At 37.7% G+C, this 72,089-nt stretch overlaps 1 protein-coding gene across 2 annotated transcripts; it reads left to right on the top strand.

The window, feature by feature from the left end:
• The first annotated feature begins 22,185 nt into the window (after positions 1 to 22,185).
• On the top strand, positions 22,186 to 68,023 carry RAP1B (RAP1B, member of RAS oncogene family). 2 transcript variants are annotated; one of them, XM_068971850.1, is made up of 8 exons: positions 22,186 to 22,333; positions 57,574 to 57,655; positions 58,656 to 58,724; positions 59,933 to 59,989; positions 60,853 to 60,993; positions 62,988 to 63,131; positions 63,761 to 63,877; positions 65,985 to 68,023. In XM_068971850.1, the coding sequence occupies exons 2-7, from the start codon at positions 57,599 to 57,601 to the stop codon at positions 63,845 to 63,847; spliced, it is 555 nt and encodes a 184-aa protein (XP_068827951.1). In that variant the 5' UTR covers positions 22,186 to 22,333; positions 57,574 to 57,598; the 3' UTR covers positions 63,848 to 63,877; positions 65,985 to 68,023. The 2 variants fall into 2 exon arrangements, with proteins under 2 accessions (XP_068827951.1, XP_068827953.1); XM_068971852.1 differs by having other exon boundaries at positions 22,186 to 22,342.
• Positions 68,024 to 72,089: the final 4,066 nt, after the last annotated feature.

Raw genomic sequence — 72,089 nt, 5'->3', positions numbered from 1 at the left:
CCAGAGTCAGCCAAGCTGAGCCAATGCCTTCACACTGACAGCATTCCTTGTGGTGGCAGGAAAAGGTCAAGTAAAGCAAGAACAGTAAAAATGAGAGCTTGAGCAACAGGAGTCACAGCAAGGTGGCCAGGGCAGTAGCATTAGCTGTGGGAAGCTAGAGGTGCCACCAGGCCCACGTCGTGAAGCTCAGAGGGGACCCAGAGTGCAGAGCTAAAGTGAATGCTCACCTCAGCTCTCCCCACTGCCCACTTAGTTACCCAAACACTGTCTGAGTGACCTGAATCAGGAAGATATGAGTGAACACAAGCGCCAATTCCACCCAAATAGCAAGGTGCTGGGGAAGTGTCGTCAGTGACAGAGTCAGCTGCACTGCACCCAGGCACAGACAGAGAACATCCTCATTCGCTTTTGTAAGACATAGACTCACCCACTGCCCAAGAGCCGTCCTGGGCTTGTCTCTGCAAAGATCTTTGTACGAATCATCCTTGAGTGAGCAACTTATATACCCTTCCAGGAATGATGTGTGTCAGGAACTCAACCAGATTTAAATATCAGATTTTTAAATTTTTCCTTAGGAAGAGCAGGAAGAGACAGAAGGGAGGGAAAGGAAGGTCCTAGAAAGAATCTGGTCTTTAGACTCTCCCTTCCTTCTCTGCACGTCAGCACGTCCCTGTTTATCGACACACTTTCTCTTTCATCCCTGCTGTCTGGTTGCCCAAATTTTCCCTCAAGGGCCCCCAGTAAAGGTTTCTTTTCCCCTGAAACTCCCACTACTCAAAACGTACTTCTTGCTCATTCTCCCTCATTTCCCCCATTCTCCTCAGAAGTCCCTTCCCTTGGTTCAAGAATTTGAAAAGCATTTTAATTACACTCATTTATCCCAAGTGTAAATAATAGACATTCTGCTTCAGGGACTCCTCCAGATGAATGTCTGATAGGAAGCAGGGAAGCACTGTGGAGAAAAGAGCTTTGAGCTGAGGGCCTTTCCCTCGAGCACATCTGTGAGTGAGTACTGACGGAGAGTCGAGACAGGGTGGTCTCCACTCCTGGTGACAGTCAGAGAAGAAGGAATTGGAGCACCTAGGGTTTTCTTCAAGAACCACAGGGGTAGTTATGCAGCCAAGTCCCCCCATGTGGCTGAGGTGGGGGACTGCTCCGTGACCCATGTGTTTTTGGAGGTCCTCAGTATATCAGGGTGATGACTATGAATTGTTGGGAGTCCAGACACAGCGATAATAGAAAACAGGTTTTGCTAAAACAAAGGTCGTCCTTCACTCCACGCTGGGTGTTGACTCTGACTCTACCAGGATTGGTTCTGGCAGTTGAACCTTTCAGATTCCAGCAAGAAACTGATGGGGAAAGAGGGGGAGAACACTGGCTGATTCCTCCATCAATACAGAAGTAGATGAGTGCTTATCCCTCCTCCCAAGAGAAGAAGAATTCAAGAGAGCTTCCTGTCCCTTCTCCTTCCAAAACCACCTCTCAGTCCCTCTACCTTTTGTCAGAAAACCACAGCTACCTAAGCCTCAGATTCACAAGTCTTCAAAAAGGCCCTCAGAGCAGTTTCCTGCTCTTCATTTTATTTTTCACTCTGTTGGCTTGGTGTGCAAAATAAATACGACACTCTAAAATGAACTACTTACCATTTATGCTGTGTTATCATGTAGCACAATAATAATTATAGCTATCATTAAATATATGCCTAAATTTATTATAAATGTCCTTTGATTGGAATCCTAAACTGTTCACAGATATTCATATTTGGTAATTTATTGCTCAAGTGGTATGATCATTCACTCAGAACTTTAAAAATATTAGGGCAACCATTAATTAAGAGGCCAGGTTCTAGTCCCAACTCTGATTATAATTAGCTGTGTGATTTGGGGTAATTCCCTTAGTCTCTTTGGGTCTTGATTTCCTCAAACATAAAACAATGTAATTGAACTATAAAGCTCTCTAATTTACCATCCATCTCTAGAATTTCACAAGGTTGTGATTTCACTAATATTGAGTATCCTTTAACACTGTTAAGACTTTTGAGACTCTTACACAATCTTGAAAAATTATTATAAAAGCTGCATGTACCATCATGAGCTTTCCTGGTGGCTTAGATGGTAAAGAATCCACCTGCAATGCAGGAGACTCAGGTTCGATCCCTGGGTCAGGAAGATTCCCTGGAGAAGGGAATGGCTACCCACTCCAGTGTTCTTGCCTGGAGAATCCCATGGACAGAGGAGCCTGGTGGGCTACAGTCCGTGCGGCCCCAAAGGTTTGGACACGACTGAGCAACAAGCATGCTATGATAGCCTGACATCCACTGGACATTATGTTTATCATAGACACTATCCCTGATATTTCACAAAACAGTCTCATTTAATCTTCTCAACAAACCTATCAAGTATGTACTATTGCCCTGATTTTAGAGATAAGAAAACAGAGGCTGATGCTCCTGAAGTCAACTAAGCTGGGATTCAGTTAACTATATGAATTCTATATTGTTCCAAAGTCTGTGTTCTTCAAGCCACATTGTGATGCCTTCAAAATAATTTTGCAAAATGTAAATGAGGCAAGAGATTGGTTTGAATCTGCCTCAAGTTGGAAATATACCTTGGATTTTTCATGTCTGGTGTGTGTGTATGCTTATGTGTGTTTCCTCCTCCTTCTCCTCCTCTCTTTTCTTCTTCTTCTTCAGATAAATTTCTCTATAAACTGAACTTTTCTATCATCTATTTCTTTCTTACAAAATAAAAGTTTAGAACAGCCACAAATATTCCTGTAACAGGAATTAATTAGTTGTTGGAATGCCTGATAAATTCAAATTTATTAATTTATCCTAAAATTAAAAAATCATATAGAAAATATCCTGTAATGATTCACAGTCCATAAGCAGAGGGAGAAAGTGCAGTGAGATGCATAGGCTTTGGAACTAGATAGTTGAAGCACAAATAACAACTCAGCGCAAAGTTCTGAGACTTGGGGTCAGTTACTAGACTTCACTGGTTATGCATTTACTCATCTGTTAAACAGATGCAATAATGCCTATCTCACAGAGTAATAATAAAAAACGAGGCTGTTAATGTAAGTGGAGATAGGTAGCTACAACAGTAAGAATGAATGTCGATTAAGGACAGGTACTATGCTAAATATTGTACTGTATTTTCTAATTAACACTCACAACTACAACTGAACTATGTCCTGTCATTATCTCCATTTCACAGATAGCAAAATCAAGGTATGTAAGATTAAGTAATTTGCCCAAGTCATGCAGGTGAGGGTGGCGGCACTTGGATTTCAACCTACAAAGTCTATCTTCAGGGGCCAGACCAGAGTAAGGTGCCTGACATAGAAGAGAAATTTGATAAAGACATATTTCTTTCACACCTATAAAAATTTTTAAAGATTTAGAGTGAAAAACTGATCAACACATTATTTGATGAAGTGAATTTAATTTCTAACCTTAAAAACCTTGGATTTTGTAGAGAATACTGTATCAGAATGTTGGAAAATATAGAATGACCTACTTCAAGTAAAGAAGCCTTAAATAAGGTCTGTTTTAAATAGCACGCCCTAGAGTATTCACCACAAAAATTGCCAACCATTTATCAAGTGAGCTACCAGTGTGTGTGTGTGAGAGAGAGAGAGAGAGAGGGCACCTCACCCACTCCTTTATCCTCCAGACATTTGGTCAATAGACTTGTGATATCGTTTTTGTTTTTGACACCAAATAATTTAGCCTGAACTTGACCCTTGAGATTGAATGCCATGTGAAGCAAGGTTAGTCACATTTTAAGGGAAAGTATTTAAGCATCTGAGACCCTTATTAGATTTCTAAGTTTTTGTTACTGGATTTTTATCAAATAATAGAAATCCCACAAAGGAAGGAAGGAAACGAAAGGAAAAAAGGAAGAAAGAAAGAGAAAGAGGGAAGGAGAGAGGGAGGAGCTTCAAGCTAAGGCAAAAGAATATAGCCACAGACCTCCAAATCAATAGGAGAGTATTTCAAAAATAAATTTGAAAGATGATGTCCATCAAATACTTCAAAAGCAAAATTAAATGAAACACACACACAAATAAATAAATAAATAAATGAAACACTTTTAGTGGAACAAAAACATACTGTTTGTGTATTTATCATGCACATTAAAATTCAGATTTATATTCTGTAGCTTTGATGACAAAGGAGCCAGTCTAGTGCTGCAAATAAGAAGAGGAAGTAAAGGTTTCATTGGCAATCAAATGCAGCTACTCAGTAGGAACTGGGAAAGGAGTCCGCAGGCTGTGGCTGTGGACAGTTGGACAAGCACTGTGACATGACATCTTATACAGTAGGGCAGACGTGCCCTTTCTCATCAGAAATCACCAGTTCTGGGCTCTGTTTCAGCCTTGCTATTTAAGTTACTATGTGGTTTACAGTAAATTATTTAAACTCTTTGAATGCATTAGAAATGATGATACAACCACAATTAGGCTATGTAGTGTGTTTGAAACTCTTAATTTAGAAAAGTAGTTTGAATGAAATATCAGTGACATGATTTCTTCCATTTCTGTTTGTTTTCAATGTATTTCAGGTGAGATGACACTAAGAATATATATTTTAAATATGGCAATTTGCTTCATGTTTATGGCAAATAGGAAGAGGTGTACCTAGTGAATTCTTACTAATGGGTCTCTTCTCTTGGGGTTACTCTTCATGTTCCAGGTGAGGAAAAAAGTGTGTAAAATTGTAGAAATATGAAGTCCATTAGATGAGAGGTGTATTAATCAAGAATAAAAGTTCTAGCCTACATCCTCAATTTTGTTTTCTTGATTAAAGTTAGATTTTTTTAAATGCTAATTATAGTGAAATTCAATAGCAGGGAGAAGGAAAAAGTAACCAAACTGACCACAATTTATTTTTCTTTTAGTCAGTTTGTTAATTGGGTTACAATCCTACTGTTAAAAAAAAAAGGAGACTAGAGAAGATTATTTTTAGCTTGTTGCTCTAAAATTCCTTAGTACTTCTTTCAGCTTCGTGTCAAAAGAAGAAGAAATGTCTAAACGTGGTAAAAGGTTAAAGTTTCTTTCACACTGGCAGCCTGGTTCTAATGACCAGACAGTTTGATTTAAAGACATCAGACCTGTATCTGCTCGTTCTTTTCGTTACTAGTTCCCAACCTCTGGCTTATGTCAGTGGAAGTTTTACCATTCTCAGCATTAATGTATTGCAGTTGAGTGCTTTATCACTTAAAACATACACCACAGCCTCATATGTATTCATTTCAAACTATTTACCAGCTCACTGTTTTTTTTTTTTATCCGTGAATAACGCATAAGAGAACAAGTGGAATCAGCCTTTTATTTCTCCACCATCAAAAATAAAAAAGAAGAAAATCCTGTGCCAACTCTTATTGAACACCTTTCCAACCTAAATCTTTGCCACTGAACCACTGGGAAGCCCTGCTTATTCCATCTTGGATGACTCCCCAGGGCCAACCTCCATGTCTTGCAGACAGTATATATTCAATGCATTTTGCTATTACTTTTCTTTTATGAAAGGTATCCTTTTTATAGAAAAGAAAATGAAGAAATAAAAAGACTTGCCCAGGGCTACAAACTGATTAAAAAAGAAAGTGCCAATTTGAAAGATAGCCTTAAGGTGTTTATCATTCTATTATTAAATGGGCCAAGAAAGTTATCCCCATCATTGAGTTACTTTATCAGAGGACTTTAAAGGGACATTCCCAGATTTGCCTGGCTGTGTTCACATGACTTCAGGCCATTCATAGTAAAACCACAAACCTCACCACCTCTGAGGTCACTAAAAGCTTTATTTACTGGAATGATGGCCACATGGAGGTTAAACTGTTTACTCAGATTTGCCTCAAAGCAGAGTGCTGTCAGTTGTCACAAGGTGGAAGGGGCTGGGCTCACTGCCCACTATTTAGTAAAAGGCTTCCCAAAAGTCCAGGTAAGGCAGGAAGTTGCAGGTGACTCACTGTTCAGAGCCCTCATCCTGAGTCATTCTCCACCAAACTTCTCAGGATAGTGTTAAGGAGAGACAGGGCCAGAGCCTCATGACCCCAGGGAACTGTGAAATAAGCCGCTCTTTTCTCTGATTTCCCACTCTTCTTCTCTGTGCTGCCTTCCTGGCCACGACTGCCCCTCACGCTGCCACACCTTGCCACTATAATTGTTGTCTTCCTCACTCAAACTCTCTTTCCTGATTCTTCAGAACCAGCAATTAGTTTCATAGCAAAGAAGCTCTTTTGTGCTAAATTGCCCCGGTTGTGTCCGACTCTTTGCAACACCGTGGACTGTAGCCTGCCAGACTCCTCTGTCCATAAGATTCTCCAGGCAAGAATACTGGAATGGGTTGCCATTTCCCTCTCCAAATGAAGCTCTTACTCCTGGTCAAGGCAATCTCTTTCTTGCCAGGAGACACATTTTCATCCTACTATAACCTTTTAAAGTTAAGGCCACTGTTCTCAGTCTCTAGTCCAAGGATGACAAGTAGGTTTCATCTCACATATTAATTCCAGCTGGTTGGTTAGTGGGGACTGGGATGCTGGGCTTGTCAGGGTGCTAAGGACGTACCTAGGCTCAATAGTAGAGAGAACTGTGATAGTGAGTTGGTACTCTGGGCATGGGCATGTCTGCCATGTGTTGGTCATCCCTGACCACAAGGAAGTACTTTCAATAGAGGGAATCTCCAGAGATGCAGGAGAAAAGGAACTACCATAGCAGTTCCATGTGACTGAGTATTTAACTAGATCAGACTCCATGGCTTTCTGCAAATTATTTCATTCAAGAAGCCTCAGACGTTACCATACGCAGAATCAGTTTAGATCAGAAATGCTATCCAGCAAATACAATGTTCTTATGAGGTTTTAACTAACATTATCTGAAGCACTGAAGCATTTTTATATTTTTTTCTTATTGTTTCCTTCCAGAGTAAACATTGGAACTCTACCTCTTGGTCCTAGTTATAAACTGGGTGATTACTTACTGCCTTTTTCTCTGGAGAGCCCCAACTGAACACATTGTTTTTAATTTCCCTTTCTAAAAACAATGTTATATAATGACATTGGGTACTACCTCACACCACTAAACTAAAAATGTTGCCAGAGTTGTAGAGTGATCTTGATTTACTACATATTCATGGAAATATGAAGTATTTGAGAAATAAATAATTCTCATCACTACCTTCAGATCTAATACACTTCCAAGTAAGTACAGAAGGCATATTTTCACTTAAAAATATCCTTACTTTCATTTGACTTCCATGTAATTTTCAGAGGTGCTGGAGGCCACAGCTACCACCTAAAGACCTCTTGTGACCACCCCTAAGACTTTTGCACTTGCCATTAACAAGCAGACTGCTTCAAAGCCTGTCCTTTCAAAGCCCATCAAAGTGACCACTGCCAATGCGTAAAAAACCATTACAAGCAACAGGGGTCTCCTTGCATTCACTGTCAGAGGTACTGCCTAGTCACCAAGTCACCACAAACGCCACTTGTGCAGGCAATGAAGGAACCAAGACCAGCCCAAGAAAACCTGGAAAGTGGAAAAATGTCTTTATGCTGGCCTTTAGCTGTCATCCAAAAAAGACTTTAAGCTCTGCGAGGGTGGAGACCATGTCTTTCTTACTCATTTTTGAAACTTTGGTAGCAGAGTGTATGATACACAGCTGGAACTCAAGAAATCATTATTGAATGTGTAGATGATGGATGGAACGATGAATGAATGGGAGGAGGATGGATGGATGGATGGGAGGATGAGTGAATGTTGCTCCCTTCCAGTCCTTTGTGTTAACGTGTTGGCATCGGCATGAAATAAACAACAAACCCCCAGATGGCTGCAGAAACATTTGATAGTTTTAGTTTGACACAGGAAATAGCTATCGAGCAGATGATTTTTTTTTTTTTTTTTTTAGTATCAGGAGAAGCCTTTTTGATGTCGTACTCAATCTGAAAGTTGTTTTCTTCCTGTCACCCTTACTGCAGTATGATACACTGAAGAGACAGAAAAATTTCAGGGTATTCGCAGGCAACTCTAGAAATCAGCATTTTCCATGGAGAACGATTTCTTGTACCCCAATAATACCTGAATCTGTACAATAGCAAATAAGAATGGGAATAGCTAGAGCTGTGTAAATATAGTTCTTAAAAGACTCCCTCCCTAAAGTTTCAATGCTTAGTGTTCAATGCTTAGACTCCATTGTCTATACATGAGTTACCAGTCCTGATAAGAGAAATCCACTATGATCAGTGAGGGGATGGAATGGGACTGGGCATAAAACATTATGAAGCCCAAACAAGGTTCAGCAAATAATGCTGGACTAAAATAGAGATTTCTTCTTTCTTAATTATTTTTATCTATAGGTTTTACTGGTAACTCAGTCAAAATGACTGAATAGAAGAGGGAAGAAGCTTTATTGAGATATAACTTACATACCATAAAATTCATCCTTTAATAAGTGTATGTTTCAATTATTTTGGTAAATCCATGCATTTGTACAACCACCACAGCAATCTAGCTTAAGAACATTTTCTATCACCTTCAAAATTTCTGTTATTCCCACTTGTAGTTAATCCTCACTCCCATGCCCAGCCTAGGCAATTACTGTTCTGTTTATATGTCTCTGTAGCTTTACCATTTCCAGAAATTTTATATAAATCGGATCATGCAATATATAATCTTTTGTGTCTTTCTTCCTTCACTTTGCATGGTGGTTTTGAGATTCACCTATGTTGTGCACATATCAATAATACGTTTCTTCTTATTGCTAAATAATATTATATAATAATACCACATTCAATTTAACCAGTCAATGGACATTCAGATTGTATCCATATTTTGCCAATAGCCAATGCATGTGAGCATGCTAAGTCACTTTAGTCATGCTAGACTCTTTGCAATGCTATGGAGTGTAGCCCACCAGGCTCCTCTTTCCATAGGCTTCTCCAGGCAAGAATTCCGGAGTGGGTTGCCATTTCCTCCTCCAGGGGATCTTCCTGATCCAAGGATTGAACCTGCATCACTTATGTCTCCTGCACTGGCAGGCGGGTTCTTTACCACTAGTGCCACCTGATCCATTTTTTAGCTATTGTGAACAATGATTGTGTGAGCATTTTTAGACAAGTCTTGGTGTGAACACGTTATTTATTTCTCTTAGGCATGTACCTAGGAAAGGAATGGCTGGTTCAGATGCTAAATTTATGTTTTACTGTTTAAGACATTGCTGAACTATTTGCCCAAGTGGATGTATCGTTTTATATTCTCACCAGTACTGTGAATGTATTCCAGTTTCCCCACACCTCCTATACTTGATAAAGTCACTCTTCATCACCGTCATTCCAAAGAGTTTAATATTGGTATCTTACTGTGATTTTTAATCTGCATTTCCCAAAACAAGGATGTCAAGCATCTTTTCATGTGTTTATTAGCCATTCAGATAGCTTCTGGTGAAATACCTTTCAAATCTTCTGCCCATTTTTCAATTAGTCAGTTTGTCTTATTATTACTATTATTATCGAATTTTAAGTGCTTGTTTCTTCTGGACTCAAGTTCTTCATTAGATATATGATTTACAAATATTTCTAGAAGTATTTGGCTTGTCCATTCTTTTAATGGCACCTTTTTTTTTTTAACCATTTTAGCCTTCTTTCTTTTTTTTTTAAATTTATTTACTTCTTAATTGAAGGATAATTGCTTTACAGAATTGTGTAGGTTTCTGTCGAACATCATGAATCAGTTAATGGCACCTTTTAAAGAGCTTAAGTTTTTAATTTTGATGAAGCCCAATTTATTAATTCTTTTCTTTGTGGATTGTGCTTTTGATGTTTCATCCATATTTTTTCTTTTATTGTTTTTATTTTCTTTGTTTTACTTCTTTTCTTGATATCTGATATTGTTGCATCTGTATTTATGCCTGAGTCCCCAAATAGGTATTTCAGCCAAATAGATATTTCATAATGAAGTGTTTATGATTGTGTTCCTCTTTCTTTCTTAAAGGTACATATTAGAAGAGCCCCACTGGGTATTTTTAAAGTGAGGAGAACCCATTTGATAATTTCAATGAATATTATGATGCCTCAAAAGCTGGATAATAATAGTGATTTATCCAGGGCTTACTGTGTGCCAGGCACTGTTTTAAGCTCTTTGCTGGTATTAGCTCATTTAATCCTAATGTTCTCATGTAGTAAAAACTATTACTATCATCACTCTAGAGAAAAGCAAACAGACACACAGAATACTTAAGCAAGTTGCCCAGGTAGTGATGGTGCTGGTATTCAAGTTCAGGCAATACAGTGCCAGAGCCAGTGCTCTTGACCACCTCACACTGTTCTGTCTAAGCAACTCCCTATACAGAATGACTCCCCAAATAAGATCTGCGTCTGTAGGAATGTGGTAGTTCTCTAATACAGTGTTAGCCCAGCCCCTCTTCTCTGGAAACTGCCCACGGGGAGGGTTCCTGTTTCTGTTGTGTGAACTTGTCACTGTATGGATCCCTGCCCCTTCCTGCCCCCACAGCCAGTGCTGATCAAGTCAACTGTGAACAATCACCTAAGCTGAACACAGTATTCTCACTCTAACTTGAGGCTCAAGATATACTGGAATCAGGAGCCAAGTAAAGTCACTGATTACTATAGGCTGGGACGTCTACCAACTACCACTGTCATCTCAGAACCTTCCTTGGTTCCTCTTTTCCTGAGGTCTGTAGTGGTTTAGCTGCTAAGTCGTGTCCGACTCTTTGCAACCCCATGGACTAGGCTCCTCTGTCCGTGAGACTTTCAGGCAAGGATACTGGAGTGGGTTGCCATGCCCTTCTCCAGGGGATCTTCCCAACCCAGGGATTGAACCTGGGTCTCCTGCATTACAGGCAAGATTCTTTACCATCTGAGCCACAAGGGAATTTCCTGAGACTTGGTTGCCCCTTAATTCTAGGATTCCCTGAGATACCTCCCTATTCTTCTAATCTGCTCCCTTTCTGCTTAAGGTACCTCAGGCTGGTATCTGCTACTTACAACCAACAGACCATCATTATCCCAGGCAGCCGTGACTGAGGCCCACACTGTCCCAGGGTCCACAGTCGGCCCCATCACTATGTGGGTTTCAGGATCCCTACCCAGACCTGCTGGGCTCCTGGAGCACTGGTGACACTTGCTTGTCAAGTGTGTTTTCCCAGAAGTAGTCTTTCTAGGCTTTCCAGGAGACAACAAGCTTATGTCATAAACTGTGCTAATGAGAGACAGCAAGCACTGCTTCTGACTCCCAGGTATATACTCTAACTAGGGCTTTCTGAAGACAAGTGCCCTTTTGTTTTCCAAACTGAGTGGCTTTAATAGTGGCTATTTCAGGTCAAGAAGGAGGTGAAGAAATATTTCAGGGCGAGAGGGGCTTTATTGTGCCCTCTGGTTCACTTCCTCTGTGTGGCAGCTCCCCGCCTTAGCAGAGGGTGGGTTGGCAAGCAGAGCCACCATCACAATCATCCAGGGACAGTGGTCGTCTCCAGAAGATGATTTCAGAACCTGAGCAGCTCCATTAGTCACACTAACTCCAATGACAGTAACAAGCGGCAAGAAGTTCTGGCTTGGAGAATGTGGTTTGAGAGAAAGAACACAGCATTGGCGCCAATCTGCATTTAAATTCCAGTTCACTGCTCACACAGGCAAGTTCCGAGCCTGTTTCCTCATCTTTAAAATGCAGTGATGGCCAAAAAAAAAAAAATGTTTTTTAATAAATAAATAAAACTTTAAAAAGAATTTTAAAAATGCAATGACAGTGGTCACATTGAAGTGTTGAGGATTTGTTTGCAAAAAGCATGGCACGCTTTCTCCTTTGTATTATTCAGGTTTACCCTTTTCCAAAAGCAGCAACTTCACAGCTTTTTCTACTGTTTATTCTATACACACACACGCACATAGATGAAAAATGATTCACAAAGAGATCATAATTCTGAGTGTAAAATTGAGACATTTCACAATTATAGTTCTGTAATTATTCAAGTTAGCAGATGTATCCTCAGTGCCAGCTTTCCAGAGAGCCATGATCCAGGCTGGAGGAAATTTCCTCATGGTTGCAACTTGGAGAGTATCTCTTGGATTATGCAGCAAATGCCACAAAACTGTTGAAAAACTATCTCAAGTTTCAGATTATTCAAAAATCAACATTATTTTCCTTGCTACTTATTTCCTTGCTGAGAGACAGTGGCTGAAAATTTCATTTCCCAAACATAAAGGGATACTTTTAACACAATTCCAAAATCTTTGTTTTTTCCACCAAACTTTGCAAACTCATCGAAATGTCACGCTGTTCGTCAGTATCTCTGGATCAGCTACCTTCGCAGCTGATCTAGATCCTGAATCACCTTCCTGGATCCACATAATTAAGAGATCTAAATCTGGAGTAAATTTCCAAAACCCATAGGAAAATCTACCCATCTAACTTGGGCTTTCCTTGTGGCTCAGCTGGTAAAGAATCCACCTGCAATGTGGGAGACCTTGGTTTGATCCCTGGGTTTGGGAAGATCCCCTGGAGAAGGGAAAGGCTAACCACTCCAGTATTCTGGCCTGGAGAATTCCATGGACTATATAGTCCATGGGGTCACAAAGAGTTTGACATGACTGAGCAATGAAGTAGTAGAATCTTTAAAAGTGAGCTAAATGTAAATAAATGGTCATAAAATTACAGTGTCTAACATTGATTGAGTGCTATATGCAAAGCAACATATTAATATAAATGATATTAGAGAGAAATATTTAATTCTCACAAGCCTTTGCTTGTTTGTTTAGAGAGGAAACAGGTTTAGTTAGGAATTGTTGCTCTCCCCATCATATATTTAAGTATGTACTCTTCTTAATCCAGATTTTAGGTGAAGCAAATCAAACTCAAGATGTAGAAATAGTGTGGATTCTCAAAGCTAAGTGAAGTGAAGGAGTCATAATTTGAACACAGGTTTTCTGATCCAGAGTCCAGTTTCTTAACAGTTTTTTTTTAATCGTAGTAAAATTTGGGTAACCTAAAATCTACCAGTTTAACCACCTTTATGTGTGCAGTTTCATGGCATTAAATACCTTTACACTGCTCTGCACCCTTCACCACCATCTATCTCTAGAACAATTTCATCTTCCCAAATTAAAACTCTGTACCCATTAAACACTAGCCTCTGACAATCACCATTTTACTTTCTGTCCCTATGAATTTGACTACTCTAGGTACCGCATATAAGTGGACTCATGCAAATTTGTCTTTTGGTGGCTGGTTTATTTCCCTTTGCATAATACTGTCTTCAAGGTTCACCTATGATATAACATGTTTCAGAATTTCCTTTAAGGCTGAATAATATTCCATTGTATGTATACACCACATTTTGTTTCTCCATCTATATGTCAGTGGACATTTGAGTTGCTTCCACCTTTTGGCTATTGTGAGCAATGCTTCTACAAACAAAATAATCTATTCTCCCTGACACTTCAGTTCTTTGGGAAATATACCCATTAACCAAGACATTGTAAATACATTCCTTCTCTTGGCTATCGGTCAGTTATTCTTTGCTTTTTGTTTGTTGTTTTTGGATGTCTCTATTCATGAAGCAATTATAAATGTGTGATTTTTCAGGGCGATTCTTGTGTCATCTTAAGCTAGTAGCATGGAGAAAAGCAGGAGGAGGCCAGGCTAGCTCACAGCTGAAGTAAATGCAGGAACATGCAGGCACACTGGTGAAACAGACAGAATTTTTCAAGCCAAATACATTTTAAACGTAATTTCTCTCCCTTGGCTAACATAGCCCTTTGACATGCCTCCTTAGGCATTAAGGACATAACAAGCCACTGAAGAATTTAGAGACAGTTAGGAGGGGCAAGGGATCCTAGTGAAAAGAAGCTGTGGTTCTGAGGTCTACAGAAAAGCAGGAAGGAAATGTATAAGCATATTAACGATGTTAAAGTCTATCTTAAAAAGGCAAAAGGATATAATTTAAAAAGAAAAAAGAAATGGACAGAATCAGCAAGAGCAAGAGGGCACTGAGAGATAAATGCCCTTAGGAGGCTGTTTCTGTCACTGTTCGACTTTTATCAGACTTTTACCAATTTTCATTGGGATTACACTGAGTAGTTACTTTCTCATATACATTCACCTTATATCAAAATAATCTACTCCCCCTGATATACACTCAAGTAGGACTTGGACTCTTTTATTATTTTTTCCAAAGCTGGGTGAAGAATCTACCAGAATTGTCTTTTGATAGTTTTTCCCTATTGAAACCACCTTTCATTGCTTTATTACTATAGCAGTGTGGCTGGATGGAGAGACCATGAGCCTCTGGGAAACAGTCTGGGGCTTCGATTCTGACCCTGTTTCAGACTCAGGCCATAGTCCCATATTTTTTACTTAGCCTCTCTCAATCTGTTTCTTAACCTGAAGACAGGGATAAAAATATCCAACTCAAAGGATTTTTTAAAGGAGCAAATGAGATAAGTTCTAGTATGCAGTACATTCACTTATCTGGATTTTGAGATAAATAAATAGTTTTTGATCCATCTTCCATATTTTTTGACATAATGTAAATATGTGAAAGGAAGATCCTTATTTTCTCAGTCTAGCATTTGTAGATAAATATGTGTGATATCAAAGCTATAGGATTTTTTTCTAAAGCTATAGGATTTTGCCACAGTTATCCACCAAAAGTCATATTATTTATACAGAAGTTGAAAGATGAAAAAAAAAAAGGCACATCACACAAAAAAACCACAAATGGTTATCCATTCAACAAAAGGAAGAGAGCTATTAGAGATTAAAAAGGATTTAAGATAATATTTAACATTTAAGATAATATTCAATTAAATATTGTGTTTGAACTTGCTTGGATGACAAATGGAACAAATCAACAGTAAGGAGCCATCCTGAATACAATCAGAAAATTTTAAATTTGGCCTGGGGATCATATTTTGTTAAGGAATCTTTTAAAAGTTTATTAGGTATGATACTGACATTGTGGTTATATTTTTTAAATGTTCCTATCTGTGGGAAATACATACTAAATTATTTATAGGATTTTCCTTAAACTACTCCAACCAGAAAAAAAAAAAGAGGGGACAGATGAAACAAGAGTGGCAAAAATTAGGATAAATGTTGGAATTGAAAGATGTGTACATGGAGGCTCATTAATTCTTCTATGTGTAACTGAAATTTTCCATTATAAAAAGTTTTCTTAAAAAATTAAGATCACTTTTAGTGAATGGATGGAAGGAAGGGCAAAAGTACATAACTGAACCAGACAATGAAAATGGAGAAAAGTGGTCATATTTTAGTGGTTTAGGAAGTACAGCTGATCCTTGAACAACATGGGTTTGAACTGTGCTGAGCCACTTATATATAGATATTTTTCCAAGAGTAAAAACTACAGCTCTATAGTACCTAAGGTTGGGTGAATCTGCCCATGAGGAACTGAGGATCTAGAGGACCCTCCCAACTCATAAGGAGATCCAACTACAAATTATACTCAGATTTTGGACTGAGTGGAGGGTCAGTGGCTCTAACCCCCATATTATTCAAGGGTCAACTGTAAAATTGACAGGACTTGGTAAAGAATTTGATATGTGGAGTAAGGCAAAGGGAAGTGATAGTTCTCAGTTGTAGGGAGCTGATACCATTGGTTGATAGGAGGATTCCTGGAGGAAGAGAATGTTTGGGCAGGTCAGCCAAGGAAAGGTTTCGTGGAGGCCATTGGTCCTATGCATGTGGAGCTCAGCAAAGAAGTTTGAACTGCAGATATAGACCTATGAGCCACAGGCACTTAAGTGGCATACAAAGTCATAGGAAAGACTAGAAGTGCCCAGAGGAAAGTACCCAAGAAGAAAAGGGCCCGGGATCAAGCCCTGGGGACTCCAACCCTTAAAGGTCGGGAGGAAGAAGGGATAGCAATAGAAAGGGGAAGATGAGAAAGCTGGAGAGAAAAAACCATGAGAATAAGGTGCCTTGAAAATTAAGGGGAAAGTGTTATAAATGCTGATTAGTAGCAGCTGAAATAGTACTTTTGGAACTGTGTTTTTCAGTGTCAATGGATTAAAACAGCCTTTTTTTTTTTTTCACCTTTCCTAATAATCAAGTCATATTTTAAGGTAGCCACACTATAAACTTTATAGCATTGTTTCCATTCCATAAATATTTTCAAGTTACAAACTGTTGTGAAGAAAGTTTAGAACACAACCAATCCTTCACTGAGGACTGTCACATTGTTCAGTCACTAAGTCATGTCCGACTGTCATAAAAAAAGCAAAAGGAAAGTTTAACAAGCATTTGTTGAACTCTTACTATGTTTGTACAAAGTTTTATTGTGCCAGAGGATGCAGTACGAACCAGCATTTATTGAGAATCTTTTCATGATGACGTAGCCAACATTTATAGAGTGCTTAGTTTGTGGTGGGTACTATTCTATTTGCATTGTTAACTCTTTTAATCCTCACAATAAAACCATAACATAGGTTCTATTGGTGTACTCCTTTTACAAATGAGAAAACAGGAACCAGAAATAAGTTCCCTAAGATGAATGGAAACTCCATTTGAACTTGTAATCGGATTCCAGCACCAATCCACTTAATTGTTACTCTATATTACTTCCATTTTTATACAGGATCCCTTATTTTAAAATATCAAAACTATATTTTAAATACTTTTATGTACATTTTAAAGATTACTAGTAAGAAACTCTGAAAGGTTAAATAACTGCCAGAGGTCACAAATCCACTTTGATCAGCTTGGAGAATCCAACCAAGATTGGCAAGATTGATGTCCCCTCAAACTACATTTTTATTTCTAATATGTGATGCCAAGCAGTTTGGTAAGTACAAAGAAATGTTAAGATACGTTTGGGTTCTCAAAGATCTCAGGACGGAGAGAAGACAAAAGCAATTTAAGTAAGGCAATGTTTGATAAGTACCAAACGAGTGTTAAAAACAATAATTATTAAGGAAATTCAAAGAAGCAAGAAACCACAAGGTCTTGAACGATGACTAAGATTTAGAAAATTACAAAAGAGACAGAAGAGATTTTCTGGCTGAAAGAACAGCCTTAATAAAGGAATAACAGGACAGTATGGTGCCAAACCCCACTCCAGTACTCTTGCCTGGAGAATCCCAGGGACGGTGGAGGCTGGTGGGCTGCCGACTATAGAGTTACACAGAGTCGGACACGACTGAAGTGACTTAGCAGCAGCCTCAGCAGCATGGTGCCAGATGAAGGTAGGCAAACTAAGATATACATTTCAACTTTACCCACATTTTTATATATAGCCTTGGTCACTTTGCCTTTCTAAGCTTTGGCCATCTCATCTATATAATGGATTATTCAAACCAACCTCCTGGAATTGGTCATCATTACTTAAGTATGTGATTCATACACCGGACTTGGGAGTGATTGAGAATAGAAGCCAGGACTGTCATAATGATAGTCTGAGAGGACACCTAACTTTTGGGCATCTTTGGCATACTTTTATTAGATGTTTGATTTGGAGAAAGCCCAGATTCTGAAAGTACTTTTATGTGGTTTTTGAAGATTTTCTTAATTTCTTTTGAAAGTTTCACGACAAGGGGAATTTTGTGAAGCTGGTTCTTCCAGTGGTTTTCTGCTTCAACATTCATTTACATGGTGGCTCTGGGAATGTCATTTTCATTTGTATGGTTTTTCTCAGCTATAGCTTAAGAAAGGGGAAAAGATTGAAGTATAATCTGTTCCTTACACTATAGACATTATCAATGACAAAATTATAGAACTGTTAAGAGTTATTTGACGTGGTGTAGGCAGACCTGGTGGTCGAGCCTACAACTACTGAAATAGAGTACAGACAGAATTTGAAACCTATCTTGAGACAAACAAGCAGTTATAGCTATTAGAGTAAAAACCATGCCAAACTACCTCATTTTTCTTATATATAAGTATGCTGCTACTGCTGCTGCTAAGTCGCTTCAGTCGTGTCCGACTCTGTGCGACCCCAGAGATGGCAGCCCACCAGCCTCCCCCGTCCCTGGGATTCTGAACACTGGAGTGGGTTGCCATTTCCTTCTCCAATGCATTAGAGCGAAAAGTGAAAGTGAAGTCGCTCAGTTGTGTCCGACTCTTCGCGACCCCATGGACTGCAGCCTACCAGGCTCCTCCGCCCATGGGATTTTCCAGGCAAGAGTACTGGAGTGGGGTGCCATTGCCTTCTCCGATATATGAGTATGAGGTTTCCCCAAATCAGAAACCTTAGAGAAACACAAGCTACCCTAGGAGAGTATGAGTCCTAAGTTGTTTTCCTATAATAGCAATGGTCTAATATGCTTGCCTGTTCTCTCACATGATTAAATGCTAGAATTTCTAAAATAACTGCATAGAGTTTGAAACACAATCATGAACCAAGAAAACAGAACAAAACTAACCTGGGATTTAAGTCATTGTTTTTCCTCTATTGTATCAACTAACAGCCTTCTTAGCCTTCTCAACCTCCAACCCCAGCTATGCAGGGTGTTGCAAAGAAACAGAACTACATTTATATAATCATATATTACACACACACACACACACACACGTACACAATTACACAATAGAAAAACTTGTAACAAAGTGTCTTGAAAGGATCAGATTTTAATATTATCAATTTGTGAATGAAATAATGTAATAATATTTAACATTAATGATTCTCAATGCTACTGATAACCATGCTTAATTGGAAGTTAAACAGCATGACTCTTGTTAATGCGAATAATCATTAATTGTTAATTAGGAAAGTTGTAAATGTGAAGGTTCTTTAAAATCTAATTTTGCATTTGCAATAAGACCTTTACTTATGTGGACCATTGAAATGAAACTAATGAGGTATAAATGGTATTTGAAGTACAACATTTAAGAGAGCAAGTACATAGAAAATCAGAAATATAATATCAGGTTTAATACAGCAAGAATTATGGGTGAGCACACTATTAATTCACTTCCCCTAAAAAGGGGAAACCTAATTTTGAGGTTCTTCGTCTAGTCCCAGGAGCTAAGATATGGTTATTTTCTCTATCTGACAACAGTTTTGTAAGGCAGAGGTTATGTATCCCCATGTTGCAGATGAGAAAACTATGCCTTGATAAAATTAAGGAATTTGCCCAAGACTATGCTGCTAATTGGCCTCCCAGATGGCACAGTGGTAAAGAATCTACCTGCCATAGCAAGAGATGTGGTTCAATCCCTGGGTTAGGAAGATCCCTTGGAGTAGGAAATGGCAACCCTCTCCAGTATTCTTGCCTGGAAAATTCCATGGACAGAGGAGCCTGGGGGCCTATAGTCCATAGGGTCACAAAGATTCAGACATGACTGAATGATTGAGCACCACCATCACATGCAGCTAGTAAGGGGTGGAGCTGAACTCTGACTCTGGTGTTCTCCACTGTTTCACAGTACTTAAGGAACCGAAAATTCATCACTGCCTATTAGAGGAAAACCACCATGCCAAACATGAGAAATATATATCCTTATCTTATAGACTTTATCTCCCAGTACCAGTAGGACCCACTAGATGATTTGAGGGACCTAGTACAAAATGACAATGCAGACCTCTTTGTTCAAATATCATTAAAAATTTCAAGATGATGACATCAGAGCTCACTGAAACAACTATGGGGACTTTCACATGCCCAGAGCACAGAGCCCTATCACATGCTCACAAAGCTGGCCCTGAGTACAGCCAGGCAAACAATGGCAGCCCACCATCTGTTTTTGTTACAGCCATGAGCTAAGAATAATTTTCACATGTTTAATGATACTTTTAAAAAGAAAAATATTTGAATTATATGAAATTCAAATTAGTATCCATAAATAAAGTTTTATTAGAAATAGTCACACTCATTCTTTATGTATCCTATGGCTGTTTGCACAACAAAGGCAGAGTTGAGTAGCTGTAAACCTGGCCCACAAAAACTTAAATATTTTCTATCTGGCTTTATATAAAAAGTTTGCAAGGCACTGCCCTAGTAGGAAGGTAGAAAATAAATGACAAAAAAAGGGAGCAGTAGTGTTACAGGGATTCAGTAGAGAAGAGACCACATTAAATTGGAACTATCAGAAAAGATGCTCTTTCTTGGAGAAAGTAAATGGACCTTGAATGAAGGGCAGAGGTAGGAAGGGGCATTCCAAGCAGAGGAAATCACCTCTGCACACTGGAGAGGTGGGGAAGCACTATGGCTGGGCAAGATGAGAAGTCTACTCTGACTGTAAGCCATTTTTAAGTGGAAGGGAAAAATAAGATACAAGGATTTTAATTTTAGTAGGACAGGGGAGTAACTGAATACTCTCTTAGGAAGAGAGTGGCTTGCTTAGTAAGCTTTAAGGTAATATCTAGCAACAATGTGTAGAAAGGATGACAGTAGGAACAGACAGGAGGCCACAGGCAAGGCAGGAAGGTGCCCCCGGAGTCCAAGAGTTGAGAAGAAATGCCAAGCCAAACAGTGGGTTCTCGGGAGAAATGAATTACTATCTGATAGACCTGCCAATTGACTGATGGCTTCAGGAAAAGGAGTATCAGGATTTAAGACTGATAATTTAGTCTAATTTAAATTAGACAATTTAAGGTAATTTAAAAGATGATATAATTAACAAAGGAGAAGAAACTTGTTTGGTGACAAAGGTGATGAGTTCAGTTTGCCCGCATGAACTATTAAAGCTGCCAGTGGAATATCATGGTGCAGGTTTTAAGGTGACAGGAGCTTTCAAGAACTCAAACTCAAAACAAATGTTTTTCTTTTCTTACAAATATATTTTAATTAAACTATTTTACATATTCTCTCAAACTCGAAATAACTCTAGCTCCAATCTTCTAAAACCTACTCTTTCTGGGGAAAAAAGAAAATCAATTGCCCAAAGGTCAAAGAGTTTAAACAGAGAGAAGGGAAAAAACAGTATAGCCAAGTAACATTGCTCCCATAAACTCAGTTTCAGGCTTTCAGACTTTTCAAAGTTATCTGCAATAATTGAAAGGTCAATAAATTTAAGTTTATTGGCGATTCATTCATTCAGAATTTACAATAATTCCTACAGACTGCTCTGACACTTGCCTTTGAAATCTCCATTTTAAAAGGATTTTCTAAGGAAACAAATAACCAAAATACGTAACATATTCTATCAACCTAAATCATGAAAAATCTAGAAAGCACTTACATACAAAAAAACTAAGGATAATTATAGTTCATTATCTATTCCTTTAACTTAGTTTTCAATTACTAGTATTCTTAAAAAGAGTAAAAGTAATCATATTTTCGCTAATCTTCCAAATTTATAAAAATTCATAAAGATTTATTTCAAGAATGCTTTATAACAGGGTCCAGTTAAACTATGGACTAAGCAAAAATAAATCTTTAATGACCTCCCAATCCCAAATTCTCCCTGCACTTTGCTGTTTGAATACTTTTGTCCACCAAAACTCAATTTTATAAAAGCTAACATCTTGTATAAAGGGTAGTTGTATTTTAGTCTTTTCTCTAATAGTGGTAAATTCCACTGTTAAGTCCCCACCCTTTTTGAAACGAGGCATTTTGGAAGAGAAAGTGCTTTCTGTTGCCCAGTAGTCACATAAGGACCCCTATAGGTAATTCTTTTAGAGTGCTCGAGTCATGCATTTAAATACACGCTTTATTTCACTCATATAGTTGATTTAGGTACAAAGTTGTTTGGGATTATGTATTGATTAACTGAGTTTGACGGCGTAATTTGGAAAGAATTGTAATAGATTAAGACACCTGACCTTTCAGGAGAAACCATTTCAAGAATGAAAGAGACTGTGCCCTGGCCTAGGCACCTTCACGGGAGCTCTAGGTGTGGAAACAGCGCTGTTACTTCTCGGGCCACTTTCCCCAACACAAAGGAATACGAGAGCACCAACTGTTTGGTGGCGTCGGTGATTAAACTACAGTTTGCACTAAAGGCATCTTTTGAGTTTCGGACGGTTTCTAAGCCCTTGGCACCAGTGTAAACCCACTAAGGTCTCAGAAGTCAAGGCGAGGCCGAAGGGGCAAGGTGGAGAAGGAAGAGAAACACCGAGGAGGAAATGCTGCGAAAGGGGCCCGGCGTCGGCACGAGTGGCCCCGCCCCTCGACTCTCTCGCCCCGCCCTTCGGTGCCGCCCCGCCCGCGGACGGAAGCGAGAGCGAGGCTGAACGCCTGACGTCAAGGCGACACCGCCAACCTCGCCCAGAGTCAGGCGTGTAAACCAGCCGGAGCGGCGGCGGCGGCGGCAGCAGCAGCAGCAGCGGTAGCGGCAGGACCGCCGTGGCGCCGGGAGCAGCGACCCGGAGGGAGCGTGAGGCGACGCTGGCTGCGGGCACCCGGTGACAGCGCGAGAGGTTGGCAGAGTGCGTGCGTGGCCACTGAGGGGAGCGGCGGCGGCGGCCGCGCGGGGCGGGGGCCGGGCGCCTGCGGAGGGGAGCTGATGGGGTGCGGCGCGGGCCGGGCGGGGCGCGCGCGACGGTCAGGGGGCCAGGGCGGCGGCGGCGGCGACGGCGGCCTTGCAGCGCGGCAGGTGGTGCTGGGGCCCGGCGCCGGTGCGGCGAGCGCGCTGCCTCCCAGGCCGGCGGGGACGAGCCGCCGCCGCGGGGGAACAGCGCGCTTTGCGGAAGGGGTCAAATGTCTGAAATATGGCGGAGGAAGTGAGAGCCCGAGGACCCCCCCACCCGCCTGCTCGTTTCTGGCCGCGGCCGCCGCTGCCTCTCAGCTGCCCGCCGTCCCTCGCCGGAAGACTCATCTCCCCGCCCCGGAGCCCCCTTGCCGGCCGCCTCGGTTCCTTCCCGGGTGTGAGTGGAAGTTAGAACGGAAACCAGAAAGTTGTCTTTTGCGGAGACTCAGCTTCCCCCAGTCCCGAGCAGGGGCGGAGAGCTTTCGGGGGAAACCACTCCCCGGCGCCTTGCGGGCTCGAGCCTGACAGGGGAAAAGTTTGCCTGAAACCGGGCTGGTTTGCTCCATTTGTTGCGGGAAGTGGCAGGAGGAAGGCAGCGGAGGGAGCCCCACCTAATCTGGCAGCAGCCACCGCAAAGAGAAAAACTATTAAAGGGGCCTTTCCAATCGTCAGGAAGAGGAAATCTCTTTCTCTTACAGAGGGAAAGAAAATCCAGGAAGTTTGTCGTCTTCTCTTTTTCGGACATCTCGGTGTGTCTAATCCTAACACTGTCAGCTCCATGAATATTGTTTAAAACTACCCCCATTGAATCTAACCATCCTAATTTTCCTTCTGAAAACACCGATAGCTTTTGGAGAAAAGACTGTCCTTGCTGAGTTTAAGCTGACCATTTGCTTCCTCCTCGCTTGCTCCCTCTTAGTAGTTTAGAACAACATTTTTGCCCTGCAGCTCTTGTTCGAAGTGAAGATGAGCAGTTGTGTGTTACTGTAATGGGAAATCACGTTTTAACGGGGTAGAAAGTTGACACTGAAGATTGTGATTTTAATATTTTAAAATTCAAGCTGATTGGATTTTTGTTTTGCTAGTAGCATGGCATCTACTATATAAACATCTAAAATATAATTTATAATTCTTATAAAGCTTAAAGGTTTCAACTCGAAGATTCATATTTTTATCCTCTTATTTTGTAATTAGAATGCTATTTGGACTTGCTCAACAAAATCTTAGCAAGAGGTAATTTAAAAAGGGGAGACGTTCATTTAACTTATAGCTGGTATCACTCGTGAAAACTGAACCTTGAATAGTATTTGAGTCATAATGTAGTCATGGGACTTTTTAAGGGCCGGAAAGGGCTATTTAGATCGTCCACTCCCACCCGCTGAACTTACGGTGGAGGAAACTGAGACCTAGAAGAGATAAGATAACTAGTCAGTGGTCCTGCTGACTTGAAGGACAGTAAATGGCAACCCACTCCAGTGTTCTTGCCTGGAGAATCCCAGGGACTGGGGAGCCTGGTGGGCTGCCGTCTATGGGGTCACATAGAGTCGGACATGACTGAAGCGACTTAGCAGCAGCAGCAGCAGTCTATCCATAGTAGAGAAGCTGGAGGAAAAAATAACGACGTTTTTATGGTGAATTATTACATTTTGTAGAGGATAGACGTCCCATCAAGTACCTTAGTCAGTGTAGAAGAACCCTTTGGGTAGTTTCATTACCAGATTTTAAGAGAGGAAGTTGATATTCAGAATGATTAAATAACTTTAAGGACACAGAGCCATGAATGATAGTCTTATTTGAGCCCATCCATACTTTTGGTCTCTGCATTGTTGTGAAGGTGGTTTCACTTGATTTTCTTTCTGTCATTCATAATAAATTCTGAGACTCCCTTATCTGAAGAAGCCAGAAAGTAAATCTTTGAAACACCTGTATCCAGTTTGGTTTTAATGTTCCAGGTATGGGAATACAACTGAAGAACCCAATAATAAACTGACTTTATTTTAAAATGTGGTGTGGGTTCATGACAGTGTTGTTCCTTCTGTCCCCTAACCCCTACCCTCCCCCACCCTATGAAAATAGTATCGTGTCTTCTATGGCAAGTATCGCTTCCTCCCGTCTGTTATTTTACCTGTTTTTTGTTATCCCACTAAATTATAAACTCCATGTATTGTTTGTATGCCCTGAAACACAGGCATAGTATCTTAACGTAGAGATAATACCGGTTTGTTAAATGTAAGTACCATGAGGGTAGGAACTTGACCCGTTTTATTCTCTACTGTATCTTCATTCCTAGAACCTTGCCTATGCATAGTGTTTAGCATTTATATTTAGATATTAACTAATGAATATTTAAAAGAGATGATATTTGAAGAGATCTTTGTATTCCTTCAAAAAGAAACATTTCCACATTGGCTTTGGAGCCATTTTAATTTTTACAGATTGATTTTTATCCTCAAAGCGATCTTGTACTGTGGCATTTCAGTATTTTCTCTTAGCTGTATAAAGTGAAAGAGTCCCCATGGTAAGGAGCCACCATGTAAGGAGGGTGTTATCAAGTGTGTCCTCTGATATAATTCAATATTGGTAGAAGGCTGATGTGGAGATTGATAACATAGTAACTAATTATACATGTTGTTTTAAATATAAACTCTAAGCTTTGGGTGAGAAATTATCCATGTTCAGTTTTCTTTGACTTTTTTTGTAGGTATTTGATCAGTGTTTATTAAGGCAGTGAAATTAGGGAATAGATCTCATACAAATAGAATTTGGTTAATTTTTCAAAGATGTCATTTATTTTTCTTCCAAAAGTGTAAGTAGACAGTTTTATTATTGAATATCAGGATCTTACTGGTATGAATGTGTCATTTTCCCAAAGACTTAATGTGTTTTTGGGTTATGTATTGGTAAAGAGGGAGTGGTTATTGATCTGTAGTGTTTAGATTTGACCGACACGGGGAGTAGTTTAGTATTTATGAACTGAATAGTCAAAAGCTGTCTTCTATTATGGCAATGATGTAACATGTTCAGTCTATAGAAAATCTTGATAAAGATTGGTTGTAAACTTTGTAAGACCATATAAGGTTGTAACTAAATTTATGCCTTGATTTTTTTTTCTTCTATCATTTTTGAAGACTCTTAATAAGAGTTGCCCTTTTCAAATTGGATTTCTTTTAGAAAAAGTTAAGAAACATTTTGGTTGATGATTCATTGTAACATTAGACATCTGCAAATGACTTGCCCTTGTGCTGAAAACCTAATGTTTTTCAGTGTTCTTAAAATATTTTGCAGTAGTACTAAAAGGTACTAATTATTACCTTTTGAGGACTTAAAAGTCCTGAAAAGACTTTTAAGTCATTTATTAGTCCTTTGGAAATTTTATGAATACAATGGAAGCAGTAGGTACAAGGAATAGAATGAAATTATCTATTTGCAATAAAGACTGGCTTGATGTTTAATCTCGTAGTTTGTTTGAACCTATTTGATCACTGGATTCTAAGACCAGTCCCTTTAATCTTATATTTTATATTTTATAGAAGAAAAGTTACCAGGAACTTTTTGCTGCCTTAAAAAAATTAAAATCACTTTTTAAAGTACACCACTAACAAAAAGAAATACCAGTTCTCCATACTTCCTAATACTGGTGTCTTTATTACCGATATTAGTCAAATAAAGGCTACATAGCAACTGATTATTATTTCAGTAATGTCTTAAAGAATTTTTCATTGTATCAATAATGGATCAAGATATTTAAACTTTTTTAAAGGAGCCAGCCTTATAACTTATTAAAGAAAGACATGACAATTTGAGGAAATGTACCAGGGTTTTAAATAATATTTAAATTACTTACCGAAAGGAAAAATACTGGGGGAGTTCCCTGGCGGTCCAGCGGTTAGAACTCCACACTTTAACTGCACAGGGCCTGGGTTCAGTCCCTGGTCAGGAACTAAGATCCCACAAGATACCCTGAGGCCAAAAAAAGAAAAAGGATGTATATTTGCCATATGAACTGAATAATTTCCATCTGGAATTTACTGTGTAGAACAATATTCTGGGATATTACTAAGTCTGAAATTGTATATGAGGTGCTCAAGTACTAGAAATATGTTCACATTTAAGTTAAGAATCTTAGTCTATTAAAAACTTACAGAATCATTATCTAATGTTCTGATTTTGTATTTCATATTGGACTGGTTCCTGACTGTTTTGTAATTTTGCAGTTGTGCGTGCACTAGGTGGTCTTGTCCAGTGGTGGATGGTGAGAGGTTTTAACTTCAACAGGTAGACTTAAAGATATTAAAGGAAGAGAGCATCCATTTAAACCAGTTATGCATAATTTTGATCACTTGTACATAATTTTGATCACTACTGATTTCTTGAAATCATCACTTTTACTACATGATAGAGCTGCTTCTTGAGTTTTTCAGTAGTTGCTTTGAGTATTTATTTCAGTAAGTAGTACTTTTAATAAAACAGTTTTCTCTCCTGTATTTAAAACTTAGCATTTTGCTAAGTAACTTTATTTTCAAAGTATACGGTGGACTAATTGCCCTATTGGTGGATCACTTCTACCTGTTGCTTTCCTCTTCTTTGCCTTCTGGGAAAGAAACAAAGATGAAAGAAAATCTGTTTTGTCCATTTAATAGCAGTTTTTGGCAAAAGCTTCTAAAGAGGAAATGGAAAATGTTACTCAAAATTCTAATTATCTGTATTTTCTATAATTTTTTCTTATTAGAATATGTTTTTCAATTCACTGTGTTCTAAAAAAAAATGGAGTTTCTAAAAGTTCTTAGATACTGGGAATAAGGACTATAAATAAAAGCTCTTTTTGTTTAATTAATAGTTTGTTGGTGTCAAAGTGGTGTGCATGTTGCATCCAACTTTTACCTTTGCTTTAAGGTTGTAGTGAGACTACATTATGCCCTCATAGTTAAATCTGCTGTTACTAAGATTTGTAGTTATCGTTAAGCTCTTCAGTATCTATAGCAAAACTGGGGAATACCTCAGGAATCTTGAATTCTGTACTGTACAGATAATAACAAAGGATGGTAATGAGGTATATAAACATGTGTATCATTGTGCTGCTCTTGAAATTGTTGAACTTGAGATATTACACTAAAGTGCTTTGAATACAGATAAGGATAATGAAGAAAATTAGTATCACTTGTAATTTTTACCAGTGCAGTGAATTTTAAGGCAAAATTTGTACTTCTTTTCTAAAGTTTTCCTAACCTCTTTGCTTCCTTGGTGGGAAAGATGGCATATACTACTTAGAGATATTGAGGATTCAGTGCAGTATTATTCATAAATGTTTATAAAATACACTAACGGGTAGTATTTTTGTTCTTTATGATAAAGCTTCTCTTCACCTTTAGCATTGCTAGTGCCAAGTAAAGTTGATTAGGTTACTTAATTTTTAAGATTCCTACTAAGGTGTGAATGAGAACTAAGGAAGAAAATTGTGATTGTGAACAAATAAATTGTCTAGCTCAGTGGTTTTCTAAGAATGGTCGAAGGAATCCTGGGGATTGCCTCAACATTTGCAGGGAGTCTACAAGTAGAAAACTTTTTACAGTAATACTGAGATGTCCTTTGCGTTTTCACTGTATTGATAGCTGTACCAATGTACAAAACCAAAAGTCGATAAAGCTTGACATCTTAAATCAGGTCAGAGTACCACACTGTATTAGCAGTCATTGTCTGTATTCTTTATTGCCATATACCACACTTTAAAAAAGAAAAAAGAAAACCTAAACACACTTGATGAAGAAGTTAAAAAAAAACCCAGAGCAACTTTATACACATCATTTTAGTATATTATGACTAAATAGAAAGTATGCTTAAAATACTTGTTTTCTTTTTCGCTCCTTACAGAAGTATAATGGTTGTCTCTATGGAAAGCATTTGTGTGATTATTTGAGTTGCAAGCTGAATCAGCCACTTTTTAAATGAACCCTGTTTTTATTTAAAAGAATGCTTGACAGACTGAAGAAGTTTTTCAGACTTGGGTATTACATTTTCTCTAAAGTGAACCTGTTGCTTTAAAAGGAAAAGATTGACAGTATTTATAAGCAATGGTTATAGTTCTAATTTTCAAGTGAAAATTAAAATTTTGTAAAATTTGTGTTAGTTAGCAACTGTGCTCTTCACAGTTTCTCAGTATCTTAAAAAAGTTTTCTGATGATACTGGTAATGTTAATAAACATGGTTTTTAAAATACTATGTAATAAAATATGTCAGTATTTGAAAATCGACATGACTCTCTAAGCAAGTATATTCCAAGTCACCAGTGCATGAAAATCATGCAGGGATAAGAAATCCTTCCAAAGTTCTAGCTAGACCACTGAGTCTTAATGTGATAGAGAACACAAGGTTTACTGATAAGGTTTATTGATTTATTGATAGATTCCAGTATATTGCAGCTAATAGAGGTTGGTATAGCATCAAAAGAGAATATCAGCATTTATTTGAAAGGCTGTTAAGATATTCCCATCTGTTTGTCTGGTTATTACATTTTTGTGTGTATTACTCATTTTTCCATGCTTTACAATATATTGAACAAATTTTTGTTGTGGGGGAAGAGAAGAATAGGAACCATAGATGAACACTGTGAGGCAAGTTTAGTTTCTTTTTTTTTTTTCCTGTTGAGCAGTCTATTCAACATTTGTGGGGGAGGGGGCCCACATCTCACTGCTTGCAGAATTTTAGTTCCTGGGCCAGGCATTGAACTGCCAGGTTTCCTGGCAGTGAAAGCACCGAGTCCTAACTACTGGACCAACAGGGAATTCCTCTCATTCAATTCTTGATCACAGTAATAGATTATGTAATTTTTTAAGCCACTTTCTGGTTTTAATACTTGTTTTGTACATCTGATGACTTAACCATAGATAGGTTACTGTATTCAAGTTTTGACATAACCTTGAATATATTTTTAATAGTTGTCTTTCACAATTTTAGGATATGTAGTAGCTTTCATCTGGTGACTCAGACAGTAAAGAATCTGCCTTCAACGTGGGAGATCTGGGTTTGACCCCTGGGTTGGGAAGATTCCTTGGAGGAGGTATGGCCACCCACTCCAGTATTCTTGCCTGGAGAATCCCCAGGACAGAGGAGCCCGGTGGGCTACAGTCCATGGGGTCAGAAAGAGTCGGACACGATTGAGCGACTAAGTACAGCACAGTAGCTTTCATACAGTGAAGCTATGTATTTTTTCCCCTTTCGAGCTTAATAATGTCTCCTTGACCTGAGAATTTGACGTGATAGTTCTCCAAAACAAATGATGTTTTTACCTTCTAGAAGAAAGTTGTTTCTTTTTTATGTTTAAGAACAAACCTCATTAAACAACCATTTTTATAAAAGTCGTGTCTTAGAGTTGTTCCAAATTTTAAAGGATTTTTAAGCTAACCTGCATGCAGTTCAAGTAATTTCAGATTATGAAAGAAGTAAGATACATAAATTATAGTCTGTAGCGTACCTAGTTTCTTGGAAATTTAGTGCCAGTTATTTCCCTGGAAATAATGGGTACGTTCTGTGAAGAAACAGAGTATTGAGTCTGAACATCACTACTTGGAAGAACAGGGTGTGTATCAGAGAAGAGGATATGATGTGGTTTAGAGAAGTGTAAAAAGGTAATAACTTCAGGATAGTTTCAGGGATTAAGTATTTAGAATTTCTGCTTCCATGAGCTAATCCTGTAGTAAGGTAGGGGAGTTTAATAGGAAGCTTTCGTGCTCCCTATATTAAATAATTAACTGGTCAGCCATTCTGGCTGTTCTGAATTAGAGAACATACGAAGATCATATTTTATGTCCTGGACATGCAAACTAGTCACAAAGTTGCCACTTGCAATTGCTTATATAGTTCTATTTGGTAACTAAACAAATGTTTGAAATTCCCTCTATTTTAGGCTTTTTTATACTTAAGCTCTTTTTTTTTTTTTTTGAGAGCTCTGTCTCGTATTTGGTCATCTTTCAACAAAGAAAGAGCTTCCCTCATAGCTCAGTTGGTAAATCATCTGCCTGCAATGCAGGAGACCTGGGTTCGATTCCTGGGTCGGGAAGATCCCCTGGAGAAGGAAATGGCAACCCACTCCAGTATTTCATCAGTACCATATTTCTCGATTCTATATATATATATGCGTTAATACACGTCATTCGTTTTTCTCTTTCTGACTGACTTCACTCTGTATAACAGGCTCTAGGTTCATTCACCTCACTAGAACTGACTCAAACGCATTTCCTTTTATGGCTGAGTAATATTCCATTGTGTATATGTACTACAACTTCTTTATCTGTTCATCTGTCAATGGACATCTAGGTTGCTATTGTCCTAGCTATTGTAAGTAGTGCTGCAGTGAACATTGGGGTACATGTGTCTTTTTCAGTTATGGTTTTCTTAGGGTATATGCCCAGTAGTGGGGTTATTGGGTCATTTGGTAATTTTATTCCTAGTTTTTTAAGGAATCTCCATATTGTTCTCCATAGTGGCTGTATCAATTTACATTTCCACTAACCGTGCAATAGGGTTCCCTTTTCTCCACACCCTCTCCAGCATTTATTGTTTGTAGATTTTTGATGATGGCTGGTCTGACAAATTGTATAATTTTAGTTGAGAGAATACAGTGTTCAATGGTTTGTCCTTATCAATTCCCATCATAGGCTATTTCTTACACTGAATTTTTTTAAATGTTACATTTATTTCCAGCTATAATCCCTCATTATTTAGGGCATCTCTCTCTTGAGGACTCATTCATCTGACTGCCTGTAATTGAGAGCTAGTTGTTCTCAGTTACTGTATGTTATGATTAAATTGTGTTATTATGCACAAAAGATTCTTAGCAAAGACATGAAAATTTAATCATCACAAAATGTAAATGGAAGTTCCAGATAATACCCAAATGAGTGATATAGATGAGTGCTTATAGAATCAAAGGAAGAAGTGAAAACTCTTAGACTTTAGTAGTCCAAGATGACCTTGAAAGTGAGGTCAGAGTGTACATGACATTGAAGGGGTTAGTTTTAGACAAACAGTGAACCCCAGGTAGACAACACAGAAATTAGAAAAGTGAAAAGTATGTTCAGGAGTATTTTGCTGTAGTAGATGTTTATGAAATGGATTATAGGTCCATAATACTTTACCTATAACCCTTGTGTTAGTCACTCAGTCGTGTCTGACTCTTTGCAACCCTGCAGACTGTGTAGCCCGCCAGGCTTCTCTGTCCATGGAATTCTCCAGGCAAGAATACTGGAGTGGATTGCCATTTCCTTCTCCAGAAGGAGATTAGGTGCCAGGTAATTAGGAATTCAGAACTTTGGGGAAAGTTTGTTTAGAATTTTAGTAAGAGTAATCAAGCACTTAGTATTTCTAAAGTGAAGCATGAATAATTACAGTAAATGGGATAAATAAAAACTGTAAATAGCTTCACATCAGTGCTTAGGTGAAATGTTGCTGTATAAAAATTTTATATTAGGTCAGATTTTGCCACTAAATTAAACTTTAGGTTTCAGAGATTTTCTGATTTCAAATTTTGTGAGAAATGGGTCTTAAATAGTTGGAAAGGCTTTATTCTTTATTACTTTGTGTCTTTGATGAGGACATCAGGGTCTGAAAATGTTACTTTGAAGCAGTTAGTATAGAAACAGTCTCTGCCAAGGAGTTCATTTTGACACAGACTTAGGGTGGAAGGCACTGCTGAGGGTGTGAAAGTCTTTAAAGGTATGGGAGAACCGCCTAATTTGAGTCCAGTTAAATGTTTGAAAGTAGTAGAGATTCATGAGTATATATTAGTGCCTGGAAAGTAGTAGGTTTTTTTTTTTTTTTTTATGTAATGCCTGAGAGCTCATATTTTAGCTAAGGTTTCTTCTTTGATTTTGAAAGTCTTATACCCTGCAGTTTGTCTCCCAATTGATAGATTTCTAGGAATTATATAATACATTTAATTGTGAGCTAAGAGCACAAGAGAAAGTTAGAATAGGCATATTGTAGGACTAACATAATCTCTGTTGTAACGTCTTTGGTGGAATTACTTGGTATTGACAAGGAAAGAATTTTAAAAATCTGAAGATCCTACTTTGAAACTCAGGATTGATCATAAGAAGTACCTGCCCACTTTTTGTGTTTTCCACGTATGCTCACCTTATTCTAGCAGCCTAATACCTGTAACTTCAGTCCTCACTGCCTTTATCCATTTATTTGGTGTATGTTAATGTCCAAGAATGCAAACGTGTGTGCTATTTTTAGATATTGACTTGTATCCATAATTGCCAAGACAGGCATGTTTCAAAGCTACTTTACTTTAAAAAGTGCTTATTGACCTAATAATTATACTAGTAAGTGGAATAATGTATGAAAAAGCCAAATGTAAGCATTGTTTATAGCTTCCAAATGTGGCATGCCTTTTATTTGTCTTAAGTGCTCTTTATTTTACTGGGTACTAAGTGCATCTGTAAATAAACTGAGGAGGCTAGCGTGTAACAGGAAGAACTATTAAATTAGACAGCTAGCTACATACACCATTGTGGGCATTAGCTAACATAAACTGCTGCTTAGATTAAGATAATGACATTATTAGAGAAAACTGTGTGAAGTACCTGTGCTTCCACTGTCTTTTGTTAGTTGGTTAATTTTTCTCCTCTGAACTTGTGGCACATTTATTAGGAAATTTTCCATTAGGAGTGCCCTGGTCTTGAAATTTCACTTAGAATATAATGCAAATTATATAAACCCACAGTCTAAAATTATGGCATTCTTATTATGGTTTCAAGTGCATTTGGGGGCAGTCATGTTAAGTTTTGTCATTAAAATCTCAGGAAGGTAACACTAAAATGAAATAAAAATTTGTGTAGTCATTTTGTCCCTTGTCTCATAGAAGACTAATGCGGTTTATTTCTGAATTCAGCCTTAAATTGAAACGGACTGTAAAGTTCTGTTTAAAAAGTGTTCTCCCATCCTTGTGGGGGGTAGTGTATTATAAAATCTAAATATCTATGTTAAAATAAATGTGACATTTTTCCATTCATAGAAATGAATGTGATTTGTTCCAGAATCATTACCCTTAACTTGAATTCTAATCTGTCTGCTGGTAGTAAAGAGCTTCGCTTCTGATTTCTCGAGATGCATGAAAACAAATACTTTCCCTAACTAATGAGGATATCTTTGTAGTTGATGTAATCATTTCATCCTGCAACCTGTTCAGCAAACAGTATTGAGCACCTTTGGTGTAAGTGTTAAATTCTGGCCTCACAAATTCAGGAGGCTTGGAGAAAATATGGCTTCACTAGGAACATAGTAAAATATCTGGTTAACCTTCTTACTCCTCCAAATAGTCATCCCTTTGGAGTGGTGGTGTCTCTTCTTTCGTGTGATGTGTGGAAGCTAAGCTGTTAAGAATGGATTATTTGAATGACTAAGAATTGTTTTAAATATTCTGGAGGCCTCAGGAACACAAAGACCTTTCTGTACTATATTTTGAACACTTAATTGGAAGCAAAAAAAAAAGGGATATAGGTCTTTGGATCTTGAGGAAAGGAGGTATTATCAGTACTTTTAAAAACACACACATATCCAGTTCCTATGATATTGAGAGATGTTACTGATAACCACTGGTCTAATATCACTTAATTCTCCTAGACTTTAGGGGCTTTAAGATTTAAATTTGATCTGACCTTGTGACATCCCATCCAACCATTCCCATCAGTGCCTTGCCACTTAAATATCGAATGCATGGCTCTTTACTTTCTATCCCACCAGGGTATGGCCAATACCCTGGCCAGGCTGCATCTGACAGAAACATAATATCTGACTATAAATGTCATATATGAACATACAGATGTGGGTGTTCACATTATATCTTTAGAGAGACTCAGTATCTGAAAACACGCAGACCTAAATGAGTCTTGGTGGACAATCTGAAAATGCTAAGTACTAGGTTTTGAAGACTCCCTTGGTAGCTGGGGCACAAGTATTTGACATAGGCCCAAGAAACAAAGAACTTTTAAAAATAAAATGAAAGAAAACTTTGCAGAGCCCTAGTGGCATGAATACTTTAATGTTAGGCTGTTTATTATATTAGCTACTTCATAATCAAAGTGAGAAGATTTAATAAATCAAATTTAGCTTCACATGTAAAGAATATACTTTACCCAAGATACCCTTTTCATTTTTATATGTAAAACATGATGGAGTTTTGGGATATGTTGGAGTCTTACCTTAAGTTCTCCTAATAATACTTTTTTCATCCTTACAAATAAACAACTGAATCTGTGGACCAAGTGAATAAGGTGCCTCTTGAATGTTGTAAAATAGAGCACCATCAACCATACCAGAACCAAAATTGTTGTTTGTGAGACAGTCCTAAGCATTCACATTGACCATTCTCGATTCCTTTTGGGGTTTTCTGTTGAGGTTTTTGCATATTATTTTGCAGCTAACTCATCTTTGTGAAACTATCAGACAATATGAAATATTCTATAGCAGAAGTTTTCAAAGGTTTTTTATTTACAATCCTGTTTCTCCTTTTCCTAAACCATAACAGACATTGATTACTGAGAACTGTACTCTTTTCCCTTTGTGTCCCAAATCATTATTAACAACTGCACTCCTGGTAGCCATTAATATTTTGAGTAGCTGTTTGAACTAAAGCCCTTTTGCCAACAGTTAATTAATAGACAAGATCTATCCTTAGCTCTTCCAGGATAATATCAGCAAACTTTCTGTAAAGGGCCAGTTAATAAATGTCTTGGGCTTTGTGGACCATATAGTCTCTGTCACAACCACTCAACTCTGCTGATTTAGTATGAGTAACTGTAGACAGTACGCAATTGCATGGCTGTGTTCCAAGAAAACATTATTTACCTAAGACAGACATGGTAAAATTTGGCCTGTGGGCTGGAGTTAGCCAACCTGTGCTCTAGGGCTGGAAACTGGTTTTGATTCATTCAACAAATAATTGCCTTTGTATTCCAGGCACTGTGTTAAGTGTGGGTTATAGGGCAATTAACATTATATATAGATCTCTGGCCATGAGGTATTTAAGCCTTAACTGATTATTTTTTTAATGCTTTCTATGTGCTTAGTCACTCAGTCATATCCAACTCTTCTTGACCCCACAGCTTGTAGCCCACCAGGCTGCTCTGTTCTTAGGGATTCTCCAGGCAAGAACACTGGAGTGGGTGGCCACGCCCTTCTTCAGCAGATCTTCCCAACCCAGGGATCAAACCCAGGTTTCTTGCATTGCAGGCAGATTCTTTACCATCTGAGCCACCAGGGAAGCCCTTTAATGCTTTAGGTATACTCAAAGCAGCTTGAGGAAAAATGTAAGAAATAAGTGTTAGTCGCTCAGACGTATCCGGCTGTTTGCGACCCCATGAACTGTAGCTCTCCAGGCTTCTCTGTCTATGGGATTTTCTAAGCAAGAATATTGGAGTGGATTGCCATTCCCTTCTCCAGAGGAATCTTCCTGACCCAGGGATTGAACCCAGGTCTCCTGCATTGCAGGCAGATTCTTTACTGTTAGAGCTTCAGGGAAGTCCAAAAAATATGGCCTGCCCCATATATTTGCCTCGTTTGTCAGTACAGATGAGATCTTAGGCAAGTACCCCAAGTGCCATGTTCTATGGTAGTGTTATTAACAGTAATCTCAGGATGCTTTGGATACCAGATGGTGAAGTGTGAAAGTTAGCATCTTGTTGTAAAAAGGATGGGGGAGCCTAGGATGCCTGGGTCTAGTATCTTCTCTGTCTGAATGTAATAGCTGCTTCATATTCATACGGTCTTGTGGGATAAAACTGAAATGTCTTAAGTGTCTTCTGTCAGTCCCTTGCAGTTTCTTTCCTTGCAGTTTCTTTCCTCTAGGCAGCATATTGCTTCTAACCTCTTAATTTTGATTTTCATCATGTTGGTTAATAGATTTTATCTTACAGATCAATTCATGCATTTTAAAAGTAGGCCATATATTAATCATATTTTAAAAAATGCTGAACTTTTCTATATGTATTACCCTGGTTTCTGTTAGAACTCCTTTTATTCATTTAAAAGTATCTCATGTATTAACAACGCATATATATATATGTGTATATATATATATGGAATCTAGAAAAACGATACTGTTGAGCCAATTTGCAGGGCGGCAGTTGAGACAGACAAAGAGAACAGACCCGTGGACAGTGGGGGCGGGAGGAGAGGGTGGGGCGAATGGAGAGAGCAGCATGGAGACGTGCACAACACTGCATGTAAACCAGATGGGTGACTCAGAGAACTCAAACCAGGGCTTTGTGACAACAGAGGTGGGATGGGGTGGGGGTGAGAGGGAGCTTCAAGAGGGAGGGGATGTATGTATGGGGCTTCCCTGGGGCTTAGTGCTAAAGAAACTGCCTGCAGTGCGGAAGCTGCAGACCTGGGTTTGATCCCTGGGTTGGGATGATCACCTGGAGGAGGGCATGGCAACCCACTCCAGTATTCTTGCCTGGAGAATCCCAGGGACAGAGGAGCCTGGTGGGCTACAGTCCATGGGGTCATGAAGAGTTGGACACGACGCAAGTGACTGGGCGCACACATGCATGGCTGAATCATGCTGAGGTATGGCAGACATCAACACAGTACTGTAAAGCATAAAGCAGTTATCCTTCAATTAAAAATTAATAAATTTTAAAACGGGGAAGTGCCTTTAATTTTCTCCATATTGGTATAGTTTTCTTCAAAATATCCACTACGGTTGATTACAAAAGGAGTCAGATCTCTTGACCAGTACTCAGAGATCTTCGTTTTAGCTTAACTGTATGTAGACTCTCTCGCTATTTTTACTGTCTTGTTCTTTTTTACCTTGAGATCCACTCAGACCGTGCTTTCTCTTAGAGTCTAATCATATTCCTACATTTTGCTGACTTCTGTGCCTTTGCTTTCACTTTTCTCTGGTATGTTTTCTTTAATGCCAAAACTTTTAGTCATTTGCTATCTTCTTCATAAATCTGTTCCTGACCTTTTCCTCAATTTCCATAGTATTGTGTTTCTCACAGTTTCCATGATTTTTGTCTCATCTTTCTTAAAAAATTGTAAGCTTCTTGAGAACAAGCATGTTTTGTTCATCTTTGTAACCCTCATGATCATTTGCATTGAATACGTATTCAGATACTAATTCGATGAAAGCTGTAATTTCCTACTTAAGCAAGGGACACTGTTCCTTCATGACAAATTCCTTGGATTTTTATCCAAATGAGAAAAGTCATGTCAAAATACATTGTAAATTGTAAAGGCTGTACAAATACTGTTTGTTACCATAAACACTCAAACTTGGCTCATACAAGTGCTGCTATGCAGTTTGCTTTTTAATTTCCATGTTTGTTTCAGAGAAAAAAAATGGTAGTGAAAAAAGATAAGCTTTGTAGTACATTTGCAAGATTTTTTCTAAGCTTCCACAGTTTCACATCTTTAAAACTATGAAACATGAGAGGAAGAAAATTCCTATCAGTATGTGTTCCAGCAAAGGTAGCCAGCCACCTTGTTTTGCTTGGACCGAGAAGTTCCTGGGACACAAGACTTGGAATGCTAAAACCAAGACTGTTGGTCACCCTGAGTCCCCTTTATGATGTAGCTGTCTTTTTCACTTATAAATGTTGTTGTTCAGTTGCTAAGCTGTGTCCAACTCTCTGCAACCCCATGGACTGTAGCCTGCCAGTCTCCTATTTCCACGGGATTTCCCAGGCAAGAAGGCTAGAGTGAGTTGCCATTTCTTTCTCCAGGGGGTCTTCCTGACCCAGGGATCCAACCCACGTCTCCTGCATTGGCAGGCAGATTGTTTACCACTAAGCCTCCTCGAAAGCCCTATAACTGTTAGGACAGTTTAATAAATCCCTGGTAACTAGGTGATTGGTTTAGGAGGAGAGGGGTGTTGGGACACTTGGGCTTTTATTAAGTTTCTGAATATTACTTATTTTGGACAGACATTCTTTAATGTTCAAATAAAAACGCATTTGACTAATTATCTGTTTAGGAATATGTGTATGATATAGTACCTTTATCAGAATGTAGTGCTAAATTTTTTAACATCTGTCACATGGCTAATGCTTTATTTAAATGTACTTTTTCATAAGATACAGCAAAGTCCAAGGCAGCTTGAAATTTACCTCTTCAAGTGATTTAAGCTTGGACCATGGATTAACAGAGACTGTTTGTAAAGAAACATCTAGGGTAATGTGTGCATAGGCATTCCTGTGCTGGAATTAGCTTTTGTGTCTGTTCATGTTATGTAAATCAGAGTTTGGCTGAGAATATCTTTAATAGCAGGTGTATAACTTAAAGTGGCTACTAAAAATCCTTAGAAATTTTGTCAGCAGTTAAGCCATTGTGGGACAGAAACTATTCTGGGACACGCACTAAATAGTGTCCTTAATTTGAGGGCTAAAATAGGCCCTTCTGGGATGGTTTTTTTGGTTATTATTCTTTTGTTATTTTTCTTGTTTTAAGAATGTGAATAGACTCCATTTGGTATTTTAGCTTTTTATGGTTCTTTTTGCCACCTTGTGAGACTTGCAAGCTTATGTCCTGGGCTACATTGTTGTAGAAAAATTACTTGTTCCCTTAAAACTAGTGTATCCAACATTAAATCTTCTGTAGAAATGTAAAGAGGGATCTGGATGTTGAAAAAACTTGAGAAGACAAGAAAACAGGAACATTTACATTAAAGTTGAGAAGAGCTATTGAGAAGAGCTATATCCTTTTCACATGAGAAAGAAATCTGCCCTTTTTTGCTTATAGTAGTTTTTGTTGATTTTTAATAGATACATTTTATTTTTAAGCTAGACTTTCTTTAAAAAAAAATATGAAATAAACACTGGCAATAGTGTCACTATGGCAGTTGTATCTGTTCCTAGAGAAATCAGAAATAGGATGTAAGGTGCTTAATCTCCCATGTAAAAAGATAAAGACGAAAAAGACAAAGTCCAAAGACACAGTGTAGGCAAATAATTTTTATATGTTATGATTGGTTGTACAATACAAGCTAGTCACTTGAGTGTTTTATACTGAGAAACTCATTAAGCCTAGAATGGTTTTTGGTTTTGTACAGCATTTTTTTCTGTTCATATTTCTTTTTCTCATAAATAGGCAAAAGACTCTATCAGAGTTCATTTGATAAAGGTTTACAACTAAAATTATAAAACCTTAAAATTGAGATTTGTTGTTGTTAAGTTGCATCCGACTCTTTGTGACCCCATGGATTGCAGCGCACCAGACTTCCTTGTCCTTCACTATTTGACAGAGTCCTTCCCTGTCTCACAAACTCATGTCCTTTGAGTCAATGATGCCTTCCAACCATCTCATTCTATTGCCCCCTTCTCCTCCTGCCCTTAGTCTTTCCCAGCATCAGGATCTTTTTCAGTGAGTCAGTTCTTTGCGTCAGATGGCCAAATTATTAGAGCTTCAGCATCAGTCCTTCCAGTGAATCTTCAGGGTTGATTTCCTGTAGGATTGACTAGTTTGATCTCCTTTCTGTCCAAGGGACTCTCAAGAGTGTTCTCCAGCATCACAGTTTGAAAGCATCAATTCTTCAGCGCTTAGCCTTGTTTATGGTTCAAGTCGCATATCCATACATGATTACTGGAAAAACCATAGCTTTGACTGTATGGACCTTAGTTGGCAATGTGATGTCTCTGCTTTTTAGTATGCTGTCTAGGTTTGTCCTCCCAAGGAACAAGTATCTTTTAATTTCATGGCTGCAGTCACTCTCCGCCGTGACTTTGGAGCCCAAGAAAATAAAGTCTCTTGCTGTTTTCGTTTTTCACCATTTATTTGTCATGAAGTGATGGGACCAGATGCCATGATCTTGTTTTTGAATGTTGAGTTCTAAACCAGCTTTTTCACTCTCCTCTTTCACCTTCATCAAGAGGCTCTTTAGTTCCTCTATGTCCATTTGTTTGATCATGCTACATCTCATTTTCCTTTCCTCACCCATTCTAGTCTGTCCCCATGTTCTCTTGATTCTGACTTAGACATTTCTCAAGTATCCATTCTCTTTATTCCTTCTATCACTATCTTGACTTAAGTTGTGATCTTTTACCTGTACTAAACTCCTTCCTAGAGTTGAGAAAACTAATACTCTTTTTCTGTTTTCTTTTAAAACACATATGTTCATTCCCAACTTGGAAACTCTTTGTCTCTCAGTTTCTTACGGAGTACAGGTCAGGAGTCCCCATCCTCTTTGACCTGCCACCCTTTCCCATGTACTCATGATGTAATGAATTCTCATGCTAATCTTTTTTTCCCAGAATGCCCTCATCTCCCCGTGAATCTACCTGTTTCTTAAACTACCACTGGTCTGGATTAAATATCCATTTAGGGAAACCTTGCCTAGCATATCCTTGGTGGTGGTTTAGTCTCGCAAGTCATGACCGACTCTTATAACCCTATGGACTGTATTCCGCCAAGCTTCCCTGTCTGTGGGATTTCCCAGGCAAGAAGACTAGAGTGGGTTGCCATCCCCTTTTCCAGGGGATCTTCCCAACCCAGGAATTGAACTCAGGTCTCCTGCATTGCAAGTGGTCTGTTGCAGTGTGGAAGACGTGGGTTTGGTCCCTGGATCTGGAAGATACCCAGGGAAAGGGAATGGCTACCCACTCCAGTATTATTGCTTGGGGAATTCCTTGGACAAGGAGGTTCATGGGCTGCAGTCTGTGGGGTCACAAAGTGTCGGACACGACTAAGCATATCCTTATAGGCAGTTAATTCTCTTCTGTGCAATAATGTTTTGTTCTGTAAATTCTACTTGGTTGTGAGCTAACACAGTACAAATGCTATAAACATTTTAAAGTTCTAAACTTACAAGGCATCTTCTAGGATATAAAAGCTACTGAAATATAGCTGTCATATTTGTTTTTTCTCAAGTTTCTGGAATGTCCTGCCTCTTTATCTTTGCAATTAAAGCTAACATCTCTCATCTGGTCATGAACATTCAAGTGTGTAATAAATTAATGTTTTCCCTTCATATTTGCATCCTGTATCCCCCTTTTTCCACATGAGAAATAATGAGAGCCCTTATGAGGTAATGGAGTGGAGAGAATGGAATTGATTTCAGAGACATCAAGGTAGAATGGATCAGACTTGGTAATGGGGTGAAAAAGAGAGACAAATGACAACTCCCTGGGGTATACGGTTTTCTGGTATACTATAGTGTGCTTTTGAAGCCTTTCAGGTGCTTCAGGTTTTAAGCGCTCTAGACAGCTAGATAGTATAAAAAAATTTTAAGTACCATTGTGTTAAGCATTTTGCGTGGAATAAGTTACTTTATTTGAATTTTTTTTAGCTTAAAGAAGTACTATTTTTTCCCATTTTCAGATGAGGAAATGAGGCACAGAGAGATTAAATAACATGACCAAGATCATTTAGCTAATAATATGTGTTAGAACCAACATTCTAACCTGGGTAATCTGATCTAAGATCTGTGCTCTTTAACTGTTGTTATATTTTCCTATTTTACTTTTTTTTTTTTTCCGGTTTAAAGTATAGTTAGCTAAGGCCTCTTAGTTATGTGTATGTATGGAATTCTAAGATATGTAGCAAATAATAAAGCCAGTGTCCACACTGCATTACCTACATTCAATTCAGCAAGCACAGCAGATCTTTGAGTCATTATGTATGCCTATAGAATTTACAATTTACAGCTAGATCTGACAAGAGGGAAAAAGCTGACAGGTAATTTTTAGGACATGTCCGAGGACCTGAGGGACCAGGGGGGACACAGATCCAGCAGATAGAAACTAATAAGGTGATCTTGAGCCCCTATTAATTTATTCTTGCCTGCTTTTGAAACGTTGGGATCTCCTTTTTTGTGATTTTTTTTTTTTTTTTTTTGGTTCACTTAACTGCCCTGCTCATGTATTGACAAGAAATCTATTAAGTTTTCTTTATGTGGTTCTTCTGCAGTTGTCAGATTACTAATAGTTATACTCTAGTTAGTATATTGTCTCAGAGATGTCATCAAGTACTGAACTGAAAGGTAACTGCAGTAAAAAGTTCAATAATAAAACTGAAAACTGCTTAAATTGTACATCATAGTGTATGTTGGAATAAGCTTCATTTACAGACAATATTAATCCATGAAAAGTGTGAAAGGAAGAATTTTTTTCCTCTGTGAAGTGTTATAAATACGGTCAGGCTAGAGAAAATGCTATGAACAGTTTGATGGTCTGCAAATTCTGTGCTTGAGTAGATGTAGAAATCTGGTTTACAAAAAAGGCCTTTTTCTTGGTGGAGTGTAAAATTAGTAAGATTGCAAACATTTTCCATTTGTCCTCTCATATCAGTGGTATTCGTTTTTAAGTTACTGTTTATTTTGCAGTTCCCTGTTAGTAGTTGTTTGGTTTTGTTTTTTGGGGAGGGTGTTTTGTTTTTTTGGCTGTGTTGTGAGACATGTAGGATCTTAGTTCCCCTACCAGGAATCAAACCCGTGCCCCTGCATTGGGGGTGCAGAGTCTTAACCACTGGACCTTTTAGTTCCAGAAGCTCCAGATGTTTTATTTTTAAGAGAAGGTATGAGCTAGTGGTTGGACATCTTAATTTTTCCTCCAAAAATTTTTTTATTCTAATCAGAAGTTTTGAATTCTAACATTGTGTCTAAAAGATTAGTCCAGATTCTTTCAACATTTGAATTAGTTAATTTTATTTAAGAGTGAGAAGAGAGCACAGTAATCCTCTTTAGCTACTAAAATACTACTTTGGGAGTAGGAGGCAGAAAGGAGAAATCAGATATCTCTTCCAGAAAGTGTTCAGTGGGAGAGGTAGTGTCACTTGACTTTAGGAACCAGTAGTTAAGTGTTTTTACTTAGCCCTTTATAGTTTAAGATCACAGAATTTCAAATGGGAGTGGGATAAGGGTATGTAGGGAGGGTTGTAGCTAAACCACTTGAGGATAGGAAAATCGCTTGAATTACCAATGTTTTAGTAGACTTTTATTTATTTTTAATTGGAGGATAATTGTTTTACAGTGTTGTGTTTATTTCTGCCTTAGATCAGCATGAATCAACCACAGGTATATATATGTCCCCTCCCTCTTGAACCTCTGTCCCATCCTCTACCACCCCTCTGGGTTGTCACAGAACATTGGGTTGAGCTCCCTGTGTCACGCAGCAATTTTGAGGGAATTTTAATTTGACTGTAGCTATTTGGAGATCCTTTTGACTTAATATTTTAATGGAAACGAATTATAAAATGTTGCTATCACTTTCAAAGTATTGATTCTTATAACCTGACTTCCCTGGTGACTCAGACGGTAAAGCATCTGCTTATAATGTGGGAGACCTGGGTTAGATCCCTGAGTCGGGAAGATCCCCTGGAGAAGGAAATGGCAACCCACTGCAGTACTCTTGCCTGGAAAATCCCAAGGACAGAAGATCCTGATAGGCTTCAGTCGGTGGGGTCGCAAAGAGTCGGACATGACTGAGCAACTTCACTTTCTTTCTTTCACTTTCTTATAACCTACTTTCTACATTTATTAATGAGACTGATTTAAAGATAAGATAGAGTTAAGAGCAGGTAAGTTGCGAAGAGTTGACTCATTGGAAAAGACTGATGCTGGGAGGGATTGAGGGCAGGAGGAGAAGGGGACGACAGAGGATGAGATGGCTGGATGGCATCACTGACTCAGTGGACGTGAGTCTGAGTGAACTCCTGGAGTTGGTGATGGACAGGGAGGCCTGGCGTGCTGCGGTTCATGGGGTCGCAAAGAGTCGGACACGACTGAGTGACTGAACTGAACTGAACTGAACTGAAGTGTCTCTGGAACCCAAAAGTTGTTGGTTTTCATACTGTTCCTGCTGTAGAGCATTTTCTTTATGACCGAAGTTGCAGTTCCTACAGGGCAAGTATAAAAATCTAATTTTTTTTTAATTGAACTTTTTGGGATATATGCCCAGAGCATCTCATGTATGTATGTATGTATTTTTTTAGCTGCACTGCATGGCATCAGGATTTTGGTTCCCCAACCAAGGATTGAGCCCGTGTCCCCTGCAGTGGAAGCACAGAGTGTTAACCACTGGACCACCAGGGAAGACCCTTAATTTGTGTTTAATGTTAGGATTTGTGTAATTCATTTTCCATTGGAATTCATGATAATCTGTCAACAACTAATTAACTTAAATGGCATTTTATCTAAAAATAGTTAACTTGTTAGTGGCCTTTAAAAAATTTTAAATATTCTTTCCTTTGCTGAAATGAATTATTAGTCTTTAAGTCATCCTTTTATTTGACAAACATTTCTGAACCAATAGAGAACACCAAAATAAATATGGTAATGACTAACATTTAAGGCTTTTATAGACATTATGTGTTCTTATTTAACCTGCCCACTAACTGTGAAAATTGGAATCACTGTTTTATAGATAAAACACAAGCCTAGAAATCAGTGAAAACTCACTGGTAAATTGAATTAATAGCCAGTTTTCTAGATCTTATTTCAGGAATCCATGTTTTACAACCCTGGACTGCAAAGTTAGTATAGTTTTTACTTTTATGGTATAAGGAGAAGTTAACTTTGGTCCTCAAACTTATCTAAATGACTTCCTTATTGATAACTGAATTGGCCATACTTGGCTAAGGAAAGTTTCTAAAAATGTCAGTTGAGTATTTGTTTGGTTTCACCTTCTTAAAATATAGGATTGTTTTGTTTATTAAAACATAGGTCCATCATTAAAAAAAAAAAGAATATGTGTTTGCTTTTTAAGATAATCTTGATTTCAAACATTTTCATGGTAACTTTATGGAAACAAATTTTGTTACTGGATTAATATACCAAGTTCCTTTGGTTTGATGGTGTATTGTATTTTATCCAGAATAGAATTAAAGCAATCTTTAATTAGAATCCAGTGTTTTATCTGTCAGCCCTGTGACATTTGGTCCCCAGTCCACGTTTTTGCATATTTTATGTGCAGACTTTTCTCTTGCAACGACCTTTTGCTTCTTTTTATAGTTTACTTCCCAGTCTTAATCCTTGTAATCAATATGTATAATCCTGTACAACCAACCTCTTCATTTGGGTTGATAGTTGAAGTATATTTCCTGAGGGAGAACCTCATGCCTAGGCCCTAATCTTAAATTAGTTTGAAAGAACCCTTGATTAACCTCACAAAACATTTTGGACTAGCATGCCAGAAGGGAGAAGAAAACGTAGAAGGCTTTTGCATCTTGCCTTGGTTGTGTGCCCAGTAGTGTTGATAGATAGGACAGCAAATGAACAGGAAGATTGTCCTTATTGTTTCAAGCCTTTTTATTTAGCTTTATCTGTATTATATTTGAAAGATAATTCTAAAATGTCTATAATATTAAACCTCCATTATGTAGTTAGGAAAAAAAATTTACATTATCATTAAATTTTATTACGAAAACAGAATTTCACAGTTGGCCCTTGAATAACGTGAAGGTTCAGACAAAATTTCAAGTGTAACTTTACAGTCAGCCCTCAGCATCTAAGGAGTCAGCCCACCTCCAGTTGTGTGATACAAATTTATTTTTTTAAATAAGTGGACCCCACATGGGTCAAACCCATGTTGTTCAGTGGACAGCAATATATCATTTTATACTAATTAAGAAGGAGTATAATAATAGAATACTTAAAAAAAATTGTTTCTCTTTATAATTCTTCAAAACTTGATGTAACAATATTTTGGAATTGAAAGGGACCTTAGAGTTCATCTAGTCCAGAAGTAAAGAAACTGGTGGCCCAGAGTAAAGATCTCCGTAACTCAAATAAGTGTGTTGGTTTTCACTAAGTCACAGTTTTTAGATTTGGAATGACTTTAGCTGTATAAGTGTTCACTTTATTTGGCCATAATCCACACTATTCCCTAATAGTAACACCTTGCTGCTGGAGGCGTTTACATACCTATAACTTCTAAAATAGAGCCAAGCCTCTTCAATCACAAGATAATATTGCCTTCTACAACCTTTTGTTTCCTCTTAGAAAGCAAAACAAGAGTGTATAATCAAGTCCTGACCTAACAGAAGCAGAAGATATTAAGAAGAGGTGGCAAGAATACATGGAAGAACTGTACAAAACAGATCTTCACAACCCAGATAATCATGGTGATGTGATCTCTAATCTAGAGCCAGACATCTTGGAAAGTGAAGTCAAGTGGGCCTTAGAAAGCATCACTATGAACAAAGCTAGTGAAGGTGATGGAATTCCAGTTGAGCTGTTTCAGATCCTGAAAGATGATGTTGTGAAAGTGCTGCACTCAATATGCCAGCAAATTTGGACAAGTCAGCAGTGGCCACAGGACTGGAAATGGTCAGTTTTCATTCCAATTCCAAAGAAAGGCAATGCCAGAGAATGCTCAAACTACCGCACAATTGCACTCATCTCACATGCTAGTAAAGTAATGCTCAAAATTCTCCAAGTCAGGCTTCAGCAATACGTGAACCGTGAACTCCCTGATGTTCAAGCTGGTTTTAGAAAAGTCAGAGGAACCAGAGATCAAATTGCCAACATCTGCTGGATCATGGAAAAAGCAAGAGAGTTACAGAAAAACATCTATTTCTGCTTTATTGACTATGCCAAAGCCTTTGATTGTGTGGATCACAATAAACTGTGGAAAATTCTGAAAGAGATAGGAATACTAGACCACCTGACCTGCCTCTTGAGAAATCTGTATGCAGGTCAGGAGTTAACAGTTAGAACTGGACATGGAGCAACAAACTGGTTCCAAATAGGAAAAGGAGTACGTCAAGGCTGTATATTGTCACCCTGCTTATTTAACTTATGTGCAGAGTACATCATGAGAAACGCTGGACTGGAAGAAACACAAGCTGGAATCAAGATTGCTGGGAGAAATATCAATAACCTCAGATATGCAGATGACACCACCCTTATGGTAGAAAGTGAAGAGGAGCTAAAAAGCCTCCTGATGAAAGTGAAAGAGGAGAGTGAAAAAGTTGGCTTAAAGCTCAACACTTAGAAAACGAAGATCATGGCATCTGGTCCCATCACTTCATGGGAAATAGATGGGGAAACAGTGGAAACCGTGTCAGACTTTATTTTTTGGGGTTCCAAAATCACTGCAGATGGTGATTACAGCCATGAAATTAAAAGACGCTTAATCCTTGGAAGAAAAGTTATGACCAACCTAGATAGTATATTCAAAAGCAGAGACATTACTTTGCCGACTAAGGTCCGTCTAGTCAAGGCTATGGTTTTTCCTGTGGTCATGTATGGATGTGAGAGTTGGACTGTGAAGAAGGCTGAGCGCCGAAGAATTGATGCTTTTAAACTGTGGTGTTGGAGAAGACTCTTGAGAGTCCTTTGGACTGCAAGGAAGTCCAACCAGTCCATTCTGAAGGAGATCAACCCTGGGATTTCTTTGGAAGGAATGATGCTAAAGCTGAAACTCCAGTACTTTGGCCACCTCATGCAAAGAGTTGACTCATTGGAAAAGACTGTGATGCTGGGAGGGATTGGGGGCAGGAGGAGAAGGGGATGACAGAGGATGAGATGGCTGGATGGCATCACGGACTCGATGGACGTGAGTCTGAGTGAACTCCAGGAGATGGTGATGAACAGGGAGGCCTGGCGTGCTGTGATTCATGGGGTCGCAAAGAGTCAGACATGACTGAGCAACTGAACTGAACTGAAAGTATTTGATGCAGCCTGTCAGAAAGAGGAACAGTCACTATGGGCTGAGATAGTGTGAAAACACTTCAGATGTTTCTGACATTACCCTCCTAAGGACTGCATCCCAAGTATTTGTGAGTCAAGAACATTCTGTCCTGATCCCTGTGTTATTTTTTCTACCGTGAAGGATAATGAATATTCTCCTATATAGAGTTAGCAAAGGAAATCACCAAGGGGCATTTTGTACATATTGAATAATGCTGCCTCATAAGACCAGCTATGTTTGAAAAGTGAAAGTGAAGTTGCTCAGTTGTGTCCGACTCTTTGCGACCCCTTGGATGGTAGCCTACCAGGCTCCGCCGTCCATGGAATTTTTCAGGCAAGAATACTGTAGTGGACTGCCATTTCCTTCTCCAGGGGACCTTCTCAACCCAGGGATCGAACCCAGGTCTCCTGCATTGCAGACAGACGCTTTACCATCTGAGCCACCAGAAATCCCATTTATATCCCAATTAGCAAAGGAAGGAGGGACATTGAAGTCTTGAGCTCTCTTGTGGATCCCAAACAAATGTCTATAACTATCTCAAATTCATATTTAAGTTCAGCCACAAATTAATTAAACATCATCCCACCAAAGATGTTGGTTTAAAAATACTGAGCAGAACAAAGCCTGATGATAGAATCTTTTGTTGAAAATAGGATTTGATAACAGTTTGTTGAAATGACTGAGTACTGAGCTAAATAGTACTTTGACTTCACGTCCTTCATTACCACCCTGACTAACATAATCTCTCCATTCCTTGCTATCTCCCTTAACTAGTTTTATAGCTTTTTCTCCATAGTACTTATCAAATTACCATGTTTTATGTTGATTTTATTTGTCTCAACCCACCCCCCCCCCAACTGTAAATTTTGGGGGCAAGGTATTTTATTCACTGCTTTATTCTGTTTGCCTGGAACAAAGCCTGACGTGTAGAAGGTACTCATATATGCCTGTTGAATATTGAGTGCTATAATACAGTAATCTTGATAGAGGGTGTCATTTCTTAGATTTTCTTTTTTAATTCTCAGGTTTTAGCACAATTCTTGGTTTAGAGTGGGTCTTCAGTAAATGTCAACATGAACTAAAAAGCCAAGAGGTTTTTTACTGCATCTGTTTTTCATTTTGTAATGGTGTTTAAAGTTTCCTCGGTTTGTTTGTTTGTTTGTTTGACTGCATCAGGCCTCAGTTGTGGCGCATGAGATCCTGGTTGTGTCTCACGGGATCTTTTGTTGGGGTGTGTGGGCTCTCTAGTTGGGGTGCGCGGGCTCAGTAGTTTCTGCGAGCGGGCTCTCTGGCTGTGGCGTGTAGGCTTAGTTGCTCCATAGCATCTGGGATCTTAGTTCCCCCACCAGGGATCAAACCCATGTTCCCTGCACTGCGAGACAGACTCTAACCACTGTACCACCAAGGAAGTCCCTCCCCAATGATTTTTAGATGTATAATCTTGTAGTTCTTAATTAGGGACAGTAATGTCTGACCTTGGGTGTGTCCTGGGTCTTGTTAGTGTAGAATATTATATGCAATATGTGTGCTTGTGCACGTGTATGCGCGCAGTCTCAGTCATGTCTGACTCTGCGACCCCATGGACTGTTACTCACCAGGCTCCTCTGTCCATAGAATTTTCCAGGCAAGAATAGTGGAGTGGGTTGACATTTCCTACTCCAGGGTATCTTCCTGACCCAGGGGTCAAACCCATATCTCTTGCATCTCCTGCATTGATAGGTAGGTGGGTTCTTTACCACTGCACCATGTGGGAAGCCCATTATACGTAATACAGAATAGTAAATATGTTTATCAATATTTTATAATTATTATTCATTGTGAGTTGAGTGATTGGCTAAACTTGGCATTTTTGAGTTTATATTGGCCACCTTTTTTTTTCCTGATTTTATTGAGATAAAATTGATGTACAGCACTGTAAAAGTTTCAGGTGTTGAGCATAATGAATTGACTTAGATACATTGTGAAATGATTACCACAAGTTAGTGAACATCCGTTGTCTTATATACATAGAAAATTAAAGTAGAAAAAAGTATTTTTCCTTGTAATGAGAACTCTTAAGATTTACTCTGTTAAGAACTTTTATATAACATAAGCAGTGTTAGTTTTATCCTGTTGTACATTATATCCTTAGTATGTACTTATAACTGCAAGTTTATACCTTCTGACTGCCTTTGTGCACTCCCCCCCTTTTTTTATAATTCTAATAGATTTCACCATTTTTAAGTTATAATAACATGCTACAATTACAAGACAACTCCATGACTCCTCTTTCACCTTCTGGCTTTAATTTTCATTTGTGTATTATAAATTTACTGCTTATTAGTAATAAAACTCTCAGAAAAAAACTACATTTTAAAGTAATTCAAAATACTGATAGATTAGTATATATTAATATATATATTACATTTTGTATTGACAGCGGGAGTTTCCTATAAGATACATTCCAGTTTCAGAGATGTTAAAATATATTTTAAAAATGCCTCTTAGATTTTAGTGGAATATAGTAAGTATAGCTAAATTTATAATATAGTTCAGTTAGTTTTTAACATATTCTAAACTGGTTGTAGTAATAGGACTAAATTAAGGATGGAAACCCACATATGATTGGAAAATAGTTTAAGGCTATGCATTGTATCTTTTTGCCTACCTAGAAGAAACTTTCTATTAATAAACTAGACAAACACTGAATAGCAGTAGTCCTCCTCCTTTCTTAGTGTTTTGTTAAACTAGTAGGTAAAAGGGTAGACCAGTGATTCTCAGATGAGGGAACATCAGTTCTGCTACACTGTATTGAGCAGTGGCCCAGACCATTGCTATTACAATTATTTTTAAAGCTGTCTTTTACTGATTATTACTATGTGCAAGGACTCTTGAGGGAAATTACCACATTTCGTATGCCAGTCACTGTTTGAGGTTCTGGGGATATAAGAAAAGACAAACATTGTCATTTTTGTGGAGTTTATGTTCTTGTATATCCATCTCACAACCTTACCGTATAGGCATTACTGTCTCCATTTTCCCTGTAAGGAAAGTGAAGCTCTAAAAGGTTTCATGACTTGCCAAAGATTATGCAAAATCAGGTTTTAAAATGTAGATGCTGTGAACCACTCTGCTGTGCTGTCAAAATTGTCCCTCTTTGGGGTTCAGTGAATGAGAACAATTGTTTTCAGTGACTCAAACAACAATTACCATAACACCTTTGAAATTCTGATATAACTCTACCTACCTTAAAATTATGCATGAAATTTTAAAAACTGAACTAATGGCCATTGCCAACCATTCGGAGTTGCCATTCATAATGAAATCCTCTTTTTATCTTTGGCTTAGAATCTGTAAACAGTTTTTCAAAGCTGGTGTAGTAGAAGCCACAAATTTAAAAAATAGGTATTAGTTCCAATCTTGGCTTTTTATTATTATTATTATTAAGGAAAATACTATCCCAAGAGTTGGTATTTAGTAGGATTTAAATAAGAATATTTTGCTTTTTTGTCCATATAAGGAAATATTGGCAAAAAAATTAATGAAAGGGAATGACTTACTTCATTTGTAGTTCCCTCTTATCAGTGTTCCTTGTTAGAAAGCTGCTTATTGGTAAGTTAAATTTGTTTTGTCACTGTTTTTGTATTCGAAAGTCTGTTGATGATTTTCATATTTCCTACTTGAAGATTTGAAAAGTTTTCAATTTCTTGTGAATTTAGGGCTCTACAGTTAAAATTCTTGTTTGTGTTACTAAAATTAAACTGATAAGTGTTATTTATAATTTCCACAAGCTGGAAACAAACCAAAATATCCATGAGCTGGTGAATGGATAAAGAAAGTATCATCTATATCCATACTATGCTTTTTATCAATAATAAATAGAAGGAACAAATTACTAATAAAGCAGTAATATGGGTGAACCTGTCTCATCCTAGCAAGAAGTAGTACTTTGATAAATGAAGCAACTGGGAAGAAAGAAGGACCCTAGTCATCTCATTAAGAAATGTAATTCCCAGAAATGTTTACGTTTTATAGTATATACAAGTGTCCTCGTTCACAGCTTCCCATTTCTTAGAAAAGAAAAACCTTTTGGTTTAGTTTTTCTTTCTGGCTTGTTTACTTTGTGAGGATCTCTGAAAATGCTCAACTATTGTAGATTTTCTAATTTTTCATTTTCAGTTTCCTGTTCAGGTCTTTAGACCATTTACAGAAAGAACATGTCTCTCTCTAAAATTTCCTGAAGTTAATATATTTTGTTTCCTGTGTTCATTTTGTTTACAGTGTTAAATGTTGAGCAGTCTACCCCTGAAATAGTATATTTCCTAAATTTTTCTTCTCTCAGGGCCAGTTTTTTAAAAAATATGCTGGACTGTTTGAATCTGGTCTTTACTGTCCTCCTTCTCTTAGTCTCTTTCTTCTATGATAAAATTAAGTACTTAGTAATTCAGTTGGGATTCTACAACAAATTTCTGTTCGTCTACCTGAGATTTAGAAAAATCTTTAAACATAACTCCAACTAAATTCTAGACCAGTTTTTAAATTCAGTTTCTACAACTCTGACTTCTACTCTAGCAGTTTAAGAGATTTCTTTGCTAAGAAACTGTCGAGAAAAGTAGTGCATTTCAGTGGTATGGTCAAGGAGTAAGTGGAATAGAAAGGCATTTTGGGAAGTATAAAGAGACAGTGGTTCAGGGTGGGTAGGTTTCCAAAGGTTTGAGCAGGGGAGTAAAGGAAGGCTGTCTTAGTCATCTTATTTTGAATCTTTGGAATACCAATTAGAGGAGTTGATTATTGAATGCTATTTTTTTCTCATAATTATTCTATGTTTATAATTCCTCTGAAAGTGTTAATTTTTACATTTTAAAAGTTGGCCATAAGTCCTGTTGTTACTCTGTAGTTGTCAAAGTCCCCATTTTTGTAATTTAGCGATGAAAGTGCAAGAGTCAAGATTATATTGGAAGTTTATAAAAGACACATAAGTTTTCCCTAGAAAAGGTATGGCCTTGACAAATAAGAGAGAGATCACTAGAGTAAAAAAAAATGGTGTTGGGGTAATTAACTGGAAAGAGATACATTGGGAGCTGTTTGGATAATGGAAGTGTTTTAAATGTTAATGAGAGCTGTGTTTGAGGTTGGAGGGTATTGTCATATGCCAAAATTTAACTGTGTGCTTAAGATCTGCTTGTTTACTGAATGTAAATTATTCCTCAATATGATATAAAGTGAAAATGAAAGTAAGTGAAAGTAAAGGTCGTTCAGTCATGTCTGACTCTTTGCGACCCCATGGACTATACAGTCCATGGAATTCTCCAGGCCAGAATACTGGAGTGGGTAGCCTTTCCCTTCTCCAAGGGATCTTCCCAACCCAGGGATCAAACCCAGGTCTCCTGCATTGCAGGTGGATTCTTTACCAGCTGAGCCATAAGGGAAGCCCAGGAATACTGGAGTGGGTAGCCTGTACCTTCTCCAGGGTATCTTCCCAACCCAGGAATGAAGCAGAAGGGGTTTCCTGCATTGCAGGCGGATCTTTACCAACTGAGCTATGAGGGAATATGATATGATCTAAGTGTGCTTTAATTTTTTTTTCCATTGAGGCATTTTCATATTTGTATTATCCCTAGAAAAAGGATCCCAGGAATTTCTCTCCTGTGTTTTTATCTTGCTTCTTCATTATCCGTGATGCCAGCTGAAGTTGTCAGTTCAGTGAAACCATACTGACGGGTTAGGAGCATATTATTCTGCCATTTTTCTAGATCTTTTAGTGGCACCTCAGATCTAGGGGCTGATCACTCCACACTTGTTTGACCTGCCTGTGAGGTTCACAGTAGTTTTCTCAACTCTGCAATCATTGATTTCAAATTCACTAGTGTAATCATGCTTCATTATCATATTATCACAGAAACTGACTGAAGCAAGCCTAGTAAGAACCTGATACTTGCCTCTCCTTTCAACATTATTGATGCTCTTGAGAGCATCAGCTGGGACTTTAGTGTGCACCATGATAGCAGCACAGAAAGAGTTTAAAAAATTCTTTTAAACAAATGTGTTCTTACAAACAGATCTTCAGGTCTCTTGACGAAGCAGAAGTTAGGAAGGTGCCCCATAATCAGCCCCACAGTTCATGACCCTGTAATGCTGTCATGAAAGTGAGTGACCCACGGTGAAGTTTGGCCCATCACTCACCTTTGCCTGAATTGGTCACTGATTGTACTCATCTTCAACCTTTAGTGCTTGGGGCCAGTTTGAATTTCACTGGAGGCTTTTCAGACCTATGTGTCCATCCATTCCAAACAGCCCTCCCTTATACAGTGAATGTAAACAAAACAGTTCAGGACAAAACAGAACATGAGACAAAATTTTGCACAAGTAGACTAACAAAAAGAAAAGCAAGTAGCTGAAGAATTCTGAACTAATGGCAAAAATACATATTAAATAGTGCACTCCAGGCCAAAATCAAAAGCCTAAATTGCCTTATACAAAAACCTACTTGGTACAAATCCTAGAATAACAGATTTAACAGTATGAGCTCAAGGAACTGATTGGAGCACCCATCATTGTTGTTACCGACTCATGTGATAGGAAAATCTAAGAACAAACAAGTTGGACACAGGCAGCCTATTCAGTACGCTTGTTTGTCTGAGGGCATCATTTGGAATGATGCCAGATGAGGATCTTAAGTGGACAGTCAAAGAATGAGCAATACCATTCAATAGCTGAAGTTATTGATTACTTAAGGAAACGCTACCCTGGTCTCATATTGCCTGCCCTGATCAGAGCAGACTACTAGTCTTACAGAGTCTTTAGGGAATTTCAAAGTCCAAAGATCCACAAACTTTCAAAGGCAGGAATGAATTAATTATCAACTGTAAAAGCTGCATCAGTTAAGTTAGACAGTTGCTGATTGTTGGCATTTTTCTGGGTGTTCACTGAAGTCTCTCTCTTTTTTTTTTAAGTTATGACACTTGCAAAGAAGTGAATCAATAAGTGGCACAGCCCAGCTGCCTAAAGCATAAAAGATTCAGGGAAATAAGTCTGTTTGTGTTAAAGTTAGTTGATTTGCTCTTTGGGATGCTGTTTAATAAATTATTGACCCCAAAGTTACCATGTTCCTTCTAGCTGGGTTCAGAAACACAAATTTGAAGATGTCTTTCATTAGAGTCCTAAGTTTATTTTTTAATATTTCTCAAATATTAATGTAGGTCTGGGTGGTTGGGTAATGTCTACATGGAGCTGAATAGAATTACCACCTAAGTAATCCTATTTTTAAATGATTTTACATTAAAAGAAATAAACCTGACCAGTTACACATTTACAGAAAACAACTTATTTGTCATAAATTAAATGCACACTACCATGTGGGATATTCTTTAAAGTGAAAGGTGGTTCAACTTTCATTTACATCTTTTTTCATGAAATATCTGGTAACAACTGTGCAGTTCACAAAAGTTAAGGAGTGTTCCAGTACTGGAGAGAAGTCTATGGAAATGATAAGTTCACTAAGTTTAGAAATAAAATATAGGAACTAGTAAGTGGGAAAGTTAGCAAATGACTTTTTTGCTATTTTTTAAATTTGGTCTCTTCCAGGGCCCCCTCCCTCCCTCCCCCCCCTCCCCCCCCAGTTAAGGAATGGAGAAAAATACAGTAAGTGATCCATGTATTTAAAGGCACAAGTGAAGGAGAAATTTTTGAAAAGTCATCCTTGGTATTAAACACGGCATCCTAAGGAGAAATAAAAGGATGGCATATAGTAGTAGTTAGTTGCTCAGTCGTGTCCGACCCTTTGGCAGCCCCATGGACTGTAGCCCTGTTCCAGGCTCCTCTGTCCATGGAATTCTCCAGGCAGGAATACTGGAGTGGATTGCCCCTTCCTTCTCTAGGGTGTCGAACCCAGGTCTCCTGCATTGCTGGGAGATTCTTTTACCATCTGAGCTACCAGGTAAATAAAACACAGGATTTCTTCCAAGAGTATGGACCAGAAAGAAAGAACATATAAAGAGGTTTAATACAAAGAAATATGTCAAAGTGAGTCCATTCTTAATTGACTGAGAAGTAAGAGGCTATCAATAAAAGGCTGGTCACAGAAGCATATTCACTAAAGTAAATGGTTATTGGTGGGTTAATGTGTTCAGACCAGTCCTGGTATTGTGTTACTATAAGTAAAGAACTCCGACTCTTTGCGACCCCATGGTCTGTAGCCTACCAGACTCCTCCGTCCACGGGATTTTCCAGGCAAGAGTGCTGGAGTGGATTGCCATTTCCTTCTCCAGGGGATCTTCCCGACCCAGGAATCGAACCTGGGTCTCCCGCATTGTAGGCAGACGCTTTACCATCTGAGCCACCAGGGAAGCAGGTATCAAAGGCTGGTCACAGAAGTGTATTCACTAAAGTAAATAGTTATTGGTGGGTTAAATGTGTTCAGACCAGTCCTGGTATTGTGTTACTATAAGTAAAGAACTGTCATCTCTTTATTGAAGAGGATTTAAAGCCTGGTCTGGTGGCTACTTTTGTACCATAGCCACTGGCAAATTATTTATTTTTTTCTAGAAATGTGGGAGCTTTGTATTCTCACGTTATTCCCCATCCTGGAAACTTGCAGGATCTTCTTTCCCTCTCAGTAGTAAGCTAAAATTTTAAAATGATGAGCCTTGGTATGGGTTGTTTCTTTTGGGTTTTATGTTTATTTGATTTTCCCTGTTTCATCATACTGAATACTCAGTAGACTTTTATCAGTCTGGACACTCATGTTCTTGAGATTTACTTTTGATTCCTGACCGTTTTTGGTCTCTTTGCCACCCCATCCAAACACCACCCTCAACCTTCTCTCAAACACACAGGCACACAAACTTCAGTAATAGATACTTGGTCAGCTTTCTCTGCTAACTCATTTACCATTTATGTATCTCAGAGGCCAGCAAGTTTTTTCTGTGAATGCTTCATATTAATAGTAAGTATTTTAGACTGTGGACCAGATAGCTTCTGTTATAAGGACTTAACTCTGCCATTACAAGACAGCAGCCACAGACAATACAAATGAATGGATGTGGCTGTATTTCAGTGAAGCTTTATGTGCAAAAACAGGGAGTTGGATTTGTTTGCAAATCCCTCCTCTATACTGTTCATCTTCACCAGAAAGTTAGCTCAGTTGAGGGCAGGAATTTTATTTGCTGTTCATTGGGGATATCCTTGTACTTAGTAGACCTCAACTACTTGTGATTCAGGATTACAAGTGGTTCAGAAAAGGAGATAACATGTTTATCACTGCCATGTTTTAGCCAATAGAATGCCCCTTAATGCACTTTTTCAGTCCTCTCCTCCCTACCCCTGTTTTTCTTGATAGAGTATTTTATAGTAATTGAATATAGGGTAGGACTAAGAATCATGTCTAGAATTCTGCAATTTCTTTCTTCTGATGTTTTAAAGAGCCCTACCAGTAGCATTATTTAGTAAGGTTGTTTATGAAATGCTCCATCTTACTATGGTATAGTAGTCATTTTAAATAAATGCTTGAATGTTTTGTTTATATAAGAAGCACATGAATGCAAAGATATTACTTAAGAATTCTTTCTTTTTTTTTCTTAATAAGGTACTAGCTTTTACAAGTTTGCACCATGCGTGAGTATAAGCTAGTCGTTCTTGGCTCGGGAGGCGTTGGAAAATCTGCTCTGGTAAGACATTCTCACTGTACCCAAGCTATTCACACTTAAGACATGTTCTTTTTCTGTTGAGTGTTAGGTTTTGCTTATTTTTTTGTTAAGGTGAAATCTGAATGATTTTAGAAGTAATATGATATTTTTTCTTGTAATTTAGACCACTTTTAGTTGTATCTGGGTAGATCATATTCTCTCTGGAACATGGGTTCCAGACCAGAATACAGTTTGGACTTAAGCCCAATTTGGACTTGAGCACATACAAGTCTATGACTGTCTGCATTTCAGAGCAAGATAGAAATAAATTTTGGTCCATTTCATTGTGAGTTGGCTTAAAAAATATAAGTTTTATGTTATAAAAATTAAATAACTATATTTTAAAAACTTTTTTCAAAGTTTACCTTTGACTGTCCCACCATGTTTTTTATATCAAAAAATAGTAAAGTAAGAAAGAAGACACAACTTGACAATGGTAGGTAGGAAGGGGAGAAACTTAGGGGAAATAACTTGGTGAATGGTTCAGAGTTTAGCAAAGCCCCACCTCGAGATAGACTGACTATCTTACTTTGCCGCTTGTTTGTCACATAAACACCCAGCACAGAATTTGACTTACTTGGATCAAACTGAGAAGTGTGTACAACGGAGTATGAACTGTGTTTTCATTGTAAACACATTCAAAGTGATGGAGAGGCATTGTGAGTGTGCACATATGTGTGTTCACCAAATAATTAGCCACTTTCTAACTAAAATTCCTAAAACTGAAATAGGAACCATTTAACAATTTTTAAATATATAAACTCTAAATTTAGACCTACCCAATAAGGAACGTTATGATTATTAATATTTAAAAAAAGCTTTCTGAGGTAATTTTCCCACCAAATGCTTATGTTCGAAGGTAGTTGTGGTTATTTTTTTTTTTATCAGTGGTATAACTACTTATGTGAAATTAATATTTTTGAATGTGCAGACTTGGATTTTTCTTTTTGAGGGAGTATAATGGTATGTTAATTTTTTTCAGACTGTACAGTTTGTTCAAGGAATTTTTGTTGAAAAATATGATCCTACGATAGAAGATTCTTATAGGAAGGTATGTTACTTTAGAAGGCTTTTGCTTTCAATTTTACTGTAAACATAAATTATTGTTTTTAGCTTAATATTAAATGTTGTCTATAGAGTATAGGATGAGGAGCAGAGTTAATTTATAAAATTAGTGGGGAGAACTCACATCTGATTATTTCCTGGCATTGCATGTTTACCATCTTACAAGAATCTTAATCACTCTTGCTTTATCTTTCTTTCTTGCTCACAAAGAATTTTAAGTTTACACTGACCCCCAAGTTGTAATTTGTTACAATTTGACTTTAGAGTTGAGACATCCACTTCAGGTGGGTAGTTCCATGTTTCTCCCCTCTTTCTGCCCACCAAAGACTGAATGACTCTCAGGCTCCCTGCTTTTTATATAAAGATGGAAGTACAAAAGTCTCCCTAACCTTCCTATTTACAACTCCTTGAGAAAATTCCACTGCTCATAATAGTAGAAAAGTTTATTGTTCATTTCTGTAACACGTGACAATAAAACTTAATATGCAGACATTTTTAATTTACAAGGGAGAGAATTACCCGCCACCTTAAAGCAGCCAGCCTGGCCCTTGCTGCGGTACAGACACTGTTTCCATTCCTCTTCTGTGTCCACAGTCTGCCAAAACTAGAAACCCTTTCTGGACCCCAGCTCTGAGGCAGCATTACTCTTCTTTCTGCATCTGTATCTTTTTTTCTTAGGAAATGTTAGGTTTAAAGGGTAACAGGGATATATAATTTATTTGATAGCTCTTCTTCCTTGCTACCAAAAATTTTGTTCCAATATAGTGAAGGGGATGTAGTTATAAGCAAAAGGAAAGTATATCTAAAGTATGGCAGAATTGATAAAGATAGTTATTTCTGACATTATTGAAACTATTACTGCATTAAATAAAAATTTTTTGAGCTGATTTGAAATTATTTCCTCTGCAGAATTAAGTGCTGAGTGATTCACATTGAGATTGGAGCTTGTATATCTTGTAGATATCTTTATATTAAGAACTCATGGTTTTTACACTTAGTGCAGTTTGAGGGTCAGTAGACGTTAGTTATCCAGCTATTTTTTTCTCCTGTTTCGTTAAAGCATGTATTACTTGAGATTAGTATCAAAGTTGATATAATCTGTGTCTGTTTTAAATATCATATTAATATTATACATATTAAAGTAGTCTTATATACAGGAAAAAAAATGAAGATCTACCTTAATTTCCCCCCTAGCAAGTTGAAGTAGATGCGCAGCAGTGTATGCTTGAAATCTTGGATACTGCAGGAACGGTATGTAAAGCACTACAAGTGTATGCACAGCTTGTGCAGTGTTGGCCTTATAAATGCTGATATACTTACAGACAAACATTATTTAACAGTAAGGCTTGCATTAAATCTTAAAGCTGTCTTCCTTATCCTCTTGAATTATTTTCTTGTGTGCATGCGTTATTTACTGAAGAAATAAGTAGAAAATTTGTATGAAAATTTTCATAGCTTCACTAGTACTTTTAAAGAAAGTTAGGCTATATTTCCATATATTAAATTATGTGGGAAATACCTGAGATTCCTCAGTGACTGTGTGAAGTATTTTGAATAGTACCTTTCATCCTTCAATATATTTACAGAACAGCTAGATCTGATGGTATCTGAAGGTGAAGGGAAGATTTACTCTGGATGTGTGGTATTCATTCATCTAATGTTTGAGTACCTGATATGTGTCGTGGCTTGTATTCTTACACTCAAAAGCTTACAGTCTAGTGAAGGAGGAAGTGTGGGAAAATGGCACCATGTAGGTAACTTGCTGGTGCACCTCGGAGAGCTGGAGCATTGTGAGCTAGCTGTGAGTAACAGTGATTCGATTTGGGTGCCTTCCATATGGTGGCTTGAAAAGCTGCCTTCAAGCAGCATTTGAAGATGGGACATTTCCACTTCAGTGCATTTACTGCACATAAGTCTGCTCTGGTATATTATTTTTAAATAAAACACTTATTTCTTGAAATACCAATTTTTCAAATAGCCACGGACTACAGTTTTAAGAGATGTTACATAACACTACTACATTCTTCTTTGAGCTCTAATTATAGACTTTGAAAATTGTGAAATTAACTGTCAAAACATAATTTTTTTTTAATGATTCTTTCTTTCAACTGTAGGAACAATTCACAGCAATGAGGGATTTGTACATGAAAAATGGACAAGGCTTTGCATTAGTTTATTCCATCACAGCACAGTCCACATTTAATGATTTACAAGATCTGAGAGAACAGATTCTTCGAGTTAAAGACACGGATGATGTAAGCTGGCTTCATAATAACTACGTTTTCTTTCAAACACTTATTGTGGTGATATCCGATTTAAAAGTTTGAATTTAAATCCAATTTAAACTTCATCTATGTTGAGGAGTTTGTTTTTCAAAAGCTTTTTCTTTGAAAGCAAAAAACATATCTTTAACACTGTATAAAATATAAAAAGTGAGAAATACCTTCCTCCTGTGTAAAATAAAATTTATACCCTTCCTGTTTTTTTTCCCTTCATATTTTTGAATCTTGTGTTTAGTGGAGAAGGGGGAGAGGTGTCGGTGGCAAGTATTACTAATAGAGCAGATGACGTTCTGGTAGATTTAAGAGCCTTTTTAATAGGAATCAGAACAAGACATGAACACATCTCAAGCAATTATGACAGAAGGAGCAAGAAAGCCAACAAATATATTCAATTCTAATGTTAAGTAACATGCCCCTTCCAAGTAAGTACACCATAATGGAGTTTAACCCTGTAGGAAACTACAAAAGGATTTTTTAAATTCCTCGTCACGCTATGTATATAAATTCATCTTGCATCAGAATCACCTGTAAAGCTAGTTAAAACAGATTGCCAGGTCCCACTCCGAGAGTTTCTGATTCAGTAGGTCTGGAATAGGGCTCAGAAATTTGCATTTCTAACATATTTCCAGATGGTATTGGTGCTGCTGGTCTGGGCATCATACTTTTAAGAAGCGCTGTACTATGTATAGTTTAATTATAGCAACTATTTTGAGAGCTTGAGAGCACCTATTAGAAATATCCTCATTTCCTCACCTTCTGAAGCAGGACGCTTTTGGGGGGACCTTAACGTACTTAGGGCTTCCCTGGTGGCTCAGACGGTAAAGCGTCTATCTACAATGCGGGAGACTTGGGTTTGATCCCTGGGTCGGGAAGATTCCCTGGAGAAGGGAATGGCAATCCACTCCAGTACTCTTGCCTGGAAAATCCCATGGACGGAGGAGCTTGATGCAGGCTACTTACTGTTCATGGGGTTGCAAAGAGTCGGGTACGACTAAGAGACTTCATTTTCTTTCTTTAACATACTTTAGTTTAGTAGCTTTAGTTGGTAAAGCTGTTTACCAGTGTCTCTGGTAACTACTATAGGTTTTCTATCAGTTACATTAAACAGGTTTTTACTAGTATAAAACTATATATCTGTTCCTTAAAAAGCCACAAATCTTGATTTTCTAGTTTGGATTTTTTCCAGAACTTCTTCAGAGAGCCAATCTCTAAAGGATTAATAGGAGTTTTACAGAATAAGGATTATTTTTCCTGTAGTGTCCAAAAACATGATTCATATGGTCTAGATTTTTAGTAAATTAAGGTGATTTTAATTTTTGGCTTTTAATACAAACTATATGAAAAGCTAAAAATTCTACCTTAAATTTTATCTACCTTCTAAATTTCTCCTTTTTTTGTGTTACGAAATTGAGAATGACTTATTTGATAAATACTTGTTAAGAAACCAGAAAATCTGAAATTTATTTATGTCCCTTGGAGAAACACTTTAAAATTTTGGAATATGTTGACTTTTTATGAAATTTCCTTTTGCATTTTCTTTTTAAAAAGGTTTTGTGTTTTCTTACTATAATTGCTATAATTAGTTCATTGTGAGGAACTTCCCTGGCAGTCCAGTGATTATGTCTGTGCTTCCACTGCAAGGGCATGGCTTCAGTCCCTGATCAGGGAGCTAAGATCCTGCATGCTGCTCAGGATGCCTAAAATAAAAGTCTGTTTTGATACAATTTTCATGGTTTTTCCTCCCTCTTTTATAAGTAGATCATAGCTAGTTTTCTAAAAAATTTATGTGACAAGTTCTTAAGTTAATTGCTAATGCTTTTATATTTAACTGTCAGTTTTAGCACACCTTATTAATTTAGTGTTTTTCTCTGGCATAAAATAAAAACTAATCCTTATGGTTGACTCTTAGAATTTTGATTTGAATTTATGTAGCATATTTGTTTATTTATTTGTTTTTACCCGTTTAGGTTCCAATGATTCTGGTTGGTAATAAGTGTGACTTGGAAGATGAAAGAGTTGTAGGAAAGGAACAAGGTCAAAATCTAGCACGACAGTGGAACAACTGTGCATTCTTAGAATCCTCTGCAAAATCAAAAATAAATGTTAATGAGGTATGGTGTAATAGAACTCTTGATTTGGAATTTAGCTTTCAGAATTAATGGAAAATAATGAGTGGGGTATTATTAACACAACCCCAAGTTAATTAAATATGTTAATTAGCATGCTAACAAGCAATAATACTATTTGAGCCTCTTTTATTAAACACTGGTGGTACAGTAGAATTTACCATAAAATGAAGTAAGATTAGATGGAAAAGAATAGGGGTGGGGAAGACAGATTTAATCCTCAGATGTATGAACAATGGTATGTAAAAGATGAAGACAAATTCAAGAGGAACTTAAAATTATGTTGTAGAATAAGAATACATAGAGTCAAAGAAGAGTAAAGGATTGTTCTCTCTGGATGATGATAAATGTTCTGACTAAACTAAGGTTTCTGCAGCTACTCAATATTTACTTTAAGGAGAATGATGTTAGCCCTCCCAAAAAATGAACAGAAAAGCACTTGACAGTTACAAGAATACCTGGCTTTACTCTCGTTCCTTAAATGAATAGAATATTTGCTTTCTGGAGAAGAGTTATGGAAAGTTCAATTTTTTCATTGTACTCTTTCACTTGTAGTTTGGGTGGGGGGGCGGTTTCCCTGCAATTTAAAATAAAAAATTAATAAATGTTTGCAGATCTTTTATGACCTAGTGCGACAAATTAACAGAAAAACTCCAGTGCCTGGGAAGGCCCGCAAAAAGTCGTCATGTCAGCTGCTTTAATATACTGAATGCATTGTAGCTCTGAGCCAGGTATGTTAATTTATCCTTTCTTCTGTTTTGTTTGTTTCCTCTAATTTTTAACCTCAACTTTATTAAAGGTCAAAAAAGCAAGTATAGAGTTTTCTGTTGTAGAAAACAAATGGTTACTTCTTACGAGTTAATATGATATCCTAGTAATTGAAATAATTATTTCACTTATATATGATCATGAGAAGTAAGGTATTCCACATAAGTATTCTAAATGAGTTTATCCAGTATATACTCACGTCTCAGTGGGTCACTGGTTTGTGCTGACAACATAGTGATGATCAAAACCAATCTTCTCTGCTCTCTTCTTTGTTGCCTTAAGCTAATAAAGGTCTAGTGTAAAAGTCAGACAAACCATTGCAAAATATTATAAATGCTGTTGGCGGAATAAATGCAGCATGGTACTGATAATTAAAACCCCTGACATCATGTAGCAGACAAAGTACTGCCTATATGTTAGTTGAATTCTCAGAACAATTCTGTGTGGCAGAATTATTATAATTCCCATATTACAGATGAGTGAACTGAGGCACAGAAAGATTGTTCAATCCCTATAGTTAGTGAATAGCAGAGTCAGAATTGAATCTAATGATCTGAGTTCATGGCTCAGAATTTGAACTCTGAACTGATTATCAAAGTCCATAATTAGTCACTGTGCTGTTATGGGTACTATCAAGAGTATTTAATTGGGGCACCAAACCAGTCAGATGTGAACTATGGATTCAGGAAAGTCTCAGAGTGAGAGCATCTAAGTTGAAATCTGATGGATAAGTAGAAATTAGAGGGTAAAGAGTTCCTGGGCAGAGAGAACCATGGATGCAATCTTGAGATGAGACCACAAAGGAAAATTGAGCAAACATCACTATAACACAGTTTTTGAAAACAGTTATATCAAATGAGTTAATACTTTCAAAGCAGTTAGTTCAGTACCTGGCACGTGGTAAACCCTCATCTGTTAGCTGCTGTTTGCCAAGTATCATTAAGTCATATTTTTCTACTGTATTCTTACCGTTGGGAACTTTGGACTAGCTCTGCTTCTTCCCATGTTAAATGACCCTGTACAACCATAGTACTCTGATTCTGTAGTTTTCTAGAGTTTTGTCCGTACTCTCCACTTACGACTTAGTGCTTAGAGATACCACTTTTCATTTTTTATATCCTCTCCTTTCCAACCACTTGGCCATTCTTAACAGCACACTTGTGCCTGAGCTCACTCTGCCATCTGTCCTTTCCAATTTGCTCCATTCAGTCTGCTAAGATTTAGAAAACTTAGGAAACTCGTTCAGTCTGTAAACGAGGGCTTAAAGTTCAAAGCATTTGTGGAAATTATTTCATCACCCGTATCTATATTAACATTCTGGAGCAAGTCTGATTCCCAGAAAACCAATATAAAAAGGAAGCATTTTTTTAGCCCAGGCATATGTACAGAAAATCATCCAAAGTAAATAAATAAATGACAGACTGAGGAATTCTGATTTTACCCTTTTAAGTTTAGATAAGATTTTAGTGTAATACCAGCCTTTTCTGACATTTCTCTTAAAGTAAGTAGGATCTGTTTTATAGAATTAAAAATCTATATAACTGTCAACTGTAGAGAGCCTTCATGAAATAAATTTGTTTTATTGACTTCTCTACACCAGCTTTTTAGCCACTTGCTGGAAGAGTAGGGAAGAGAAGTCTTGGAAAGCTTGGTCAGATGTGCATTCTGTACTCACGATGTAATTCTAGGATTATAAACACTCATAGGCCAGCCATGTTGGTAGTATTGCTGCCTGTTTGATTCTAGTCAAGTCGACTTGATGTAAAATTTTAATATGGGGTTTTGTTTTTGTTTTTAGTTTTCCTGGTTTTAATCTTTGGGAGGTAATACAAAGAAATTTGCATTTAAGTACATTCAGCTTTCACTTGAGTGCCTTTCAGGAAGGCAGCAGAATATGTCTACCCGTGCTTTGCTGTGAATCATAGTACATGGTCATAATGTAATGATGAGGATAGGAACCTATATTATATTTATTTCTGATACTTTAGCACTGTTGTATTAATATGTCCTTTTGATCTTTAGTGTGCTGTTTACAACCTGTGTTTTCAATTAATTTTCTCCTTTTGACAGGTCTGAAGAACTGTTGCCCAATTCAACAGTGCCAGCATTCCAACTTTGTTAAACCTACCAACATCTTAAATGGACTTTCTGTGGTGGTACCCTGTAAGAGGCGGATGAAAACTACTACATCAGTTTGCACATTCTAATCACTTTCCAGTATCACAGAGAGATTTTTACTTATATAATAGTCCTAGAGTATGCAGCTGGTAAAACCAGAGGCTACAATCCAGTATTACTGCTAAGAGACATTTTTCATCCACCAATGTTGTACATGTATGAAAATGGTGTACTGTATACTTTAACACACCCCATACTTTGTATTGGAGAGTACAATAATGTAAATCCTAAAAGCACCACTATTTTAGCATAATAAAAGAAAGTCCAAAGAGCTCCTATATAGACTACTCCAGATAACTTTGCTTCTTTGATACTTGTAGCTTATTGTAATTTTTTTTAAGAAATTCAAGGTCATTATCATTGTATTGTACAAATAAGCGCTTTGATTAACACAGCTATATAGTTTTTTTAATTTTTAAAAAACCTGTGGAGACAGTGATCTTGTCTTTAAAATATGATAGTCCTTTCGGTATAATGTCTTAGATTAAAGACGTTGCCTTTAATATCTGTTGGGAAGGAAATGTCCAGACTTTTCAAATCTTTTATTATATGTTTCCTTTTTTGTTTACATAGGGAACAATGTTTATAGTTGTGTGTACAGTGGGGGTCTACAACAAGAAGTGTATATTTTCAAACAATTTTTTAATGATTTAACAATTTTTGTAAATCATTTTCAGGCTTCTGCAGCTGTAGATTCTCACTGTGAATCCCCTGCTTGCTCATGCATAAGTGTATTTGCAATACCAAATATACAGGTTTAGTATTTTTGCCTGTTAGTGATTGTTTCCCATGTGTAACGTTTTGGTTGAGATGTTAAATGGTGGAAGAGTACTGTGGATGTGAATGTGGGAAGTAATTTTAATCATGTGTAATTGGTCACAAGGCCTAAGTTGCAGTAACTATTGCTGTTTTATTTAACAATGCCTTGTTGCTTTGTATGCATTAACGTTTGGGTGTAAAGATTGTGTGTCTATCCAACAGGGAGCCACAGTATTTAAATTGACCAACCTAATGTTACAACTACTTTTGAGGTGGCCAAATGTAAACTAAAAGCCTTAATTAAAGTGGTGCAATTTTGTATAACTTAGCATCAGTAGTTCAATAAATTTGGATTGCCATGCAAGGGCTTGCATTATAATTACTTGCCACTTGAATGTGTTTTGTGTAATGTTTAACAGTGCTAGTTAAATAAATATGGGTTTAACTTCTTTTTAAATGTGATAGGTGCGTTTTGCATAGTGTGGTTTCATAATTTAATGTTTGGGCAAGCCAGACTCATTTATTAATTACAGAAATGATGAGAGAAAAATGTCAGGTATTTTTCTTAGTATTGTTTGAATATCCACATAACCATCTTTTGAATTTTTCCTTTGAAAAGAGTTCTGTAAATCAAGCAATATTACTTACGAACATATGCCTCCTGGGTAGTGTTCAGTAGCTCTTTGAGGTATAGGAGGAAGAATTGAAAATACTTCAGCAGGTGTTACACTTACAGATTTTTTTAAACTAGAGGATGCAGTTACACTTCTGGTCATAAAAGTCTTTTAATCAAGTGGACTCAAGTACTACTTTTTATATAATGGGTCTTTGTTTCAGATGTGCTGTAATTTCTGTTCTTTTTTGAAATCTGTAAATGAATCTTAAACTTTCTCAAAATATTTTCCAGCTGCTGGAGAATATCAGCAGTTAATTAGTAATACCATCTAATTTAGGGATGTCTGTTAATCCCTTAGATACTTGGTATTTGAATGAGACATTTAGCAGCTTTTATTTTAAAAAGAAAGAAATCTTATTCCTTACCTATCTAACTCGCAGAGTTCCATGTATTTAAAGGTTCAATGTATCTAAAGAAAAAAATGTTGTTCTCTCAGAAATCCCGCTTAACCCACTTGTTTTGGCAGAATTGTTTTTATTTATAGTCGTTGGGAGAAAATTAAATCTGAAAAAAGTGGCATTGTGGAGCATTGAAATCACTTCAATTTGTTATGTCCTGTTATATCTCTTTGGTCCTTTGGGGGGGCACCACCATTAATTCAGGTACCTTAATAAATGTTTGTTGCCTACCAGCTATGTGCCAGGCTGAATTCTAGGCTCTTAAAAACAGATAAATAGTCAACAGATAAACTTAAGTAATTTCTGTATCTGATGACAGAACAGCAGCCAAGATCCACTTAGAACCCTGCCCTCCTAGAATGTATACTCCATTTAGGGTTTTTCAGCCTCAGCACTCTAAATGCTGTGTGCTAGATAATGAGTTTTCCTCTCATATTATGGGATTTTTAGCACCATCTCTAGATTCTACCCACTGAATGTAATACCACCCCCAAGTTGAAACAATCAGAATTATCTCCAGATATTGCCAGGTGTCCTTAAGTTAGATTCAGGGAAGAGGGAGAGGGGTATTGAAGGGCAAGATTGCCCCAGTTGAGAACTGTCGATCTGATGGGAACCAGTACATTAATTATAGATAAGGGTTAGGGATACAGAGTGGACAGTTTACTATAGTGAATAAGAACATGGGCTCTGGAACCGTATTTCCTGGATTTCTAATCCCTGCTCTGCCACCTCGTATCATGTAAGCCTAGGTAGTTTCCTCAGTTGCTTTATCTGTAAAACAGAATGTTAGTAACATCTATTTCATAGGCTTTAAAAGGGCTTCCCAGGTGGTGCTAGTGGTAAAAACGCTGCAACATAAGAGATGTGGGTTCGATCCCTGGGTTGGGAAGATCCCCTGGAGAAGGACATGGCAACCGACACCAGTATGCTTACCTGGAGAAAGCCATGGACAGAGGAGCCTGGTGGGCCACAGTCCATGGGTTCACAGTCGGACACAACTGAGGCGACTTAGCATGCATGCACAGAGAGAGTGAAGTACTTGGCCAGTGTCATCCTCCAAGTCAGTATTTGTGGTGTTTCTTATTTTGCATCTTGCTAACAGAAATAGGGCTGGGGTTTGGCAAATGCACCATTTGTATCCCATACAAAATAACTGCAGCTTAGGAATGCAAATCATGGACCTTTCTGGTGCTTAAATGGTGTGTGTGTGGGGGGGGGGGTTACTAAAATAAGTCAAAAAATTTGAGTTCTTTTTCATGTCCCCAAGGATACTTGGAGAAAGGTTTAAGTTTTTGGAGAAAACAGTGGTATTTCACTTTTTTCTGAAAAGTGTAAAAACCCTGTTTTAACTTTCATGTTGATTCAGTTCTTTTTCTTAAATGTATAGTCTTTACCACATGTGGATATTATGAGTAGGAAGTTTTAAAGTCTCTATTTATGAAAATGTTTCCTTTTTTAAAGTCATCTCATCTTTAGATGTGGGGCAGCAAACTTAGAATCAGTACTTTTTACTGCAACGTTTTTTATTCTAGTTTATCTGTTTTCATTGAATTTAATCCTCATCTATTATTCTGCCTCTTTAAATCACGAAGTGTAGAGTTTGTTAGTATTTTATAATTAATACTCCTATGACCTTGTCTTGGAAATCAGTGTTTGCAGTTTTATCTCTCAAACTAACAATGAGCCTTAAATTGTGACTTATAAAGACTCAAAAAATTTTAATCTATTTTGTAATTTGTTACAGTGCATCCATACATCTGGTATTTTATGACTGCATGAGAGAAGTGAAATAGATTGAAAATAGAACTAAACTTCTGTTCCTTTAACTGACCATTAAAAGAAGAATGTATGAGTCCTTGTTATGATATTGGTGATAATTGTCAAAACTCTAAACCTCTTAATGGAACAACTAAGTTTGTAGGCTTAACATTAGTTTATCTTTGAAAGGTAGAAATAAAATACTGCTAAATAGGTCAGTTTTCTCAATGCTGCAGAAGCATTCCATATGTTGCACATGCTCTGAACTTGGTCCCTTAAAACCCTTTGGGTCACCTATAGATTACTGACCTTACAAATGATTTATTTTTTCCAAAATTAGGGCTGTCTATGCAAATTTTGTATCAAAAGCATCAACAAACACATTTGGTATATTTACTATGTTCCAAGCACGGTTTACTATGCTAGCGTGGATAGAGCAGGGATGTTCTGCCCTCACAGAGCCTAGATTCTGCTGGGGGAGGGGGAGTCATCAAATGAGCAAAGGTCAGTTGGTAATCTATTAAACTATCTCAGAACTTTCATTTGGGACAATTGAATGATTTAGTAAAGTATAGTATCATTTAATATGTATAAAGGTTTTATTATTTATTGGCAGAATTGTATGAAAGGCTATGGAGAGAATTTTTACTGTTCTTTTGTTGTGTTACAAAACAGTAAACCTGATTTTTCACCTTACAAAAGCAGGTTAAACTTAGTTTAACCTGATCTTCCTTATACAGTGTCTTCAATGCAAAATTATCCATATTTAGTTTTGAGTCAGAACACAGGTTTTTTTCCTGAAAACTAAATAATGCAGATTTTACAAAATTTGAATATGAATAATATATTCCGTTACATCAAAAGGTTACAGGAGTTTTCAAAAGCCTTCAGTGTTTTTGTCATCTGTCATTATTATTCATTGAAATTTCTATTTATAGTGTGTTATTATGTCCCCTGGGAGAACTAAGTTCATAATGGGAAATTCTGTTACTGTCAAACTTCTGAATAAGAAAGGTACTGTGCTTGGAGGAGAGTGGAGTAGCAAAAAGAAAATGAGAGAATAAACCCAGTCCCTGTTGCCAAGGTTCTTAATGTTTCAGTGGTGGGGAAGGCCAGTCAGAATAAGCAAAAATCCAGTACCTGACTTCTAACCACAGAGTTCATGCTCCATTATCCATACTAATCCAAGTGACTGACAGTAAAAAAAAAATTGTATTTTGCTTTAAAATGTATGGACTGTTGATTTATATTTCTCTTTTATTCAGGTCAGTGTTAATTAGATTCTCAGAGCAGATCAACCAGTGATGGAAAACTAGACAGAAAGAAATAAGTGTCTTTACATACTGGAAATGGGAAAGCTAAAGTAGGTACAGTACAGAGTGGGTAGTTTAGAGAGCTGCTCTGCTGTTCTAAATGGGAGTAAAGGAAATCAGTGTATTTTTTTAAAACTTAATTGAAGGAAAATCGCCTCACAGTATTAATATTGTGTTGGCCTCTGCCATATATCAACATGAGTCAGCCATAGGTGTATATGTCCTCTCCCTTTTTAATGTCCCTCCCATGTCTTACTCCTCTAGGTTTTGAGAGTCCTGGTTTGAATCCCTGAGTCGTACAGCAGATTCTCATTGGTTATCTGTTTTACACATGGTGGTATATATCCTTCCATTACTCTTCATTCAGCCCACCCTTCTGCTAGCTCATGTTGATAAGTCTGTTCTCTATGTCTGCATCGCCATTTTTGCCCTGTAAATAGGTTCACCAGTACCATCTTTGCAGATTCTATATATATACATTAATATACAATATTTGTTTTTCTCATTCTGACTCAGTTCAGTTCAGTCACACAGTCGTGTCCGACTCTTTGTGACCCCATGGACTGCAGCATGCGAGGCCTCCCTGTCCATCACCAACTCCCAGAGTTTATTCAAGCTCATGTCCATTGAGTCGGTGATGCCATCCAACCATCTCATCCTCTGTCGTCCCCTTCTCTTCCCGCCTTCAGTCTTGCCCTGCATCAGGGCCTGAATGAGTCAGTTCTTCACATTAGATAGCCAACATATTGGAGTTTGCGCTTCAGCGTAAGTCCTTCCAATGAATATTCAGGACTGACTTCCTTTATGATTGACTGGTTGGATCTCCTTGCAGTCCTTGGGACTCTCAAGAGTCTTCTCCAACACCACAGTTCAAAAGCATCAGTTCTTTGGCGCTCAGCTTTCCCTATAGTCAAACTCTCACATCCATACATGACCACTGGAAAAACCATAGCCTTGACTAGAAGGACCTTTGTTGGCAAAGTAATGTCTCTGCTTTTTAATATGCTGTCTAGGTTGGTCATAACTTCTTCCAAGGAGCAAGTGTCTTAATTTCATGGCTGCAGTCACCATCTGCAGTGATTTTGGAGTC

Source organism: Capricornis sumatraensis, chromosome 4 (assembly GCF_032405125.1).
Source record: "Capricornis sumatraensis isolate serow.1 chromosome 4, serow.2, whole genome shotgun sequence".
NCBI lineage: Eukaryota > Metazoa > Chordata > Mammalia > Artiodactyla > Bovidae > Capricornis > Capricornis sumatraensis.
Note: the sequence above shows the minus strand (reverse complement) of the source record. Positions and strands in the feature narration are given on the sequence as shown.

Bases quoted from the DNA above. Each gene is read 5' to 3' on its own strand.
- RAP1B (XM_068971850.1), top strand. From the start codon at position 57,599: ATGCGTGAGTATAAGCTAGTCGTTCTTGGCTCGGGAGGCGTTGGAAAA. The intron at 59,990-60,852 runs GTATGTAAAGCA...TTTCAACTGTAG, and splicing joins TCTTGGATACTGCAGGAACG to GAACAATTCACAGCAATGAG. The intron at 63,132-63,760 runs GTATGGTGTAAT...AAATGTTTGCAG, and splicing joins CAAAAATAAATGTTAATGAG to ATCTTTTATGACCTAGTGCG.